This window comes from Prosopis cineraria, unplaced genomic scaffold (assembly GCF_029017545.1).
Source record: "Prosopis cineraria cultivar Desert tree isolate PC_DT_omini unplaced genomic scaffold, ASM2901754v1 PC2, whole genome shotgun sequence".
Lineage (NCBI taxonomy): Eukaryota > Viridiplantae > Streptophyta > Magnoliopsida > Fabales > Fabaceae > Prosopis > Prosopis cineraria.
In genome coordinates, this window is record NW_026555333.1 from 6,846,691 (window position 1) to 6,918,779 (window position 72,089).

The window sequence follows — 72,089 nt, forward strand, 5'->3', positions numbered from 1 at the left end:
CATAGCCTACATGTGCAAGGGCATAAGCTTAGAGTATAAGGGAGTGGGCTTAAAGTGCAAGAGTTAGTCTAAAATAAGATGCCAATACTTTATTTCATAGAGTGCATGCTCATGAGAACATTCAGTACGCCACTATCAATCCCTTAAATTTCATGAAAATGACCATTGATTCCAAGTAAAAAAATTCTATGAAGAGCTTTGCGAACATGCCTGAGCAAAAATTACATATAATATCTAACGGATTCCATGTAAAACTAACACTCAAAGGCTATGCAACTGATATTGTCCCTAAATTCCGTGAAAATGACCACTAATTCCATGTAAATCAATATATGAAAATATTCAAGAACATGCCTAAGCCAAAATTATATGTAATATCTAACAGATTCTATGTGAAACAATCACACAAAGGCCTAAACTAATAGAATTATTATTGTTTCTTTTATATTTTTATTGTTCATGGTCCCCCTAAAATTTTCCATTGAAAATTTAGTTGTCATTCAGGTAAAGTTGTTGAATCTTCACCTGTCAGTGTCACAATTAAATGTAATATCTTATGGATTACATATAAATTCAATACACAAAGAGCATATTATTGTCAGTGCTACTATAATTACATGAAAACGACAATTAATTACATGTAAATCAATATGAAATAAAAAATTAACAAACATGCCTAAGGAATAATTTATATATAATATTCAGCGGATTACATGTAAATTAAATACATACAGAGCATGTCCTTGTTAGTGCCTCGAAATTACATAAAAATGACTACGAATTACATGTAAATCAATGTATGAAAAAACTCGCGAGCATAACTAAGGAATGATTTACATATAATATCTAGCGAATTACGTGTAAATCAAACACACATAAAGTATGTCCCTATCGTTAGCCCAAAATTACATAAAAACGATTATAGATTACATGTACATTAATATGTGAAGAAACTCGCTGGCATGATTGAAGAATGATTTACATGTTATGTAAATGAAACACAGAGAGCATGCCCTGTCAATGCCGCAGAATTACATGAAACTAAATATAGATCACATGTAAATTTGATTGCTATAATATAAGCCATAATCCTTGTACCCTAAACCAAAAGTATTACACCATAAGCCATAACATATCCACTCTAAGTATCTCTCTTGCACCTAAGTTAGAAGTTTTACATCTCAAGCTGGATGCCCTTACACCTCAAGTCAAAAGCCTTGTTCTCAAGCTAGACCCTTTGCACCTAAGTCAAATCCTTTGTACCCAAGCCAAAATTCTTACACCCTAGGCCAAAATCCTTACACTTTTTAATTGTTAAATTTACATGTAATTCTTGATGATTACATATAATTAAGGGGTGTTGATTTTTTTCAATAACCCTTCACCTACCGGCAAGAAATTTGGTAGGCATGTTAGAGGAGGGGCTAGAGCTCCAATAGCCAAATTTTATGCCTTTTTTTTTTAAAAAATAATTAATATAGAGAAACAATCATTCCTTTAAATTATTTAATAAATAAAATATTAATTTTGGTCGTTTAAATATATTTGATCCTTGAGGCTAATTTTAGTATTAATAAGATCCTTTCAGCCACTTTTTTTAAGAATTTAATAGAGAAATTAATTTAGAGCGCCCATTGTTTGGGACTTGGGTGGAGTCTCGTAGTCGTAGATTGAACAATCCAATCAAAGCAACCCTAATCTTCATACTTCTATAAGTCTGAGAACGCAATTTCATTTCTCATACCTGTCCACCCCTGCGTTACTCTTAATCGAAACGATGTCTTCAGAATCCCAGGAGCCTACTGTACCTCCGCAGTCGGAACAACCAGACCATGATGATGAAGAATCCAAGTCTACAAGCAAAAAAGCAGCTAAAAAGGAAGCGGCAAAGCAAGAGAAGCTACGCCGCCGCCAAGAAGCTGCCCTAGCTGCCGCCACGTCATCTCTATCAGTCGATTCTGAGGAAGACCCGCTCGCCGTCAACTATGGCGACGTCCCTCTTTTGGAGCTCCAGTCTAAGACCGTGGCTAACATCTCCGATTGGACTAAAGTCGAAGTTCTTAACAATTTATTGGAGGGCAAGTGGGTTCTGATTCGGGGCAGAGCGCAGACGATCCGTGCCGTGGGGAAGAAAATGGCGTTCTTGGTTATCAGGGAGAACGGGTTCACTGTGCAATGTGTGGTGCAGGTGCAGCCCAATCAAGTAAGCCCTCAGATGGTGAAGTATGCGGCCGCATTGAGCCGTGAATCTATTGTCGATATCGAAGGGGTCGTCTCCGTGCCCGCTACTCCAATCAAAGGCGCTTCACAGCAGGTTAAAGGCATACTTCGTTGGACGATAAATTTATGTTGACTAGAGTACTTATTTAATGACTGGAGATGGATATATCCAATAATAATGCCTTCTATGTATTTATTGTTGGTGTCAAACGGTTTCCTTGAAAAATTCATATGATTGAGCCCTTGCTAAGGTTACCTTCTGCAATAATGCGACGCTTCTTCTGTTCTTTCAGGTAGAAATTCAAGTGAGGAAATTATATTGTGTGAACAGGGCTGTCCCAACTTTACCTATTAATATTGAGGATGCTGCTCGAAGTGAAATGGAAATCGAGAAAGCTCTTCAGGTACACCGATTTTATGTATATTGCGTTAACAGGGCTTTCCCTTCGCCCCGGCTCAACTGCGTTAATGTTTTCCCCCTTTTTATGTATACTGATTAGATCATTTGATGAGTGCAGGCCGGTGAGCAACTTGTTCGTGTCAATCAGGATACGCGTCTAAACTATAGGGTTCTTGACATTCGAACGCCAGCCAATCAAGCAATTTTCCGCATTCAATCTCAAGTTGGAAATGTAAAGCATATAATCTTCGAGTGTTATTATGAAGTGTCCCTTTACATATATTTAATTTATTCTCTCCATGATCTAAGTTGTCAGTTTTTTAAAAATGCTTTTCTTTATCGTATGCTTCAGGAGAAACAGACTAGGGTACTTGATTATAACATTTTTCACGGTACTGATATTATGCAAACTGATTTGATTGTCTTGTAAATGAATGCCGGTGCAGGTATTCAGACAATTCTTATTATCTGAAGGCTTTGTTGAAATTCACACCCCAAAACTGATTGCCGGGTCTAGTGAAGGAGGTGCTGCTGTCTTTAGACTGGATTATAAGGGGCAACCTGCGTGCCTTGCCCAGTCACCTCAGCTTCACAAGCAAATGTCAATTTGTGGTGATTTTGGCCGTGTTTTTGAGATTGGTCCTGTCTTTAGAGCGGAAGACTCCTTCACTCATAGACATCTGTGTGAGTTCACAGGTCTTGATGTTGAAATGGAGATTAAGAAGCATTATTTTGAGGTAGGTTTGGCGTTTAGGAAATAGATATAGGATAAGCATTTACATATGAAATTAATAAGTTGTGTAGTCTAATATACCATTTCTTCGGCAGGTTATGGATATAGTTGATAGGCTATTCGTGGCAATGTTTGATAGTTTAAACAAGAACTGTCAGAAGGATCTGGAAGCTTTGAGAAGGCAATACCCATTTGAACCTTTAAAGGTGTGTCAAGTGTCAACATGCATAACAAACTTACAGTAGTATATGATTTAGTAATTTATTGTGCTGTGTACATAAGATATTACTATAACAACAAGTCTTATCCCAATAGGTAGGGTCAGATACATGGGTACATAAGATATTACCGTGTAATACTAATAATCAGATCAGGTAGAGGTTGCTGTTGTCTTTGATCTGATGCTTGTCACTTGAATGTGCAGTATTTGCGACAGACTCTGCGCCTTACGTATGAAGAAGGGGTTCAGATGCTCAAGGTAAGCTTTAAAGCTTCTTTTTGACACTAATGACTGTACAGAAAAATGTAATAAGGTAGATGAAGATTGCTCAACCCTTGAAAAATTTGGCTGAACCCTCCTTTTGCATGGATCGTAAAAGACCCAGATAGCATGTGCTTTTATTTGTTGGAACTTGGAACTGGAGATGATGTTGAAATGGAGTTCATTTACCTGAGCTGATCACTCTGCTTACTAACGTGTATAGGGAGCTGACTTGTACATGTGATGTACCACTTTTGAATATCCATATTCTCAGTTTATTTGTTCTTGCGTTCATTGACCTTCTAAATGTAACAAGTCTAAATCAATCACATGCACTCTTTGCCGCTTTCTGTACATAATCAAGGCTTATATTTAAAGATCATATTTGGTTACAGAGAACATCATAAGCTTGATAGCAATTGTGAGATTCTCCTTACCTTGGTAATTCAGATGTTTATATGTCCCTGATTAATTGGCAGTTTGATATGTGTATCTTATACGTGGAGCAATATTTAATTACCTGGTACTAGCTCAGTCTTGGATATTATGATAGTTAATGCAGTGACACAGAAAAGAGGAAATGGATATACAGTATGCTGCATGTATTGTGATCAGTATCCCAATACACTCTGTCCTTTGAATTTGCAGGATGCTGGCGTAGACATTGACCCTCTTGGCGACTTGAATACTGAATCTGAAAGAAAACTGGGCCAATTAGTTTTAGAGAAGTAATTCTGTTTTTTTCTTTTTTTTCATCTTTGTGTCGTGATCTATTATTTCAAAAATAATTAATGGACTGTACTTCCTTTAATAGGTTTGGCACTGAGTTCTACATCCTTCACCGTTACCCACTGGCTGTGAGGCCATTTTATACAATGCCTTGCCATGACAATCCGGCATACAGTAATTCATTTGATGTCTTTATTCGAGGTAAGCTGAGTCATTTGTTATGGCCATGGTCTGACAATCTGTAACACTTACCCGTTATTTTAGTTTGTAGAGGCTACTTATCTTCTAAGAAGCTGGATTCTGGGTGATGTCTAGTTAACTTGAGCTTCTGGTGTTATAACTTGTCCTTAGGTGAGGAGATAATTTCAGGAGCTCAGCGTGTTCATGTACCAGAATTCTTGGAAAAACGTGCAGCGGCTTGCGGAATTGATGTCAAGACAATTGCTACGTACATTGATTCTTTCAGGTATTCATCATCACCTCTTACTACTCTTCTCAGCTCTGTTACAACCATTCCTTATTTTAGGTATTGGTACTAATTTAGGTAGTATTTTAAACTTTTGTGCCCAGTATGTCTTGCTTTTTTTCATGATGAAAGACTGAATATCTGTATGGTTGATCATTTTCAGATATGGTGCACCCCCACACGGTGGATTTGGAGTGGGCTTGGAGCGTGTGGTGATGCTTTTCTGTGGCCTGAATAATATACGCAAGACATCTCTGTACCCGCGCGACCCTCTCAGGATAGCCCCTTGATAATACATTCAATCAGTGGTCTGGATGTTACCCTCAATTTTCTTTGACGTGAATGTATTTGTGGATTTAGCAGCGTTGATGCTCATTGCCCTGCAAATAAATCATTATTTGTCTGTTAAACTTACTTTGGAAAGCATCGACTTTTTAATTTCTTTTGAGTAATGCTGGTGCATTGCCAACGTGAACGTGAACTTAGCAAATTATTATTCGCTGCGTGCTTGTGCTTTTTGAATGCGCAAAGCCACAAACGATGAAATTTTTGTCTTGTTCTGATGCACGAAAAACGATTCTAATGTTTCATAAAATTAATGCAGTTAAAATAAGGACTGTTATTGATGGAGTGCCGGAGCCTATTCCTTGTGACGGAGAAAATATGCGGCTGTAGACGTTAGATGCTGTGTCATTTATTTCACGCAACTGTTATTGTAGTTGTGGACCGCGTGGTAAAGTGGAACTGGGAGCGGAGGAGAGGAAGTAGAACTCAAAAAATAGGATGTTTGTTATGTTAGAACTCATTTCTCTAAGAAAGCCACTTACATAAAAAAATGATGGAACTCAGTTCTTTCCTCCTAGCCATGGAACTAGTTCCTCTTTCACATTCTTCCTCGTTTATTGTTGTCCTTCAAGCTTCTTCCATCACTTTGATCAGATGCGGATGTGCTTCAAGCTCACCAACCCTCCACCGGTAATGACGACAATCCTCCACTGGCAACGACAGCAACGATCCTCTGCTAGCAATGACGACCACGGCACTCCGCCCGGCAATGACTTTTAGACCTTCGTCTTTTTCTGGCAAAGCAAATTGGGTTGCATATTTGGGTATTTTGTACTCGAATTTCTTTGCCTTTCTCTCATTCTTAAGCATATCTGCTTGATAACCAATGAGAACTTCTCATTTTCACTCTCATTGACATTGATTTACTCTATATCATCGTTTTGATTGCAGCTTCAATTTGGTTCTTGTTACTTCTTTCTCTTTTAACTTTTTTTTTTTAATTACAGCTCAAGAGGCATATGGAACTTTCATAATCTTTGCAAAAAGACCAGTGCAATATTATGCAACTATGGAATGCTGTCATCTCCCTCATTTTTTTTCTTGGAAGATGGTTATTTCATTCCTCCGTGGCAGTAGCTTCGTGTTGGTCTTGAATGGGCTATTTTTGTTTTCAAGGGTATAATTAGTATTTTCAAAATATAAATATAATATTAAATAAAATTTTTATTTTAATTTCATTTACATACCAAACATACTTTTACATCTCACTTTCACTTTCATAAAAAACAATTCTCTGTGCTAAGGAACCAGGATTGAGTCTAAGGGGGCCAATTTTTTGTAGGATAAGCATGCAATTTGAACTTTAAATTATAAGTTTAAAGATGATTTGAACTCTAAATTTTTAAAATGTATATATTAAACTCAACAATTAAAATTGAAACAATTTTGCTTCCATCATTAAATTTAAACAAATATCCATCAAAGTAGGGCATAATGTGTGATTTTTACCAAACAAAGGAGAGAGAGGAAGAGTGAAATTTGGTGAAAATCGCACATTAGGCTTCAATTTTTAAAAAACTAATAGATGCTTGTTGAAATTTAATGGTGGGAGCAAAATTACCTCAACTTTAATTCTTTATAGTTCAAAATATACTTTCTGAAAGTTTAAAATTCAAATCACCTTTGGACTTATAGTTTAGAATTCAAATTGTATATTAACCCTTTTTATATATTTTTTAAATATATTTTTTTTAAATATTTGTATAACTTAAAATATCATTTTATGGTAATTGTGTAAAATTTTATTTGGTACTTTTAAAAATGTTTAAAAAAAAAAACAAAGTCACGCCCCTCACACACATTAACTTTAAGAAAGGAATATATATTGAGAAAAGAGAAAATATATAGAATAATTTTAAAAAAACATTCATGTTTTACATGCTTTTTTTTTGGCCTGAATGTCTTACATGCTCAAGTTAATATTAATTAATACTATATACGAATAAAATAATAACAATTATATATATACATATTCATATAAATGCTCAACTTTCATAAGAATTGATAATTTGGTGTGATCTTACCGACTATTTAATTAAAAAATTAATATATGTGATATAAATATTAGGCATCACTTTTACTTTTGGAACTGAAGATTTAATAACTGACCAAAATATCATAATAAACTAATAAATCATGTATCATATTTTTATTTGAATACATCAGTGTATGATTTATGTATAAACTAGATCCATTATCTGTGCGATGGACAGGGATGTTTTAATATTTAAAATTTAAAAAATGTTTAGTATACTCATATTCTACTATTTTATATAAATTTAAAATAAATAACAACTTATTCTATTTTAAAATTTATTATATAAATACATATTAAAAATATAAATGATAATTTATTTTAGTTTAGAAAGTGTTGCCTTGTGGAAAATAAAATTTAAAGAAAAGTTTTTATTTTATAATGGGTTACTCTTATACATGTCAAAAAAAAAAGCAATTTATCATAAAAAAATTAAAATTAATCTAGAAGTCCTTACAATTTCTCTCAATTTTAAATTAGGTCTTTGTAATATTTTTTGTTTGAATGGACCTCTTATAGTTTAGTACATCTTTACCTATCAAGGTTAAAATTATTAATGAAATAAATCATTTTTTATATCTATAGAAAATTTGATTAATACAATGTTTATATTTTTTATTTATTTTTTTATAAAAACTATATATGTGCAAAAATTATCTAGAAGACATAACCTAATTATATAAATTTTGAATTATACAAATTATGTAATCAACTTTAAAATTATATAATTATCGAATAAAAATATAAAAGTCCTTGATTTTATTTTTTTTAAAAGGAACTGTTCAAGGAATTAAGAAATATAAAAATCAAATTGGAAGAGCTCCATTGAAACAAAAGGAATTTTAAGAATTCAATTTAAAATCAAACAAAATTAAAAGAACCTACAAATTAATGTTTTTCAAAAATATATAAATAAATTATATTTAGGTTAGCCTAGATAGACTCAAATATAAAACGTGTGTTATTTAGTTAAGCCTAACCCTAAAAATTTCCAGGCTTATTTGGGTTAGCTCAAATTGCTTACTCTAAAAAAAATAACAAATTATTTTATAGAATTTGTTATTTGGAGTAAATTAAATTTTCAAAAAAAAAACTCATGAGATAAGAAATGTAATTTTTTATATATTGTCTAAATTAAGTTTATAATTTTATTGCAGGAAAATACCTATAATTTTTTTTACTATGAATTTTATATCCACTATCATTTTTAACAGGCCTCATACTTTTTTTATTGCACAGAAAATGTTTGAAAGACTTGCATAAAACATGAGCAATAATACAATCCTAGTTGTGCCTAAAGATACTATCATTAAGAGTTATTCCACAATAAGTCTAAAAGGCGGCAATTCCCTAGGATTAAATAAATTCTTCCTATAAAAGACAAAGATACAGAACAACAAAAATTTATAGGATAAACTTAAGCAACATCACAAATAAAATAGTGTGATAGCAGAGGAAAGAAATCTCGAAAGATCAAAGGCTTGTCCTTAATCCATGGCAAGTAGGGCCTTTTATAGGCAGATGCCTCAAAACACTAGATAATAAAATTATTTTAATCACAATTAAGAGTTCGTTACGAAAAATAAAGAGGTTAAATAAACATATTTAAGTAGGGGGTTGTGATAATTAATATTAATTTATAATGAATCCTTTTGAAATACCCAAGATATTTTATAATATCCAACAATTGCCTACATATTTCAAAAGGAAGGAAAATTTTCTTTAAAACTATTTTATACAAAATAATTTTATAACTCCACATAATAGTTTCCAAAAATTTAGAAAAAAAAATGCCTAATCTACCCGGTACCACATTTAACTCACATGATAGTAATTGTGTTTGCATGAGCCCACTTCTCCTCTAAACTCATTTACCTGCTCAAGTTCACACTTTAACACACACACACACACACACGTATGCGCGCGCGCGCAACCACATTTAACTCACGTGATAGTAATTACGTTTGCATGAGCCCACTTCTCCTCTAAACTCATTTACTTGCTCAAGTTCACACTTTAACACACACACAAGCACGCACACTAAGACCTCCATTCATTTGAGCAACATGAGACTTTCCTTTTCGACACAATTACAACAATCTCTCACATATGTCAAAGGAACCATTATATATCATCTAAGTTATTCACATGAAAGATATTCACTTCAAATCTGATTTATTTCTACTTGAACCAAATCTAGACTAATAAAACTTAGCACACATAAAAGTTGGTGTAACTTCATTATTGAACCAATAGGTCTTAGGTGTGTACTAGATGTAACATCCCAAGAAGTAAGGCCTAGGTAATAACCATAATTTTGAGGGTTAAGGGGCTAATTTAGGGTCTCAGTATCCCTTAAAATAAGCTAATGACCTTAGATTTGGTACTAGATAAAAGGTGAAGAGCTTGGAGTAGAGAAGCTTCATTGTGTTACTTACCTAGACAAGTGGGCGTACTCGCTAAGGTAAGCAGTGTTGTGCTCGTTAAGGCAAGCAGTGCATTTCAAGAAAATTATAAATACATAGTTTATCCAAAGTAGATGTTAGAAACTCATTTTAAACTTTCAAGAGGTATAATTTTCTACAAAGCTCTGCTAAGGTTTGTGGTTTGTAACCTAAAAAGCCTCAAAAGAGCTAGATTCCTTTAAGGTAAATCCCCTAAACCTGATCTACACTCTTGTACCTCTCTATTCTCTATATCTGATGCCTAAGATTTTGCCCTAGGCTTATATCTCATATTACAATTCCTAGGAATTGTTTATCTGAGCCTCAAATAGAGTATTAACAAGTTTGATTATCCATATAAGCCATGATTATGTCACTGATGCTAAGGAGTGTCAATCTTTAACGTCGTATCCCACTTGAATACTAAAGAGATAATCTCCAATACCATGTCTCACTAGGCATTAAGGAGATACATATCATATGGACTTCCACTATTCCTTCCTACAGGTGAACTTCCATCCCCTAATATGATTATACTCACATATCCCATATATAACACAAACATATCAAATTCCTCAACCAATTTATGTAAAACTTTCACCATTCTCATCGTGTACAAATAGTTTAACATGCACAAAATCATATTTTACAATATGCAAGGTTCATCAATCTCGAGTAACAGTTTAACAAACAATTAAGCAATATAATCAAATAGTGTAAATTATTCTGTTACCTTAATTCTATCACAAAAGGGTTACTATGGTTCAACATTAGCTCCACATGTTCTTTCTCGCATAATGACACTCAAACAACCCTTAATCTACACAATTAAGTGATAATTATCAATTATCACTCTAAATAAATCCCAAATTTACTAAGTTTCAAGGTATCCCTAACTCTCAATTTCATATTTAACAACATCAAACCTTCTAAAACACTTTAACTATTCTATTTAACATTTAAATATACCAAACTTATCATCTCACTATCCATATAGTCTAAAAACTTGCAAATTATACTTAGGATTCATCTTAACCCTCAATAAAAATTGTAAGTCCAAACTAAACCTATAAACTGAGAGCTAAAGGCTTGATTTAACTCTCTAAGACCTTAAATAAGTCAATAGGTTCGGTCTAAACTCAAAAAAATTGAGATCAAAGCCCCATTGCCCTAAAAGTTAGAAATTTTGCATAATCAGGGAGGAAAGGAGAAATGGAACTTATCCAATGAAGATTCAAGTTTTAAATACATTCAAAATGGTCCTGAGGTTGTGATCTAGTAGTCACCGGTCGTTTCTTGTCGCCTCCTCGTGATTTCTCTTATCTCACTTTTGATTTTTGATCTGATTTCATGAATTGATAAAAGCTGATTTTGTACGTGGGTCGTGATGCATGGCACAGCAAGTCCCACCACAATTTAAATTTTCTTCTATGCCATGGTCCGCTCAAACTTCAACCTAGCCTTCTTTTAAGGCTGTTTAAGGATTCAAAAACTGTATTAGTCTTCTATAAATGTCACTAATCAATAATTTATCTAATTTAACTAAAATACTCTTAAAAACATTGATAATTCTCAGATTAAAAACTTATGATATTATAAAACCTACTTTTGATTTTGCTCAACCTAATTCAAAATTTAATAGTGAATTTTTTAACTCTTTTTTGCCTAAATCCTCATGGGAATGATAACTTTGAAAAACTCTTTATATGTGTGACAACTCGTGTGCTTGTGGTAACGCTTGACGACAAACAATCACGCATCCACAATTTGTGATTTTCTAGATTATTATGTGATTATGTGATTTTTTTAATGCTTGTACCACTTTAAATATTGTGTGAATATATGTTAAGAATTAAGACTCCCTGGTTACTAAGATAGTTATCACATTCCCTGTTGTTTAATGCTTTTCAAGTGAAGCATCGTGTATTAGAAAAGGAAAGAAACTAAAAGTATGCAATTAAGGAATTGATTATAATACTTCCTTTCAGTTTTGTGTAAAGGATAGTTGCATGAACTGGTCATTAGGTTTATAGCTTAACACCTAGTTGAGTTTTGGTATAACCAATAATGGGTTTTCAGATTTGTTTAAGTTATGTTTGCTTATTTATGTTAATTGAATTCTATTAAGAAGTATGGTATGATGGATTATGTCAAGAATCTTGTGTTCATTTCCTCGAAACATGATAGGCTTAGGACTTATTGAGGGTCAAAAAGCAAAATCTGATGATTAACTGAGAGCACATATTATGGCATAAATTTTCCACAATCAGGTATAACGTATGGATTAGCAAATGCATGATGTTTTATTTGCCCTTAGCATATTGAGTATCAATGTTACAAAATGATCATATGTTTTCGCTAGCTTTAATATTCTGATTTCATTAATTTAACCTAATTTATAGTTGAATGTGTTGAGACTTGGATTCCATTTGATGTTACGTCTTTAGCAAATCCTTTTTAAAATTGAGATGCCTTTTCAATTGATTTTATATTTTGGAAGAGTGTATAATGTCGGGTAATTACTAAGCTAGGGCTTACACATATACTCCTCTTTAATTTTTAAAACTCATGCAAATGCTCCTTAGAATTAATATTCTTTGTATTTTACTAAAAATATAAAGAATATTTTATTATATATAATTTTATCCCCACATAATTAAAAATTAAATTCATAAGAAAATCCAGCTAATTAAATTCTTAATTTTTAGTTTTTACCTTTCATTTAAATTAATTATGTAATTTTATTACATATTCAACATCTATTATTTTTAAGATAAATTAGCCCAGTGGTTGAAAAAAATTGTGTGTCCAAAAAATATGGATCAAGTTTTTGAAAATTTACAAGGGGTTTATCATTGATTTACAATGATATATTATTGACAAATATAATAAATAGGTAATAATATAAAATATAATAAATGTTAGGCTGTTTACTTGATTTAATTTTATAATATAGGTTATATTTACAAAAGCATCCTTTTTTGTACTACATAAGTCTCAAATCCACCATCATTTTTTAGTATGGATTCTATACATAGTTTTTTATTATGAATCTCACATGATTTTTTTAAAATATTAAAATTTTATATTTTTAATTTTTAAAATTAAAATTTCAATCTCATTGCAAATTTCACATTTGCCATTTCCATTGAGTCTTGTCTCTATTATATTTTTTTTTACTATTGGCCCCTGTAAATCTTCCTTACAAGTGAATTAATAATCATTTTATTTTACTCATAATAAAAATAATAATGTATTATTTTATGAATTTTTATCCCTGCGTAATTAAAATTAAATTTTCAAAAAAATCCAATTGATTAAATGCTTATTTTTTACCTTTCATTTAAATTAAATTTGTAATTTCAATGCATATCCAACGCCTATTATGTCCACCATCATTTTTTAATATAGATCTTACACCAATTATTTCTATCGTGAATTTCATGTGATTTTTTTAAAAAATAAAAACTTTATTTCCTTACATTTTTTAAAAAATTAAATTTATAATATCATAACAAATTTCATATTTATCATTTTCTGGTAAAATCATATTTATCACTTTTGGTAAGTCTTGTCTTTTTATATATAATTTTTTTATTAGGGACCTCATACCTATTTCTCTTAATAATGTGAGCCCCACATTATCATTCAAAACATAAAAAAATAAAAAAAAAATTTAAGGGAAAATAGAAATCAAGGACCACTGGAGCAAATGTATATCAGTTAATGATCAATTGTTATAAAAAATTAAATTAAAAAAAACTCGAATGGATTATTATTAATTTAAAATGAGTTGTTGTTAAAACCTGAATGAATATTTATTAATGAAAGACTAATCTAAATTAATAAGTACCTATTCGGGTTTTGACAACAAATAATTTTTAACTGATATAAATTTACTCCAGTGATCCTTGATTGCTATTTTTCCTTTTTCAATATTGTAAAGAACTATTAAAAATACAACAAGGACGTGTATACAGTGAGATGAGATGGGGCGGTGGAGGTTATACACACACAAAAGTTTAAATAATGGATAACTTGAAGCATGTAGGGGTAATTTTACTGCTGCAATTCTCAACTTTTGCTTTTGTTACCTACTTGTACATGCCCATCCACTGATGTATATTGGGGAGGAAGTGTGGGGCAGCTATAAAGTATAAGCTAGTATATCAACTTCACCTTTGAGCCATTATTTAAGGGAGAATTTCTTTGTAGGAATAGGGATGTGATTTTATTTCAAATTAGGGATTAAATTGAAATTATGTTTGATTTGAAATGAACAAAATATCCTTCAATTAATTTGTTTTGTGAAAAAAAGTCCTTGGCCTTTTTGGTTATGTCTGTCGAGGCCGCCACCATATACCAATCCCATGAGACATCAGCTGTTTCTCAAGAAAGCCAACGATGGCCTTCAACAACCTATGACCTAGTTTCTTGAATCTTCCTTTCCCTATTGCATCTTTCACGACTTCATTCTACCTAGTTGAATTTATTACTTATAAACTGGTCATCAAGTATTCTTTCTTCTTCACATTTTTGTCATCGACTTTAGGTATCCTGGGACCTCCTTCCAATATGAAGAGTTTTGATGTTATCAGTAAAAGCATGGAGAGCTTCACTATTCCACCACTGCTCAATCGCTACATTGCCCTTAACATTGAGGAGAAAAAGAAGCCTAAAGAGCACTTCCTTTGTGACCTTAATAATGAGATCAACAAGCTCATACGAGAAAAGGGTCACAATATTTTGGTGCTGCAAAGAAATTGCTTAAGGTCAAAGAGTTGTTTGAAAAGCTTCTTAAGCTTAGAAGAGGTAAGTTCAATATGATATTCATAAGAGGATTGATGCGAGCTATCATAGAAATGGGTACAACCCTGTAGGGGCAATGAAGTTAGAATTTTAGGGAGGCTTTGTTGAACTCTTGTTTTGATGATAACAAAATAAAAAAAGTTTGTGTTTTATAGGTTTAATATATATATATATATATATATGTTTATTTATTTATTTATTTATTTATTTGTGGCTTGTAAGGAAATTCATATCCATTACTTTAAATTTTGGCTTTTGGCCTTATTCCCAAAAAGGCATGCTTATTTTGGAATAAGTGTGTTGTTCTCAAATAACCAAGAAATACTGAGACAACTCTTGTACTCTTTCTTAATTGTTTCTCTCTTAAAATTAAGTATTTGACTTGATTTTAAATCCTTAAGAACCTATTGTATTATTTGAAAGGTATCCTAAGATAGGATCAAAATTCAAATTATGGGAATCTTTTTCACTATTTGAGACTTTGATCCTTGTTCCAAAATAAGCAACCTTTATTTTGGAATAGCCTATTCCTCATCATGACCCTTATTCCTAATTAACCTCTCGTTAACTTTTCAAAAATAGCTTATTCCAAAATAGCCATCCTTATTTCAAAATAATGCATCTTCCTTTCTAAACTATTCACAATACATTTATTGTAACTACATATTTAGAAATAACTTATATAGGAATAGTTTATTCAGGAATAACTTATTTGGGAATAGCATTATTTATTCCCAAATAAAGGACCTCCGATCAACACATACGTAAACATCTTTTAATATTGAGGCTACCAAGAGACTAGGTTAATCTTGGTGAAAATAGTGAAGAAAATCTCAAGTAGTACTTGAAGACTGAACATAGGCTCAAATAGTTGAAACTGAACTAGGATAAATAACTACACAAGCTTTTCTTCCTCACTTTTTATCATTGGTGATATCATTTTAAACTCATCTTTTTAATTTTATTTATTAGCCACTTTTTTATAGAACTTAATTCACCCCCTTTTAGGTTGATTTTTAGGCTTGAGGGCCCAACAAAGCAGAAGTTGACAAGAGAAGTGGTGGAAGAATGGAATTGATTGGGAGAGATTAAAAGGGTATTTTTATCCTTGTATTATAAAATATAATTTCAATTTAATTCCTTAGTCTTATAATTTCAAAATTGTTTATTGGTAAAAAATATTCAAAATTGTTAAAAATTTGAAATAATGTCACATCCCTAGTTCTTTCAATTAATATAATCCTTTGATAATTTTGGTATTACTCTCTTTGTGCATAATTAAAGGAGAAAATAACCACTTGAGACCATTTTTAAAAAAGGATAATTTCATTAAAGAATCACTAATGTGATATATTTACAAATCAATCCTAAAATAATTTGAAATATCATTACAAGATTTTGGGTTCGAATTAAAATTATATTAAAAAAATCAAAATATCTTTATTTAGCTACTTTGCAAGACTTGTTTATGTTGTAACTTTACTCATCAACTCTCTAACACTGCTTGTCAGGTTATTTGTTATGTGAACTAAATTACCTATTAGGCGAGTAACATTAGTTTTCAATCCCCTGTTGTTATTAGTTAAGTCTGTTATATTACTCATTCAACATTTAGAATGTAATAAATACATTATGTAAATTACTTGTTAAGTACTATTTGACTTGCTAGACATGTAATGTTATTTGTTAATTTCTTTTCATTGCTTGTTAAGTATATTATGTTACCCGTTGAACGTCTAACATATGATCAATCATTACTTATCAACTTACTTGTTAACTTGTATAATTCACTTGTCAAATGTGTAATGTTATTTGTTAATTTTTTGTCATTACTTGTTAAATTAATTATGTGTATTATTCAATTTAATTTGAATAAGGATACTTTATTCATTTTTTATGAAAATTTAATTTCAATTTAGTTCTAAAATCCTACAGTAGTATCTCAAATAATTTTGGGTTAGATTTATAAATAAAATGTCAATAGTCATTTGCTGAATTTTTTTTCCTTGAAAAATTTAGTTAACTATATATATTATATTTGAAATTAAAAATTAAATTAATTTATTTCTGTAATTAATGAACTAACTTGTGAAGTGAAAATAAACATTTAATTTATGAAAGATAATTTATAAAAATATGATAAATGTTTATTAAAATTTATAATTTTTCTTATAAATAAACACAAAGAAACATTCAATAATTTCTTTTATATTAGAAATAAGTGTCATGTTAAAAAGTGTGAAATATTTTGATTCTTTTAATGTGTAATTAATTAAAAAAAATGATAATAAAATCTTATCAAAATATATAAATGATAACGAGGTCCTTTGAAATGTCACAATTCCTTTAAAGTCCTAGAATACGTTTATAATATTAATAATTTTACATTAAATGATCAAATTGTTCCTTATTTAAAATAAAAATAATGGATGCAGCTTTTTTTTTAATCACAACTTTTATTTAAAGAATCACAATTTTGATTATGTGAATTATAAAAATTAAATAAAAAATCACAACTTCTTAAATGAATTTTTTTATCATTGAAGTCAAATTTTTAAAAATAATTAATTATAATTTTTATTTAAATAATTATAACTTTTATTATGTGAACATAAAAATTAAATAAAAAATTACAACTTTTTATATAAATTTTTTTATTATTGAAATCCAAATTCTAAAAATTATTAGTTATAATTTTTGTTTAAATAATCATAACTTTTATTCTATAAATTGTAATAATTGAATAAGTGTAACAGCCCTCCGCTCACCCTGCCTCCCTGACTTAATGGTACCAGGTTCAGCCTCAACTTTGTTATGTAGGAGAGGTTGAAGGATCGAACCTGGGAGGCTTTCCGCAAGGGGAATAATTCTGCACACTACTGCGGGGAAGCTTTTGTCTCCTAATGCTCACCGTAAGGGGTGGGGTCACCCTGTTGTGGGGCCTGGGGGGAGAGTGTCCAGCGCCACAAAAGACCTTGGGGAGACGGGGTGAGCGGATGGCTGTTATATTAAAAGGTGCCTTTTATGTAACAGCACGGCCTCACCATTGCCTCCCCAGGGTCTTTTGGCGGTGCTAGGATCCCTCCTCTCATGGGGCTCGAATCTAACATTCAGTACTGGTGGTACAGTGCCTATTCCTCACCCCACTTAAGAGGTCTTTTGGAACCTTCCCAGACTCAAACCTCCAACCTCTACCACCTTAACAAAGTTGAGGCCAAGTCTGGTACCAATGAGTCAATTTGTAACACACCAAATTTTTTTAAAATAATTTAACTTAACCATAGTTGGGTTACAGCCACCCAACACATTTTATATCAATAATTTCAATATAAAAATATTTTATAATTGGCTTCAACTCGCACAATACAACATTTCAGCTAAATTTTTAGCTCCCACATGCCATTAGGCTAAATTACATTTGTCCATCCTCATACTTCCAATAAATAAAATAACTAATTTAGTCAATTTTCAAAACAAGTCAGTTATTTGGCCTTATATTCATGTCATTTTAATTAATTCAAAGTAAATCAAATATTAAAATTACAGTCATTCAAAGTGTACCAAAAATAAAAATAGTTTGAAAGGCATGATTACATTTATATATTCATATAATTGTCAATAAACAAAAAGCCCTAATATTGGCAATATAAAACATTATAAATCATAAATCAAATACCCAAAAGAGACAGTGAATCTATGCCACTAAGCCTCTGGGACTCCTCCGCGTGTCACTCGTGGCTCTTCTCCTGAAAATGGTTAACCACATAAGAAGACTCAAAAGTTCGAGTAACCAAAGCCAATTTATGATAGTGTATACAAACAGTTAAGTGTGTGCTTATTAAGTGAGAATTAAAAATAATATAATTTCAACCAATATAAGAAATATTACAATACACACAAATAACCATTCTTATATCCCTCCATTAACCTCGAGCCATAGCCCTCACTCGGAGCTAAATTACCCAGCTAAAGGTAGATTAGCTCAAGCCCATACAAGCCACCTATTGAGCTCCAATAGGGGCGTACCACGTGGCATATAAATACAACAATAGCAAATCTCCCAACACCTCCCGCAATAATCAAACAAAATTCATAACAATATTGCACAATTATATAATATTATAAAATTCATAATTTTCTCAATAATCACCTAATTAACATGAAGTAACACTCATCACAAATTAAAAGCATGGTTACCTCGTGGCTTTTTCAATAAATTATTCCTTACAATTTCTTTCCCACCACAATCTTCACCAATAATACAATCTACAAATAACATATTATTTATAAATATTAGTTTCAATTTTTTGAAACTAATAAAATAATTCTAATAATAGAATTAAAAATATAACATAATTTCTAATCTCAATCTTAATACAAATCTAGAGTCAATACTATTAAGTAAAATTTTTAACTCCTCTTTTAGTCATCAATAAACATTAATAATCTAAAAATCAACTTCTAAACTAATTTTTATTATTAAAATTTTCTTTTTATTTTATAAATTCGCACCTAAAATACCCAAAAATTAAAAATTGAGTCTTTAGCTTAGAATCATAATTCTATAGCCATAATAATTCATTTCTCATCCCAAATAATCATCTAAACCTCAATAAATTAACATATATTTTCAGATCTAGTTTAGAATTTGATCCATAAGCCACAAATTCAAAGATCATCAATAAATTTATACTCTAGAACATTTATTATACAACTAACAACCTCATAAATCATATTTATTCAACATAAATTCATCCCTCTTCCAGATTCTAAATTTTCTACCACCATAAAATCAGAAACCAAAGAGAAAAGATGACTAAGAAAATTTTTTAGAACACTTACTTAGTCTTGAAAAGCTTAAAATCACACCCTAAATATTTTATTAAAAACTCTTACCTTAAAAATTCAGATCTTTCGCACCAGCGACTCACGCTCATAGACGCTCTCTTTGATCGCACACGAAAGAGGAAGGAAATGAAGGAAAAATGAGAAGAGAACGGTGGCTTTTAAAAATAAATGTGGGTCCCACAATTTTTTAAATTATTTTTCCCTTTGCTCTCTCTTCTTTCTTTTTTTTATTATTTTATATGTGTGATCATTGCATGCGGCGCCGAAAGCAATTTTTTTCTTCTTCTTCTTCTTCCCCTTTTTTTTATTCATACCTTTTCTCTTTTTTTTTATAATAATAATAATAATTTAATAATATTTTTTAATTAATTAATTAATAATTTTTTTAAAAATTTTCATTTAGAATTATATCCAAAATTAGATTTAATAATCATTTTCTACTAATTTGTTTACCTCTAAATATTTTTTAAAATTTTTATTAATCTAAATTAACTATTAAAATTTAAATTGGGATGTTACAATAAGAAATTATCAATTTTTATGTGACCCTATTTTTTTAATTTTAAACAAGGAAAAATTTAATTATTTAACTTAAAATTATTAATATTAAAAAAGTACCTAAAAAAATTTTATAAAAATTATAATATTTCAAAGAATTTGATTGTTATTTATATAATTTTATAAAATTTTATTATTATTTTTTTATCAATAAATTTTAAAAAAGATCCATGATTAAAGTATACTTTTAATCTTTTAATTTTATACAAAATTTCAACTTAATTCTCAAATTTTATAAAATATTTTTTTAATTTTTTTAACTCCAACGTAGTTAGTTTTTAATATTTATTTTTTGTGATAATTATTATTATTTTAAAAAATTAAATTTAACATGTTAATATTTAAGTAATTTTTGTTATTTAAAAGTTTAATGTAGAATTTTTTTAATAAAAATTAATAATGTTAATATTAAAAGATCAAAAAAATATTTTATAAAATTAAGCAACAGATTGTGTACTGAAAATATACTTTAACCAAAGATTAACTTACTAAACATGTTCGTGTAAAGATGTCATGCAATCAGGTACCTCCTATCTATCTAATAATGATAATAATAATACGTAATATATTCCTGCAAATAGGGGTAAGAAATCAGCGTCTGATTCAAAAATAAAACAGGGAATCAGCTTCCAGTCGATGGACCATGACCTGGTTGATGACTATGCTGATTCAATTCTGGAAACTCCGAAATCTAATTTCAGGAATGTTTCCACAGTTCCGTTATTTTATTTCCGGCATGCGTCTAATCTTCACCTCGGCAGCCTCCGTTTGGGCGCTAACTGGATGTGCCGCCATTTCTTACGAATACGTGAGAAACACTTGAGCTAGTTTTCCTTCATCTCCCCCCCCCCCTCTCGCGAGCCAAACAGGTCATCTTCCAATTCAGTAATCCACACGCTGCAAAATCTAGGCAATCAATCCCAAACACCTCCAGATTCGATCAATTAACTTTAGATGCAGTGAGATCACAAACATCGGGAATTATTTCTCAACGCAAAATGGCCAAAGAAACGCAATTCGTGGCTCGTCTGGCCGCTAACCACCTCTACCTTGCTCAATTTGAACCCCTACGAGCTATTCTTTTTGCCCTTGGAACTCGGAATCGTGACCTAGCTCGCTCTTTTTTACAGACCATCGTTGCTCACTCTGGCCGATTCCAGAATATTTTATGGTCACCCTCTTGTTCTTCTCCTGCTCTTCTCACCCACTTAGCGACGATTGAATTGTTACAATTCGATAATGCTTCTTCCGGATGGAACTTCGACTCAGAAACACTGCGATTACGCTCGGAGTTCTTGTTGTTAGTTCAAAATTTGATCGACCTGTTGTCAGAAAGGACGAAGAAGAACGTAAGCATAGAGAAAGAAAAAGATATTTTAAAGGACAGGGGAAGTTTAGAGGACCAACGTACTAAGTTGGATGAAGGAGAAGAATTAAGAGATGGAAGTGGTGACTCAAGCAGCTGTATGAGAGTTTTGGATAGGATTTTGGAGTTGGGAATGAATAGGCTGAAGCCAGAAGTAGATGTCGAAATGGACAGGCCTGGGACTTCGGTTTCTGCCAGTGTTGCTCCTGTTGAAGAAGGAGAGTTGATGTGTCTGAGGAGGGTGATTTTGGATCATGCAGATATTTTTGATGCACTTTGTGGGAATATACATAAGCAAATTTGTCATCCGGAATGCTACGATCCTGGCTTAGCAACAACTGTTGGGGGAAGTGATGATGGCCTGGTGGAGCTGTCGAAAGAAGAGGGTGTTAGAATACTCGGTTTAATACTAAGGACTGTTCAGGTGGTTCATCTGGATGCCATGAAGCAGGGTCTAAAAGCGGGTGATACGGAAGAAGCAGTTTCGCATATTAGATTTCTTCATTTTGATCATGGAATCGTGGAATCTGAGTACCGGTATGTCCATGCTTGCCCAGCATTCATTGCACATATCTTTGTCTGATATTGATTCATTGTACTTGATAAGTTTCCCATGGTATAAATCTACGCCAAATTACGAGTTCTCAAGTCTTTATGGGGACTGAATGAATGAATTGCGTGTTGAAATACTAGCCCCTATCACGTAACTGGAATATAATCTGAATAAATCTTTTGTTGATAAACCATTCACGTAATTTTAACGACTTCTCTGTTTTTCTAAGTATTTCCTTTTCATTTTGATTGCTCCCACTCTAGGTTGCACCGATACATTGATATAGTTTGATGAGACATGGAATCTACGACAAGATATGTGGGATGTAACAATTTTCAAAATTTCAAGATATGGATACAGGATATATATATACACAATAATAATAATAATAAAATTAATACATGAAAATTTACATAATGTGAAATAAAATATCTATGATAAGGAAAAGCGGCCAAGAAAAACAAATTAAGTTGAAACTGAAGTTTTTAACTCAAATTAATTGTCATTCCTCATCGCTATTCACTTCACCAAGGTTTCTTATAACTTTTTGAGCTGTTTCAAAACGTAAAAGTGTATTTCAAAAGTTTTGAAAAATATTAAATAAAAAATATTGGCAATATGGAAGTTGAAGTACTGTACCTGCATTAGAATGAATGTGTATTCAATCCAGGTATCTCTCTCTCTGGGACCTTTTTTTTTTTTTTGACTTCCCTACTTTTCTTTGTCATCTCTTGTAAATTTGCTTTTCATTTCAACCTTAACTGGAGCTTTCATTGGCCATGGTTCATGTGCTTAGGGACGTTGTTTGATCATGAACTTTGGCAAGTCAAAAATCTGTTATGGAAACTTGTTATGGTTTCATTTCTAGGTTTTATATGAAATTAAATGTGGTTTTATGAAGGGATTGGTTATCTCTTTTAATTTGATGGTTATTCTCTTTGTTTCTATTTTCTATTCTTTGCTTCTTGCTGATTTTGGAGGATATGTTGTCCAACTTCCTCTCTCTTTAACATAAGGAACAATGAATCTCCTATTATCTTTTTCGCCTTTTAGTTTGAGGATGTAAGCAACAACTCATACTATAATATATGATTTGATATTTGCTCCATGTCTTGACTTATGCGTATGTGTGTATTGTATGCATGCATTTGTTCATGTACTTTCCTGATGTTCTTTTATTCTCCTTTCCTGCATTTTGTTACGAGCACTTTGCTACCTGGGAATTTGAATCAGTGATCATGTACTATTCTTTAATCTGAACTCCTATTGCAGTTGGGGAACTCTCTTCTCCATTTCTTGTTTTCATGCTGCATGGCTTATTTCTAGATGTTTATATCTCCATTTTCTTTAATATTTTTTTGTAGCATAGTTTTGAAAGATCTCATGAAGAGTGTTTTATCAAGAAGTGAGAAGTTTGATGATTCTTGGAATGCCATGCGTGACCTATTGCTTGTGATTTATGGAGAAGCCCTTTCATCGGATTGCAGGGATATTATTCAAATGATACAGGTGCATGTTCTCAACTACTTAGAGGGTCTTCTTTGGCATAAATCTTCTTTAAATTGTTTTAAAGGTGTCTGTAGGTAAAATGCTTTATTGCTTTATGTTGCTATATTGTATGTATGAGTTTTATTTTTTATTTTTAAATAAAAAAGCTATATCAGATATCAATGCTTTTTCCTCAGACCATTCATAATGAGCTGCTGTCTGAAGAGATTGAAGTTTATAGAGCTCAAACTGACAACTCCGTCCCACCTCCTCTTGTACGGTTTCTGAGATATTGTACAGAGTTGAGGCTTCATCAGGTTGTAGATGATAAGACAATTTTCCTGAACAAGGTTGTCAGTTCTTGTAAGGCAGAGATGTACCATTACGCTCGTGTTTCTGGACTACATGTACTTGAGTGTGTCATGGATACTGCCCTGTCTGCTGTGAAGAGGGAGCAACTTGAAGAAGCAAGCAATGTGTGTGTCCATTTTTGTTAATTCACTAGTCTGTTGAGCATGTATACTTCTATTTCATCTTTAGATGCATGAACTACAAATTTAAGTTCTCCTAGACTGCTGCATTTTCAAGTATAACTATAAATATGCATACTTAATGTATGCTGCAGGCTCTCCAGTTGTTTCCCCAACTTCAGCCATTGGTAGCTGCCATGGGTTGGGATTTGCTGGCCGGTAAAATAGCAGCACGGAGGAAATTAATGCAACTTCTCTGGAAAAGCAAGTCACAAGTAATTCGGCTGGAGGAATCTTCTCTTTATGGTTATAAATCAGATGAGGTATTTTTCTTCATATTTCAGGTGTCCTTTGAGGTACTGGATATTTTTAGTGGGAAAGTCACTGGTAAATATGATTTTATACCTTGGCAGATGTCCTGTGTGGAGCAACTTTGTGACACTTTATGTTATCGGCTTGATCTTGCCTCTTTTGTTGCCTTTGCTAATTCTGGTCGGTCTTGGAATTCAAAATTCTCGTTAACACTGTCTGGAAAAGGACAAGTGGCGTTGGGAGATGAAGATGCTTATTCTGACCCTTTTGTCGAGAACTTTGTGTTGGAAAGACTTTCTGTCCAAAGTCCCCTACGGGTAATATACAGCATTGTTATCTGCAAGCTTGAATTTCTAGATTATCTTCATTTTGAAGGGTTGCAATTGCTTATCAATAATTAATGACGTGAATGACTTATAATACGTTTCTCTGTATTACTTTTCTCCCTTAATGTGTTCTTCCTTCCTACAGTGTGGTTGAATGAATTGATCTTTTTATTTGTCACAAGCAGCAGTTTCTGGGGTAGCCTATACTTAATTTTCTTCATAAAATAGAAGCGATGCTACTTGTGAACGCTTATATTATGCGTGCAGCGAACATGTGAGCCTAGTATAAGAGAAGACAAGAGGGAGAATCTACTAAGAAGCCACACATAGAGAGTAGGCTTTATTTATTTCGCTATAATATTAGAACTATTCAGTTCCATCCATTTATGTTGACCTTTTTTAGCTAAAATGGTAAGGTTCCAATCCATTTTAATTTGGTACCAGTCCTTAACTCTGCCCTTGTGATTCAGTTCATTATCAGCTCCCAAAAAGCTACGCACTTGATTTAGTGCTATTCAACAATACAGTAATCTTTACTTTTCTGTTTGTTGACAGTGAAAACTATTGTAGGCAGGCACTCCAAACTTTGAATAGTGTCTCATTGCAATTTAACTTGCTGATATAATTTGAAAGGGAAGTTATTTGACGAATTGTAAAGGATTAATATTCTGAATGGAAATTTTAGAATTAATTTGAGATTTTTTTTATCTTGGAATGAAATGAAAGTAGGTTATTTTCACCATCTTCTATGAGGCAATTATTTTGAAAATATTTTCTTCTGAAGATGCTTTTAGTAAGTTCTCCTTTTCTCTTTTATAAAAGTGACCATATGTATACATTTGAATCTGCAGAGATTTTCTTTGATTGTCTAAGCATTCATGTTCCATGTTGTCATTGGGTGAAACTTAACTACTGTCTTTGTTGCTAATGGGATAGTTTGGATTCATATCTCTATTGCTCCTCTGGAAGGTCTAAATAAACATTCTTTTGGCTGGTCTAGAATGGCACTCATGACATTAATTTAAAATAATTTCATGTCTCTACATATCTTTTGTCTTATGACTGGAAATATTTTTCTGTAGGTGCTATTTGATGTTGTCCCAGGAATAGAATTCCAGGAAGCTATTGAATTGATCACTATGGAGCCAATTTCTTCCACTTTGGCTTCTTGGAAGAGGTGTGCTCATTGATTTCCTTTTTCTTTTTCCCCCCTCATTTGAAGGGATGTACTGACATCTTGGTATCAACTCTGATACTACCACCTTGAGGTGCTGGTTGTGATAAACTATTGCTACCTAGTTGGCCTGCAATAAGCCATTCGCCATTTGAGTTGTGATTTTTTTATTGCATCATAAACAATCTTTGCACTTCTTAGGAACACCTAGATATCAGATAGAATTTTTGGTCTGCCAAGTGCCAACTCTTCCTGGTACCTTTGAAGATGCTGATTTAAGTTGCACTCATGATAAAGTATCCTCCTGGTACCTAGATACATCTAGAATAAAGTATCTTGCTTACTTCCTTATTTTAGCTACTAGCTATTTGAGTTTGTAGCTTTAAAATGTGATATCTAGTTGTTCAAGATGGACTACTGATGAATGTGTCAACGTGCCTATACCCTATGGGTACCCTATAAAACTTACCCACTCGATAGAGTCCGGGGATCTTTGGGGCTGTGTGTGTGTGTGTGTGTGTGTGAATTAGGTGGACTCCTCGTGTTTTGCATAGAGTCTAAAAAATATACTATAGTTACAACTTGAAAACTGTGCCACTTGTTATAGATTTTTATGTTAATATTTGTTCATAATTTATATTCTTTAATCAATATAATACATTATGAGGAAAGTTTTTTAAAAAGATTCAAATAGCATTGAATGGGTTTCGAATTATATTGATAATTGTTTTAAGACATTTTTATTTTGTTTGTGATAAGTACAGGTCTTAGGAAAATGAATCTCAAGATTGAGAGAAACTTGTTCAGTTCAAAAATTTTCAAGGCAAATGGGTTCTGGTCTGGGGATTCAAGAACTCAATGGGCATGTGGAGCCCCCGGGGGTGGGGGGCTCTAAATGTAGGTTATGGGATGGGAATTGTAGTGCCCACTCATGATTCTGATATATCTGCTGATCTTTTTGATTAAGTATACGTATGGCATTAAATGTCTGCTAGTACTGATTTTATAACATTATTCTGCATGACCTACAACTTTTGTGTAAAATTTGATATTGAAGTATCAACAGATCTATTTCTTTTCACTTCAAAGCAAATAAAAATTGTTTTAACCTTTGATATGAAACTATCAACATTCTCTAGATTGTCGCCTCCCATTATCTATAGGCTTGGTCTTCCTTTTCTTTGTTGGTTTTTCTTCATGAACCATATCGTTGACCTAGGATGCAAGATGTGGAACTCATGCACATGCGTTATGCTCTAGAGTCAACTGTTCTTGCTTTAGGAGCAATGGAAAGGAGCATTTCTGATGAAGCTCATCAACTAGCGGCGTTATGTCATTTGAAAGATCTCCGTAACCATTTGGATTCCATCAGTAATCTACCTCGCAAGGTTATTCTCTTGTGACTGATGGTGTCAAATTTTTGCTCTATGGTTGCCTTCTCAAGATGATAAAAATTGTGGGTGGTTTCTTTTTCATATATTTATGTTTTGCAAGTTCAGTTGATAATTGTCACCTGGCTTATATGAATTGTCTCGCCAGTAATAGTAATATGTTTTTTTTTAAAACTCTTTTATAATCTTTTCTGTCTTTTATATTCCTTACTTTGATTTTTAAATATTATGAAATCATCTACTGTCTTTGGATCATTCAATCACATGTTTTTCTCAACATAAATGTGGGAGAAAAGTTCATATAGGATATGTAATGCCATGTATCCTTTCCCAGATGCTGTAAATTTAATCAAATAGGATCTGTGGCATTCTTTTGCATCATCCATGAGCTCTTTAATCCTTTTTAAATTAAAATATTTTTTATCTTGTAAGCTCTGGTATGAAGAGTTTGAAGACCGTTAGTGATTTTTTGTCCCCCTGTTATGCATCATATGTATCTAACACAATTTTTTGATTATGTAGATCTTTATGGTGAATGTCATAATTTCACTCTTGCACATGGATAATCTCTCCCTTAATTCAATGCATTGTCCATCCCCAGGAAGTGATTCTAAAATGTCCGATACATTCTCTTGTGACCATGGTGATCCGATTAAATGTGAAGGGGGAAATAAAATGGTTATATCTTTCACTGGTATGCTACTTGATATATTGCGCCATAATATATCCTCTGTGATTGAGTTAGAGAGCACATTAGATGACAGTCCAAGCACAGCTAGCATACAAGCTCTGGATTGGAGAATTTCAATTGCGAAGCGTTTCATTGAAGAGTGGGAATGGCGTTTGTCAATATTGCAGCATCTTCTACCATTTTCAGAGCGGCAGTGGAGATGGAAGGAGGCATTGACAGTGTTACGTGCTGCCCCTTCCAAGCTACTTAACCTGTGGGTAACGCCAGTGCCCTTGTATAGCTTGTGATTGATTTATTAACTTTTTAGAAGTTGTGCGTATCCTGAGTTAGCTGCCTTTTTCTCTGGCTTCTGTTGAAATGTTGTATGCATGAAATTTGACTATCTGCCTTTATTCATTCAATTTTGTCACTGGCGAAGATCTAGTAAGTTACACAATTTGAACTTGGCCTGTTTTGGGGAGTTTCTTTGATGGCTTTGCTGAGATTGGGTTGTGTTTTTGAGTTGATATTATTTTTTCCCCTAAATTTTTTTTTCATGTTCTGTTGTTCTTAAGGGAAGTATATTCTCCCACTATATATATGATCTGTCTCTTTTCAATATAATCTACTTTTCTTTCCGCAAAAGAAAAAGAAAAAAGATTCAGAGCATGAAATATAAAGGAAATTAGATAAGTTTGAGGGCTCCCTGATGCATGATCTTATATTTAATTGTACTTCTCTCTCTCTCTCTCTCTCTCGCGTCCATTTGTAGAAATTCAGTGTTAATGATCATATGAACTTATTGCTTATTTTATTAGATGGAATCTGCATGACATTGATGACAAAGAGAGAGTGAAAGGGACATAATCTAATGTTAATCCTCTCCTAAATAAAGCAGAACACTTAAACTAATCTCACCCGGCCAAAATAGAATACTTAAGTAAGCCAATCCTAGATGCATAGAAGCATTATTTAAAAAATAACTAAGAAACAATTGAATCTTTATTAAAATAAGTGATGCAGAATAACATTTAATCTCCGACATTCCTCCTGAAGTTGGATATTTGCATCTTCAAGTTTTGACTGAATACTGATCAAATACAATCACTGTCATTTAGATCCAGCTTTCTCTCTCTGCTCTGTACCAGTAGCTCCTCTGGATAGAGTTTACTGATAATTTTCTGCACAGATTTATTATCTGGTAGAACAATTGGGGATAAGATTGTTATTATATCCTCTCTTTATTTTTGCTCGTGGTCTTTTGAGTAGGTATCTTCTCTCATCTGATAGTTTCTTCTTATCGAAAAGGAAGTGGAGCTCTTTGGACAATCAGATTGGTTCCATTATATTTATGGGTTGCAATAAGTTTGTTTCCAATAAAGTATTGGGGTTTTCTATCTGTATTTCTTTGAATGTTTTCAACTGGCGTAAACTTACCCGTGTAATAGAGAATTTATGTTTTGAATATACAATTAGCTGAAGCTAGTGCAGAAGCCTAAATTGTGAGCTGCAAATACTGTTGCAGCCTTGATACTAACAGTTACTAAATAATCGATTTTAATTTTTCACATTTTTCTGCAGTTGCATGCAAAAAGCAAAGTTTGATATTGGAGAAGAAGCAGTCCATAGATTTTCATTATCTGCTGAAGATAAGGCTACCCTCGAGTTAGCTGAATGGGTAGATAGTGCCTGCAGAAAAGCATCTGTATGTTATGCATTTTATTTGACTCTTCTCATGTCACATTTGACCTTATTTGCACATTAAATAAGTATAAAATACTAGATGAGAGGCAGTTGAAAGTGCTATGTAAGAAATGTGACAGGCATTTGTAGCCCAGTGTAGAATGCTCTTTCAGTGTGAATGAATGCCTTGATTTTTGTAAAAGAAGGATATTCAGACTTCTTGTCCCAATATGATTTCATATGGAGAAATTTCTATGCATCTCTTTCACGTTTTTATTTTCTAGGCTGTTGGGAGGCCCCCCCCCACTGTTTCATCCCATGTCTTTTCATGTAAATATTCTAGTTTTCTTAAGTAGTGGTCACTCTTACTCAGAATAACCTTTTGGCAGTCAGGGACTATGTTGCTTGGGGATCTATTTTCTCCTTATTGTATTACTTTGTGTGGTCATTACCATTGTGGCTGCCATGGTGGAAAAAGACCACTCTGACCGTTGGTCCGTACAACTTGGGTCCTGCCTCGCACTTATTTTTACAATGTGTTGTTGATTTAATAGTAGCACTGATGGGTTTTGGATTTTTATCTTTGGAGATTTAGATAGTGTTATCATTTTAACAATCAGTGCTCATGTTTTGTGGGACCATCATAAACTCTATCTTTTCAGTTAAGTAGTCATGTTTGCAGTTAAGAAATTGTATCCTTGTGGATATTCAGATGGATTGGAACGCCCCCCCCCCCCAGGGGGTGTTTTTCTATTCTATCTTTTCTAAGTTTCTTTTTCTATCAACCTGAATATATATATATATATATATGTATGTATATATATTCATTTTGCTTTTGTATGCAGGTAGATGATGTGGTGTCCCATGTACAGGATCTAGATTTTTCCTTGTTGCGCTCTCAATTAGGTCCTGTGGCTGTAGTAAGTGCCTAAAATGATGAGAGAAAAGTTCCAGCTTTGTTATTTCATGTGAAAGGGAAAAGTATTTTTCCTATATGATTAGTTGTGATTAAAATGCACTTCTTGACAGATTCTTCTCTGTATTGACGTTGCTGCAACTTCTGCTAGGTCTGCAAAGATGTCGCAACAACTTCTGAATCAGGTGACTTTTTGTATAGGTTACAAGTGACACTCACCTAATAAGTTCTTTTTTTTTTTAAATGACAAGAAACATTAATTGATGAAGGTGAAGGGAGGAAAAAAGATAATATGCTTTTCCTTGCAAAGGCATAATAACTAAACACAGCAGGAAGAAGAAAAGGCCTGATATAAAACAATGCAGACCTGCAGTAAAACCATGCAGGGAGAAGAAAAAGGAAGGAGAGATTGAAAGAATGGGGGGAGAAGTAGAAGAAATTGAGGGAGAAAGATAATTCAGATATTCAATCTTCATTCAAATTATTATAATGGTCTCCCAAATGAAGAAACTTCAGGGCTATATTGAGCCTTAATCTTTGTTAAACTAAACTACTGTAATCCTAAAAACTAGGATTACATTAAGAACAAAAAAGATGGGATAATCCTAATCTAAAATAAATTTATTTAAAAGATAATCTAAATCTAAGAATTTAAAATAAAGGTAACTAATAAAACATAAGGCACACAGAGTGAATCTAATCAAATCCGAAGCTTTCTTGCTTCCAGTAGGATTCTTCGATTTTCCATCATCCATTAGGACAATGAATTCTGCCACTTAACATTGCATATAGGTGCGAGGAATTTATTTAGAGAGACCATGGTTTATACCATCTATCCCATAATAAGTTTAAGGAGAAAGCTGTATCTTTATAATTACAAGCACTCTTTGCATGCTAATGTGCCAAATAGTGGTACAAGTAGCCCATTGTCATAACTGTAAAACCTAGTAGGAGGGGTGAAGCTGCTGCAGTGGACAGTATAAAAGCAATTAGGTAGTCATTTTCATGTTAGAACTACATCTAAAGCACGTAGTAGGGGGAGAAGTTTTTAATGTTGAAACCCTCTTATCCTAATTAGAAATTAAAAAAAATGAAATTGAGGAAGGATGGAAAGGCTTTTGATGACACACTCCAAATTATGGGCTTGATTTTGGCATCATTTTAGACAATACAGGCTGATCAAATCTTGCCTTTAGTCTCAATGGTTGCCTTCTTTAGTGCTTCCAGCTTTTTTTCCATGTTGACAGGACTACATGATACGCAGGCTCAAATTATATTGTCTGAGATCTATCCTGGAGGATCTCCCAAAGTAGGTTCAACTTATTGGGATCAGATCCTTGAAATGGGTGTAATCTCTGTTTCACGGCGTCTTCTGAAGCAGCTGCATGAGGTCTTGGAGCAGGTTAGCACTTGCTGTTATTCCGAGTCATTTTCAAGGAATCCTGTCTGTCATTTACAAAATATGACTTACTTTGCTGGTTTTAACTGTTGGGGAACCCATCTTTTCTGCTTAAATAAACATTTCTCCCTCAAAATTTGAGCATTTTGCCACTTCCTAATATGCCTATGAGCAGAACATTTAACTTAACGGTTTGTGAATATTTTTCGGGTTCTTATTCCAATTTCCTCGTGTTTTCTCAATGAAAATTGTATCAGATTTTCTGCCTATACTTTTGTCAGCATGCGAGTGAATATCAATTCTGTGATGAAATATATGATCTTGTTGGTCATTCTATTTTGTGATCTGCTCCTCTAGGACAACCCTCCAGCACTTCAGGCTATCCTGTCTCGGGAAATTTTCATCCCTTCATCAAAGGAAATGCAACGACAAGAACAGAGGGAGCGTGCCCTTGCTCTTCTACATCAGATGATTGAAGATGCTCATAGGGGCAAGCGACAGTTTCTGAGTGGTACCTCTTATTTTTTTGGGCATGTTTCTAGACAATATTTTGGGTCTTTGATTCCTCCCTTTACCTTGGATATTTTGGGACAGCGAAGTGTCTGTACCCTGGGTACTACTGCGACCTCACATGGCTTTATACTGTGGCATTGTAGGTAAGCTTCATAACCTTGCTAGAGCTGTTGCTGATGAAGAGACTGAATCAAGTGCTACTAGAGGTGAAGGGTTATATGCTGAACGGAGTGTTATTTCAAACGGTGAGAAGGACATTGTTCTTGGTCTTGGATTAAGAGTTGTCAGGCAATTATCTTCAAGTTCAAGTGCAGGAGACACTGGCATGCAGTCTGTTGGTTATGATATGAAAGATCCTGAGAAGAGAATATTCCGTCCCTTGAGTGCCAAACCTGTTACATATTTGTCACAGTTCATTCTTCATGTTGCTGCAATTGGTGACATAGTTGATGGAACTGATACTACTCATGATTTTAATTTTTTCTCTGTGGTGTACGAGTGGCCAAAGGATGTAAGGTTCTCAAACAATAGGGATTTATTTATTATGGTTGATTTTGACTAAAATTTGCCATGATAATGACTACACTCCGCACATGCAGCTGATCTATTTCTTCTTCTTGCAATGTCTAATTCCATAATCAAAATATATTTTGTAGCTATCTTTGCTGATCAAAATTATGCAAAATTTTTAGAAAAGTATTTTGTTTTATTTTAATATGCTGAAAATACAATAGTGATATTTAGTTCCTTGCATGTTTAACAATTTTTGATCAATTTAGGATTTGGTGTTCTTAAACAAGCTTTGATGCTTTGGGGCATTAGCATATCTCGCTTTCCTGTGATAATTTTATGTTTATGTTTCCTGTTCCTTCTTTTCAGCTTTTGACTCGTCTGGTCTTTGAAAGAGGCAGTACTGATGCAGCTGTAAAAGTAGCTGATATTATGGGTGCTGATTTTGTGCATGAGGTAATTTCTGCATGTGTGCCTCCAGTCTATCCTCCTCGGTCTGGCCATGGGTGGGCATGCATTCCAGTTGTTCCTGCCTTTTCTAAGAGTGGCTCTGACTATAAAGTCCTGTCTCCCAGCTCAAAAGATGCAAAGCCAAATTGCTATTCTCGTTCTTCAGCAACTCCTGGTGTTCCTTTATATCCTCTGCAGTTAGATGTTGTGAAACATTTGGCAAAAATATCACCTGTGAGGGCTGTCTTGGCTTGCGCGTTTGGAAGTAGTATACTGTACAATGGCAGTGATTCTTCAATTTCAAGTTCTTTAAATGATGGATTACTGCACGCTCCTGATGCTGATAGACTGTTTTATGAGTTTGCTCTTGATCAATCTGAGAGGTAGCACCCCTTATTCTGTCTGTATGGGTTTCCATTAAAACTATCTTGCATATATCTACTTTGAGATGTACAATCTCATTGAATTATCATAAGTAATCAGACATTTATTAATATCTTTCTTTTTTGCATGTGTGTCTATTTTCGTACGGAAGGTTTCAGCACCACTTGGAAGCAAGCTTTGTTATTGTGATTCTCATGCTTATGGACGTATTATAATGTTAGAGTTTATCATCAGACTTTTCTTCACGTCTATTCTCATGAGAGAGTTGTTTTCTTGGCTTCATTATGGGGGTCAGCTCATGGGTTACTGTTTTTGTCCAACCAGGCTTGGGGGTGGTGGGGGTTCTCTTATGAATTTCCAAAGTGAATTTCTTTTCTTCGAGTTCCTACATTTTTTTTTTGGGGGTGGGGGGTTGGTTTCTCTTATGAATTTCCAAAGCAATTGGAGAATTCTCAAGTGAATTCCTGTTCTTTGAGTTTCTACAAGTTTTTGGCTTTGCTTATTATTAAAATATTGTTAGCTTACCATTCTTTGTTTAGTTATGCTATGTACATTCTGCATCATTGTATCTTAAGCTAAACAATCTTCACCGTTATAGATGTAAGTAACAAAGGCCTTCCTTTGTCAAATATTTTCAAATTATTCTCCCTCCCTTTAGTTTTTTTTTCTCCAGTTGTTTCCCTCTTTTTTACTTTTCCTTAATAAATTCTTTTTTATCCAACAGAAATTAAGATGCAAAGTTGCATGTTATGTATAAGGATGACTAGATATTAAATTTAATTTCCTTTCTTGATGTACAGGTTCCCAACACTAAACAGGTGGATACAAATGCAAACTAACCTCCATCGAGTTTCAGAATTTGCTGTAACTTCTAATCAAACTGCTGATAAAGAACTTGAAGCAAGAACTTCTGTTAAGAGAATTCGTGAACAGGACAGCGACACAGAATCAGAAGTTGATGAGATTGTTGGTAGCAGTACTGTTCCAGTAGCTCTGGCAGACCTGAGTAACCAGGAGGTTGAAGCTACAGACCCTTGGCATGACTCCTCAAAATCTGAAGCTGCTCAACTTGACACCACAGTGTTCCTTTCTTTTGATTGGGATAATGAAGAGCCCTATGAGAAGGCTGTGGAACGGTATTATAGTTTATCATCCTGTTCTTCTGTATAATTTCCTGTTTTCAGTAAGTTATGTCATTTCGCTTACATTAGATGAGTGCCTATGTGGTATTATCAATCAAACAAGATTTGTTCACACACCATCTATCGTAGCAAGTGCTTTGTATCTCTGACAGAAAAGTACCTTCTGTAGATCAATATTTGTTATTTAGCTTCATTTAAGTAAGGTCTTTAACCTTGCATTATTTATACATTGTCATAGACTTCATATTAGTAAAGTTACTTTCACTTTATATCAGATTACAATTGTTTGACATATTTTTTGTAGGTAGCATAAAATTATTTGACATGTTTATTATGATAGAGTGTTGAGTTAGACCAAAAAAAGGAAAGTTGAACAACTGATATTTTGCTTTCGTTTATTTGTTGTTCATTGCACAACCTTACCGACTGAATTAATGTCTTTTCCCATTTCAAACTTGTGATTTTTCTTGTATTTTCATGGTTCGGTAGTTTCCATATGTTGATTGTTGTCGCTTTTCTTTCTCAAGCAATGTCTACTTTACAGAGTATTTCCCCCCTCATCTTTTGCAGACTAATTGATGAAGGAAAGCTAATGGATGCCCTTGCAATTTCGGACCGCTTTCTACGTAATGGAGCTTCTGATCGGCTCCTTCAACTACTCATTGAACGTGAAGAAGACAACCAATCGATGTCTCCACAACGACAAGGATATGGAGGACATAATATATGGAGCAATAGTTGGCAGTATTGCCTAAGGCTGAAAGACAAACAGCTGGCAGCTAGACTTTCCCTAAGGTGTGTTGAGTCATGTCATTCTCATGATCACAAGAAATTCCATATTTTTGTATGATACAATGTTTCCTCCTGTGACTGGCATTTCCCTCCTGATTTGATCCTCTTAATCTCTAGGCATTTCTACTTATCGCCAATGAATTGCATTATCTGAAGTTTGCCTTGTCCTACATGTCATTCTCAAATCTCTAATTTCAAAAATTTTCTCTAGATATGTGCACAGCTGGGAATTGGATGCTGCTTTGGATGTTCTCACAATGTGCAGCTGCCATCTACCTCAGAGTGATCCAATCACGACAGAGGTGCTGGACTTCTCTATTTTTTTAATTATTAGTATGTTAATAATAATAGTAATATAATAATAATATGACTTTTTTAATTATTATTATATTCTCTATTGGGGCCTGATAATGTGATTTCTAATGTGCCTTTAACACCGTTGGTTCACCTATTTCTTGTCCTAGTTGACACTTCTTTGAAATGCTTAGGTTTTGCAAATGAAACAAGCTTTGCAGAAGTACAGTCACATATTAAGTGCAGATGATCACTACACAAGCTGGCAAGAGGTTGTATTTTCTTATTTGAATTGTAACACGTCATGAATGAAGTCAGTTCCTGCCTTATCGTAGTCTTGTGATATCTTTTTTCCCATCAAATTCAATCTACCATCTATTTTTCGAGGATTCAATTGAAATTGCTGTAAAATCTTTGAAACATACTTTTGTTCTGCTTCTATAGAAATATATTTTTCCAGTAAGCCTTTTTCTTATAGTAGCCTATGTCTCCTTTGAAAATACTTTTATAGGTTGAAGCAGATTGCAAGGAAGATCCTGAGGGACTGGCGCTTAGGTTAGCTGGGAAAGGAGCTGTTTCTGCTGCATTAGAAGTCGCAGAAAGTGCAAGACTGTCAGTTGATTTAAGGAGAGAGTTGCAAGGGCGGCAGCTTGTGAAACTTCTAACTGCAGACCCTCTTAATGGTGGTGGACCGGCTGAAGCTTCACGGTTTCTCTCCTCATTACGTGACACAGATGATGCTTTGCCTGTGGCTATGGGTGCAATGCAGCTGTTGCCCAATCTGCGTTCAAAGCAACTTCTTGTAATCCAGCATTTCACCTGCATCTTTACCCTTTTTTAATGAATAATAATATAGACTGCTCAAAGTTCTATTTGGATTTTTAGAATTCCATTTTCACCTCAGTGATAGTTTCTCCACAATACTTGAAGGTTCACTTCTTCCTCAAGCGGAGAGAAGGAAATCTGTCTGATGTTGAGATTTCTCGGCTTAATTCATGGGCTTTAGGGCTTCGTGTTCTTGCTGTCTTGCCAGTACCATGGCAACAAAGATGCTCTTCCCTGCATGAGTATCCTCATTTGATTTTGGAAGTGCTCTTAATGAGGAAACAATTGCAATCTGCTGCACTGGTATTGTCGTTGTCACTTGGACTGATAAGCACCTTCTTAGTAATTTTAAGTTTTTAAGCATTAGTGATGACATGCCCCCTTATATGTGTGGATTTTGTTTATCATGAGTGCACAATTCATGCATTATCAATATTTCGATTATTTTTTGTAGATTATTTATCTTTTATTCTCAATATGATACTTGACTTTATTTTCTGTAGATATTAAAGGAATTTCCTTCTCTACGAGATAACAATGTAATTACTGCATATGCAACTAAGGCCATTGCTGTTAGTATTAGCTCACCTGCCAGAGAACATCGGATATCTGTCTCAGGATCCAGGCCAAAGCCAAAAACAAGATCAGTTGTCCCTCAACGGTCATCTTTCACGAGCAGTCTGAGTAATTTACAAAAAGAGGCTCGAAGAGCTTTTTCATGGGCTCCAAGAAATACTGTGGAAAAAAATGCTCCAAAAGATGTTTATAGGAAAAGAAAAAGTTCTGGATTGTCACCATCTGATAGAATCACTTGGGAGGCAATGACTGGAATTCAAGAAGATCGTATTTCACCATTTTCTGCTGATGGCCAAGGGCGGCTTCCTTCTGTTTCCATTGCAGAGGAATGGATGCTCACAGGTGACCCAAATAAAGATGAAGGCATTCGTTCATCTCACCGATATGAAAGTGCCCCTGACATCACACTGTTCAAGGTATGGTTGTGAGTTGATCAGAATATTGGATGTGGCATATATGCATTTATAAGTAATGATCGGTGAATGAAAGTCACAGTATTTTCAAAACATTGGGTAGCAACAACATTTCGAAAATGAATGGTGTTTGCAACGATGCAATACTAGTATGCCTTACCATGTTAACATTTCACGTGCCTTAATTGCTTGCTCTTCTCTTTGCAGGCACTGCTTTCTCTATGTTCTGATGAATCATTTTCTGCCAAAATTGCCCTAGATTTATGCATTAATCAGATGAAGAATGTCTTGAGCTCACAGCAGGTGCCCAACAGTGCAACCATGGAAACAATTGGGCGTGCATATCATGCCACAGAAGCATTTGTGCAGGTACTTCATGGGATTGGAAGCCAAGTAATCATTGATAATGTCCTGTCAAATGTTAATGATCTTTTAGGAAACATGTTTATTCGCTTTTCTAGTATTCATAAGATGATGGCATCATTTATCATAGCCATCATGATCATTTGTCTATCAAATAAAAGATGTGATAGAGGTAGGAGAGAAAGGAGGAGAGGGAGAGAGGAGGCAGAAGGGAAATGGAGAGAAAGACAGACTAATTCGATTCATAATAATTCATTACAACCTAGAAACCTATTTGTAAAGAATATATCTAGATACTCAAACTACACTTATATTCCTTATTCCCCTAATTACCGCTATTATTCCTAATTCCCATGTGTCAAGATGTGATTTTGATGTTGCATTTTTAGGGTCTACTTTATGCCAAGTCTCTGCTAAGAAAGCTCACTGGAGGCATTGAGTTGCTAAGTAATTCTGAAAGAGGTAGGGATGCTGATGACACATCATCTGATGCTGGTAGCTCTAGTGTGGGTAGTCAATCCACAGATGAGCTATCAGAATATATGTCACAGGTGGATATTTGGTTGGGACGTGCAGAGCTGCTTCAAAGTCTTTTGGGATCTGGAATTGCTGCTTCTCTTGACGACATTGCTGATGGAGAGTCATCTGCCCGGCTTCGTGACAGGTTGATCATGGAAGAAAGGTATAGCATGGGTGTCTATACCAGCAAAAAGTGCAAGGTAGATAATTTACCAGACATTCTTGGAGCTACTAGAACTGTTAAATTCTAGTTATTGACAATGGCCTGTTATAGATTGATGTTTTTCCTGTATGGAATGCTTGGGGACATGCGTTAATTCGTATGGAGCACTATGGACAAGCTCGTGTGAAGTTTAAGTATGTAAAATTTCTTTTTCCATGAAATTGCTTTTGCATTTTAGCTCAGTACGTCAGCCACACTCAAAGTTTAGAGCATACCTTGTGTAGACAGACGTGAGCATGGGCTTAAACATGGACTTATATCAATACTTATTTCAATTCAGGCAAGCTCTTCAGGTGTACAAGGGTGATCCTGGGCCTGTGATTTTGGAGATTATTAACACTATTGAAGGTGGTCCACCGGTGGATGTTTCAGCAGTTCATTCAATGTAAGATCTTATGCCTCTATCACAGTTTCATTTTGCCGCAACTACTAGGATTATTTTTAGGCAAAAGCTTAGCCAGATGAGAGTCAAATATTTAATTGTTGGGCTTGGATGACGCATTGAATGTGATTTGATCATGCATTGAGCACAGCTTGGGCACAGATAACCCCAAGAAAAATGGGAAAAGACAGAGGAAAAATTAGAATGGAAAACTAGGTAGCAGATGCCCATTTTGATGAGAAAATTAAATTGCATTCCTTTCTCTTTCTGCTTGTGCATGAATAGGTTGGATATAGACATCATCAACATCTGATTTAGTTAACTTTTTTGAAGAAAATAAGAGCATAAAATGCTTAAAAAAATTAAATATGCTGTGTCATGTCTTGATCAATATTTAATGAAGTGTCTATGTCCTTGCCTACATCAGTCTCCAAGCTTCATGGACAACTAAATCTAACTATTGCTGGTAATGCTGCAGGTATGATCATTTCGCTAAAAGTGCTCCGACAATCTTGGATGATTCTCTTTCAGCTGATTCATATCTCAATATCCTGTACATGCCATCAACATTTCCACGTTCAGAGAGATCAAGACGGTCTCAGGATTCTACAAATAATTCTATATATAGTCCAGACTTCTATGATGGTCCCCGGAGCAACTTGGATAATGCCCGATACAATGAATGTGTTACCTACTTACAAGAGGTGATCATTGCCCTTATCTGTAATCAATTATGATGAATAAATACCATTTGTGATTCACCTAATTTTGTTTGATTAATATAGCTAGGAATCTTTGTGGAGTATGCAAAATATTCTTGCAGGGCTTTTATGAAGTCTTCTAAGTTTTTTTATTTAAAAAAAAAAAGAAACCTTCTTTGTAGTTTTTTGGCTTTTCCTTATTTCTTCTTCTCTAAAATGTTCAACTGCATTTTTTATTCTTGGTATCTTTTATGTGCATTTAGAATGCCTTGTTTCTTTGCAATTTGGTGCTAATTTTGGATTTCTTAATTCTGGTTTTTAATTTTGCAGTACGCACGTCAGCATTTGCTTGGATTTTTATTTAGGCATGGTCACTACCATGACGCTTGCTTGTTATTCTTTCCTCTTGATGCTGTTCCCTTACCCCCACAGCCATCAATAATCAGTGGGGTGACTTCGTCTCCTCAAAGACCAGATCCTCTAGCTACTGATTATGGAACAATTGATGATCTGTGTGACTTCTGCATTGGTTATGGTGCTATGCCTATTTTGGAGGAAGTCATTTCAACAAGAATGTCATTAGATAAACCACAAGATTTAGTGGTGGATCAATATACAGCTGCAGCCCTTGCCCGAATTTGCATCTATTGTGAAACCCACAAGCATTTTAATTATTTATACAGGTTTCAGGTAATTTTTTTCCTTTTTCATGTATTAATTTAAATCTAAAAGCAAGAAAATTTCTGCTATTGATGCTTGTGTATTCCTTTTGACCCCTGGAAACTGATCTATAAAGGTTCAAATTGGTTACTTTTAAAGGATAATGCATGACTTTTAATTGCTCTAGAAAGTTGACATTTGTAATGTCCTGCTTTAAGCTTAGACATAACAGAATTGTTGAGGAATTTGATGCAGATTACAAAGTGAATCAGGATAGTTAATAATAAATTAGGAGATAATTAGATTTGTAAACTATGGTAAGAAATGGTCTTAAATAGTCCTTTATGGCTAACAAGCTTTTGAATACAAGATGTCAAAATAGAAATTGTACAAGTCCAGGATAAAATGCAATTAATTGACCAAAAATAATGTTTTCTTCCACTCATTCTGTTTCCTTACAATCAATCACTCTCTTTCATCTTATTACATATAGTCCAACACTCCATTCCCTTATTGAAATACTTTAAAACAAAATAGAAGCAGGAAGAGCTATGAAGAAAGCTCAAATATGGCATGGCATTCTCTTCCACGCATACCATAGAAACAAGCTTATTTGGTTAGATGAGCTTTACAAAACATTTATTTTAATGAAGAGAAATGGTGAGCATTTGAGGCTGTTGGAGATTTCAAATAGAAAGGGTTTAGGGAGAAGGTTCCATGAAGAGAAGAAGCGATAGGTGGAGCCTCAACAATTTTATTACCTCTTCAAGCTCAAAGCAGGATGTTACAATGATAATATCTGAGAGTTGTCATTGTTAGTCCTGCTACGAATATTAATATGGCTTTGCTTTTGGTCATCCTTCTGCTGTGCGATCCCCATAGTTACTTTCCATATGTGCATTAAATTTGTATTGTAAATTAAAAATGATTCTCTGACTGGTACTTTTCTGCATGAAACATGTTTTTCCAGGACCACAAAACATGGACCATGCTGTAAATTTAGATGTGGAAAATGTTTTGACATTTTAATTTTAATTTTTCTGTGAGAGATGTTTCAGTATTCTAACAATTACCTGTACACAGGTAATTAAGAAGGACCATGTTGCTGCTGGACTCTGTTGTATTCAACTATTTGTTAATTCTTCTTTACAAGAGGAAGCTATTAAACATTTGGAACATGCTAAGGTATGCTCATAATTTAATAAGAAGAGAAAACTAGGAAAGGGACTCGCATATAGAAGATTTGGGCAAAAATGAGTATGAATTGATCAGGATTTTTATAGCCCAATGGATACAAATTTGCTGCAATCACTGATTCAAGAGGACTGTATACTTCCTTAATCTCTGCGAAACAGAGAAGGGAAAGAACTTAAATAGAAAATTAATCATACTCCCTCCAGTGGAATTTTTTTATAAAGTATTGGGTAGTTTTTATATTTTTTTTTTCCAATTACACCCTTACTTCATTTACTAGTCCTTTTAAAAGAATGGTCCAATGGAATTTCAATTCATTATTGAGATACTTATATAGGACAATTAATGAGGGTGTCTTAAATAAGTCAAATATTATAATTATTCCATGCAAGGGTATAATAAGAAGGATATACAATGTTTTAGAAAATTAAGGTTTTGTAGTTACCAATGCCCTATATTGTGGACCAGAGGGAGTATATGATATGTATAATTGAAACTAATCAGAATTAAAAGCTAGTTAACCAATGATAAGAAACAATTAAACACCCTGATGAATTCTATTTTTTAACCATTTGGTTGATCCTGTATAGGATCTTGATCTTGACAGCCTCGACACTTTATGTGGCTTCCCTTGGGTGCTTAGCACATCAATAAGGGAATCACTTCATCTGATGTATACATAGATCAGAGAGCACTTTTGCCACTATAGGTTTTCTATTATTATGTTTGTTTTGAGCCTGTATTTTCTGGTCAGAGGATATTTTATCCTTCATCTAGTTATGCATTCTTCTCCATCAAAGAATTTCTTATGCTGTCAAAAATACACGTGCGCGCGCCCACGCAGAACCAAGTCTTTTCAACACCCATTCTTTTAGCTTCAGAGCATTGTACATATTAAAAAATGGAAAAGAAGAACAAATGGATGGAAGACACATTTGTTTTTCTTAATTAACAAGACTGACATATATTGTTGCCTCAAACTATCATAATTTCATGCCTTTAATTCACTTATCCTGTTCTTTGTTAATTGTTTGCTCCTCTTCCACACCCCCCCCAACAAAAAAAAAAAAATGATGCAGATGCATTTTGATGAAGGGTTGTCTGCTAGACACAAAGGTGGTGACTCTACCAGGCTTGTAACAAAAGGTCTAAGAGGGAAAAGTGCCTCAGAGAAGCTCTCTGAGGAAGGTCTTGTCAAATTTTCTGCACGGGTATCAATCCAGGTAATTGGAGATGCCTAGTACGCTAAACATGGTTTTTCATTAACTAATGTTGAGGCCAGAAAGTAACTAATGTTGAGATCAAGACTGGGGAGACAATGTTGAACAGTTTTGCTGAAATGCATGTTAGTTTGCTTTTGAAAGAGCATGCCAATATGAATGCTTAGACGCAGTCATGTTAATGTTGGCAGTTTTGAATTAGACGTGGCATATCAGTGTGCCCTTGAACGTGCCATACAATCTCCCATGGGATGGGCGTTTCTTTCTCTGGATAATTGGATAAGTCTTCTCAGATTTTGCCGAGTCTAATGTGGTGTGATTCTTTTATTTCACAAAAACAAAAAAGTAGAAACAATGACATATATTAGAATCAGTGTTGTGACATTCGAATTCCGGCCAGACACTTAAATAATGAGAAGTGATCCTCGAGGTAGTTTCCATTTCAGTCAAATAAGTTTTCTGAGTGTGTCTGCGTGTTTTGTTGTTATTTTTAAGAACTATTCTTCCAGCAAATCATTTCAAATGTGCCCATATTCTGATATGTAAAGACATGTAATCTTGTGTTTCATTCCCATGCTTCACGTCTGCTGATAATTTTTGCAGGTTGAAGTTGTTAAATCCTTCAACGATCCAGAAGGCCCACAGTGGAAAAATTCCCTTTTTGGGAATCCAAATGACTTAGAAACTTTCAGGTTTGTCACTTTGTTTCTCTTATTAATCTTAAAGCGTACATTCTTGTATATATTAACCATCAGTTTGTCTGCTGTGATGTATTAAAAAAATACTTTGACATGTGTGCTTTTAAGAAACTTAGTCTTTAGAGTGTTCTTTGAATTTTTTAAGGCTCTAACAACCGCTGAGACTACTCCATGTATGCCACTACCATTTATTTATCAATCGTATATCATGCATGCAGATATTTGTAGTAGGCGCCATTTCAGCAGTTTATGCTTTTTATAATGATATTACCTCAAACACGCTCATGATATTTTGAATTTTAGGCGAAGGTGTAAGATTGCAGAGATTCTTGTGGAAAAGAATTTTGATTTGGCGTTCCAAGTGATCTATGAATTCAATCTTCCTGGTAGCCTGATAACTCCCTTCTCAATCTGTCTTTCTATCTTCAGTTTCGCACTACTGATTTTGACCGGAGAGGTTATGTTGTTGACACAGTCAGCCTGACGTTTTTGTTATGTCATGCAGCTGTTGACATATATGCTAGTGTTGCTGCATCTCTTGCTGAAAGAAAAAGAGGCAGCCAGTTGACAGAATTCTTCAAAAACATTAAGGGCACAATAGATGACGATGATTGGGACCAGGTAATTGATTGAACTTTCTTTTACACTTCTAGTAACTGAACAGAAAAGGAGATCATTTGCCGTCTTGATAGAACTCTTTAATTTGGTCCAGAATATTCTGCCACTTGGAGAACTTAGATGTTTGGAAACTATAAACGTTTTCCATACAATATCTCAAGTGCCAGAGCTTAATGCTGAAGACTTTTATGCTTCTTTAACAGATTTAGGGGGGGAAAAACTTGGAAGCTTGGTGAATAATCTTAAAAAGTGCTACCGTTGAATGAGTGTCTAATTTAAAGTGCTGTGCTTAAACATGGTACTATGTACTTGATAGCTATGTCCCTCTAGTGTCGTGGGAATCAAGATGCATCTTATGGACAAACAGGGTACCACACCACCCAACCATACATTGAGAGAGAACTCTTCCCATTGAAATAAGGATGCAGCATATATATATATATATATATTGAGTTGCAAAAGTACACTGAAATTAAGATGTTCCCTGTCTATCAAATGAAGCTTGGTCCTATCCGTAGAGAAAAGAAATATCTCTGTTGATAGCAAGGATGCCTATGTTAATAATTTTTAGTAACATGTGAATGTTTTGAATGGCATAGGTCTTGGGTGCTGCAATAAATGTATATGCTAACAAGCACAAAGAACGTCCAGACCGTCTAATAGACATGTTAACTAGCAGCCACAGGTGAGGTTTTATATATTTCTTTTGTTTCCTTTGTGCACTTAGGATTATTCTATTATTTGGGAATTTTTTATGGAAAAATTTGCATTTTGATTTAATATCATTCGCACTCAGAAGTATATTATACTTGTACAAAATAGGGTTTAGGATGTTGTTTTATTGTGTGTGTGTGTGTGTGTCTCGCTTTCATCAGTCTTAAAAGGCCGTTCTACACTGTCTATTGTTATACATAATACACAACATCACGTGTCTTTTTCATTTTTCTGCATTAAGTATTGCACCAGCCAAGTTAACATGATTAACTTATTCTCATGCCCGTACAGGAAGGTTCTTGCTTGTGTGGTCTGTGGTCGTCTAAAAAGTGCATTTCAAATTGCTTCTCGGAGTGGAAGTGTGGCTGATGTTCAATATGTTGCTCATCAGGTTAACCTCATCTAAATCTTAGGCTCCACTTTCTAAATCTTGTTATCATAACTCACCAAATATTGACCAACTACGTGTTCTTGAGTTTACACTGTGCATAGGATCAAAGAGCTTGTCATCATAACTTTCCAAATATTAACCAACTGCATGTTTGAGTTTAAGCCTTGCATATGATCGAAGGTCCTTGAACCCGTCTATTACAATAGAACCTTTAACGCACTTCCTATTTGAGCATGCATCATGTTTCGCTTATATATATATATATATGTATGTATGTATGTAGTTGGTGCGATTACGTATTATTGTTTGTCATTCACTCGGCCAAATTGGGGTTTGTCATTTGATGATTACATTTTTTCCCAGACATAAGGATGGCATGCACCTTAAAGATAGAATACATTTGGGTGTCTGTTTTCTCCCAAGAGAACGGACGTATGGGAAATGTTGGTTTTGGATGTCCAAAACAAACATCCAAACACACGCTTAGTTCTCAAAGTGAATGTTGTTCCCACCATTCACAATTCTCTATAGGATAAGGTGGGGAGTTAATGCTTATATTACCTGGTTTTTTTCTTGCTTATAACCAACCCAAGCTTGCAGGAGTTTAACGCCAGCAAAGATGGTTGCACTTGCCTAACGTTATCTTTGCCCATAGGCAATTTAGTCAACTGACAAGGGATCAATTTATCTTAACTTCGTGTCAATGTTCTTGCAGGCACTTCATGCAAGTGCACTCCCGGTGCTTGATATGTGTAAGCAATGGTTAGCTCAGTATATGTAATATATGGCTGGGGGAATTCACATGTACTGTGGGCCTGCCTCTGCGCATCTTCTGGTTATGCGCTTGATGTTTGAAGGTTATAAGTTGAATAATAGCTTCTCATGAGGAAAGCAAAGCGTACCTAATACGGCTGCAAAAATCACGGTTTGTCTCCCCCCCCCCCCCCCCCCCCCACAAAACGAAAAAGCATTGTATATCTGGTTGAGGTATACAGACTTCAAGCTAGATCCTAAAGACGGATGTCGCTGCCTGCTATCAGTCCATAACCGAGTTGGAGAGCCTAGCAGCGATTACACTATCACAAGGTTCAGCCAAAAGTAATAATTTGATGGAGATTCTGAGACTGGGACCACCTGATTGTCAAAGACGATGGTACTTGGAATTTATGAGGCACCATATGTAAATTTGCTGCTATTAGTCACGTGATTTTAACACACAATGTTTATTTTAGGATTTAATTTAAATCAGTTTATTAGGATAGCATAGAATGACATCTTGCAATTCATAAGACCAATCCCACTTAGAGGAATAAGGTTTATTGTCGTCGTCGTTATTGTTAGGATATTCAGGTAGATTTTCAGGGATTGGTGTCACAACTCCCTTGCTGTCGTGTGTGCCTGTGTGTTCAACGCTGCTTCAGTGAAAAGCAAGCAGACAGATCGAAATTAAATTCATATGGCATCAGAATCATAAAATGATTGCATTCTGTGGCTAAGTAATAGCTTGAGTCGAAAAGCAATTTAATTAAAATACATGGATTTGGCAGAAGCGTTGATTGTATGTTGATTGTTGAAATGAGGGGTGGAGTCAACTTTCAAAGTCATGGTCTTTTTATTTTTTGAATGTTTTTATGATAGAATGAAAAGTTTAATAAATGATAGAGTACAATGACATTTTATAATTTATGCAATTGACCTTACCTAGTGTTTTTTGTTGATAATATTGTTGTATTTATGATAGAATGGAAAAGTTGTTTAACAAGACATTAACAAGGATGTTAGGGAGAGTGCGATGTCTGCATTTTTGCAGAGCGACTCCTCACTTTGAATTGAAGTTCACTTCCTTCTATCCTTATAACAAGGATATCTATTGTCAATACAATACTCCTCGTCCAAAGAGTTAATTTTTTCTCTCCTCAATTTCCTTTATTTTGATTTTTTTCTGATTAACTAAACAACTTAATCAACAAAACAAATTACTCTAATTAATAAACTCTATTGAGAAAAATTTTGAAATTTTAGAAGTATTAAATTAATTCTAACTGATTTTCTAAATCAATATAAATTTTTTTAGTCAAGTCTTTATTTTCTTCACTCGCGAGCCGGAAAAGAGTAAGGGGGTGTTGAATGCACCGATTTTACAAAATTTGTAATAAATGACGCAAAGTATTCGAATAATTAAAAATAAGATAAATTTATGACTCAACCTTGATGCCATCGTAAACCATCCGGAGATAGAATAAAGTAAACAGGAGCGAGGAGTCCAAGAGTTCGCTTCTTCTAGTTTTTGTCATACTGAGAAGGAAAATACTTTTGGGGAGACAAGAAAGTTCGTAATGAGGTTGTCTTTTTGTCCACTTAACGATATAAACTACGTATAACTCATACTCTTTCATGAAACTCCCTACCACTGCCCCTATCATGTTTTCCCTCCTTTTTTTCACATTTTCCCCTTTTAACAATAACTGGCCAAACACTTATTTTGCATAGAACGTTGATAACAATTAACAAGAGCTTCTCTCCCTGCGCACGTGCGTGTGCTTAGAACATAGAAGGAAGCCATTGAGCCAGTAAGGCAAAACAGGGCACTATTACCATTGCTAGTTAGAAGACGTTCGAGTGATGAAATCAGAAACTCGGCCTAGGTTTCCAGCAGCCTCTTACCAGAATTTGACACCAACATTGCTCCCTTTGATAGTAGATAGAGATTAATTGAACTCCTTCGCAAAAACTTGCCAATTCTAATTTATATTTTCTTTCCTAAACAAGAACAGAAGGCATTCTGATTAGAACTTAGGAGTCAATGAATCAAAATAAGGCACCATTACCATTGCCAGTTAGAAGTCGTTCAAGTGATGAAATCAGAAACTTGGCCTTGGCCTCATTTTCAAGCAACCTCTTACCAGCATTTGGCGCCAACATTGCTGATGACGGTCACCTAAACATTAGAAAATATGTCATCACTCCCTTTGATCATAGATATCGGTAAATCAAACTCCTTCACATAAGCTTATCTGTTCTATGTGTGTCCTTAATTTCCTAAACAAGAGCAGAGCTGAAGGTTTTTTTCCCCTTCTTCAATGAAGGCTGTGGCAGACATTCCTTGTTGCTTTGGTCGTATACTCTGCATGGGCATCTCCATTCGAGCTGGCTTTCACAGACGTGGCAGTTGGGTCGTTGTGGCCCGTTGATCTACTCGCCGATGCCTTCTTTGCCATTGATATAGTCCTAACTTTCTTTGTGGCTTATTTGGACACATCAACCTATCTCCTCGTTGATGACCACAAGAAGATAGCCTTCAGGTGTGTATAATATAAATGTATGCTTTGACAATCAACGAATGTATGGTGCGAAGACTTACAGAGGGCAAGTCTGTAATAAAGCCTTCCAATGACAGACCACAAAGCAGTGACAGATACCCTTGATTCTATTGTTGGTGCTCACAAGATTTTGGCGTCTTGACTTGAACAGGTACTTGAGAAAGTTAGATTTTCCCATGGACGTGGCGGCAACTTTGCCGTTTCTGCAGATATACCAAATTCTGATGGGTAAAACGTACGGAGAGGTCTTGGGTTTCATGAATATGCTCAGGCTTTGGCGATTAAGGCGTGTTGCCAGCTTTTTGCAAGGTAGATTCCTAATACTGTAGTTAAGAATTTGAGTTTGATGCTTTGCAAGCTAACTGACTAGTGACCAGGACCCATTGTCCCCACAAAGATAGCATCAAAAATATTTCCAAAGCACAGAATGGTGTGTGTCCATAGATGGAAAAGATTTCCCTGACAGATATTAAATCAATTCTCTACCCCTTCCCTGCTCCTAAGCAAATCATTTCATCAAAACTAGAACCAGTTATTGTCACATAAGCTAACCTTAATTGATGGCCGAATCATTAGAGACTAGAGGGGGGGTAAATTTTCGGAAGCATTTCTAAACAAATTTATCAGGAAAGTGCAGAGACAATCACAACTGAACGGGGTAAACAGGACGGACTGAGGGTGAATATCGCTACATATTTTCACGTGCGTAATCGAAACCACAATGATTTTCTGCAGGCTAGAGAAAGACATTCGAATTAGCTACTCGGCCACAAGATTTTGTAAACTTATATGTGTAAGCGTAGTATCTTCTCAACCATCTTTGAGACTAATAATCACCAAACTGCCTAATTATACAAGTTTCATTAATGCTTCAGTTTTCGTTGTTTTTATCCACAGGTTACGCTATTTGCAGTCCATGTCGCAGGCTGCATGTATTATTGGTTGGCTGCCCTAGACACAAACCCTGGGAACACATGGATTGGGAAGCCGACACAAGATTTTGAACACATGAGCGTCTGGCGGAGATACACGCGTTCCATATATTGGTCTATTGTTACTCTTACCACTGTAGGCTATGGAGATTTTGTTGCCGTGAATATGGGCGAGAAAATTTTCACTATCTTATATATGCTCTTTAACATTGGCCTCAGTGCATATATAATCGGAAACATAACAAATCTGGTCGTCCATGGCACTGTCCGAACTCATGCGATGGTATGATAATTTAAATATCGTTCTTCACTTTGTCATTACAGTCTACGACACTAGCATCTCAGTCTATCGCACAGATTGCAAGCTTTTATGTTAAATTCGAAGGAAGATTCGAATATTTTTATGATTGATGAATGATAGAGTTTTGTCATTGCTATGGTGTATGTGAATTTCTTAATGTACAATGCGTTACGTGGCAATGTGTGGATCATGGATAATATGCATGTCTTTGTCTTAGGTTTCTTGAATGTGATTTATGTAACATTAAAATTAGATGATGTGGGTTGTGTGATATATGGATAAAAAATGGATTACATGAGTTATCATTAGGTTTAGATTTCAGAAATTATCGATTTTTCTAAATAAGGGAAAAATTTTATGAGTTGATGAATTAACTCAACCTAACTCATGATCTAGATTAAGTTGAAAAAATTCCAACTCACAAAAACGAGCTGACCCAACCCAGCTTGTTTTACATACCACTCATATAGTCCGGGTAGCCCATATTCACGCCTCTAATTTCTAAGTTAGGCATAAATGGGCAATATATTCCCCTGTCAAACTATCACATGGTTCTCGGAATTTATGAGGCCATACCAAAATTAACATTCTTCACCTACTATGTAGAGGGATGCCATCAACCAAACACGGAAATATGCAAGCAAAAATAGACTCCCAGAAGGCTTAAAAGAGCAAGTGCTGGCACACGTTCAGTTGAAGTTTAGAACAGCAGCGCTACAGCAAGAACAAGTGCTACAGGACTTGCCAAAGGCAATTAGATCGAGCATCGCTCAGCATCTTTTCCGTGACATAGTTGGAAATGCATATTTATTTAAAGGAGTCTCTGATCATTTTATCACCCAACTGGTAAAAGATTTTCTTCCCTTCTAGCTGGTAATAGGAAAGAGTCTAATTATGTTAAACGGCAACAGCAACTAATAGGCGGCAGCACTTAAACACTCAGGCGTCAGAAATCAAAGCAGAATATTACCCGCCTAAGGTTGACATTATCTTGCAAAATGAGATGCCATCATATTTCTATATTTTGGTATCTGGAGCAGTGGTAAAACATTCATCTCTTACATTTGAGTCTTGTTGTAGTCTGAAATGCAATAGCTCACTGTCTCCAATTGCAGGATGTGCTAATCTACATGAATGGAACTGAACAGGTAAGATGGAATCTCAGACATTTTTTCCTCGAAGGTACATTGATATCCATAGTTAAAATGGTCATAACACGTACTCCTCCTAATGACTCGTGAAAAGTAACATATAAACATATGAACCAAGAAGTAAAACAAAACTCTCTGGAACAAATTCAAAATTGCCTTCTTTATTTTCGAGCTGAAATATTCTTACACCGTTTGACTGAACTTAAGTAATTTCAGCATTTGTTGAAACTAGAATATGGAGGGATGGCAGGAGAAATAGGAGTTATGTTTAATGTCCCCCAACCTTTCACAGTGAGATGTAGGAGGCTTTCCCAAGTCGTCCGAATTAGTCATGATCATTTCAAGCAAATGGTGCAACCATATAGTAATGATGGGAAAGCAATTGTCACCAACTTCAATCAGGTTTCACAGTTCAGACATGTCATATGTTGCCTTTTCTTTTACTGAAGTTTAGTACGTGTCATTTATCACACATGCTTATCATAATACATCAGAGATGCCATACGCATTTCTTCAAATTTGAAAAAGTTTGATACGAAGGATGTACGCGTTACTTATTTCAGAAACCATTTAGATCTTATCTGTTTATTTTTGCTGGTTCATCTCTCAGTACTTGAAGGGCTTGAAAAAGAGGGTGCAAGAAGAAATTTCTTATCTGGCAGAATTGTTAAGGGACCTTCATCTTGAGGTATATCCACATTTTTTACCTCACTAATAGTCAATTTTAGACCCCTTGCAAAAGAATATATTATTCTATGGTACAGAAAAGTATAATATAATAACTATGGCATCATATAGACATAATGAATCAGGTCATACATTATGAGTAAGTACAATACAAGCGTGTGATTATTACTTTGCATTTCTTGCAGCAGGTAACACAAGAACAAGGCATGTATGATGAAGGTTCAAATTATCATGAAGATGAACCATATAAACAAGGTAACCTTGATTTTATACATTAAAGACCACAAGACATGTTAATCTTAGTCTACTGTGAGCAGACATTGTGCAGAGCCATTAAGACCAGAACCAATGGACATTTGAGGGTTCAGTGAAATTGTACTCCGGAAACACTGATATGCAATTCGTTTGTGTGTGTGTGTGTGTGTGATATTTTTCCTAAACATTGGTGAACCCGATTCACGGTGTGACCGTGCAATGAAAAATTCAACTCCCCTTCTGTCCACTGCAGTGGGAAATCACTACAAATCTAGTGAAAATATATAAATTTTAATTTGTATAAAGTGAAAAGTTTTGGAAAAATAAATTGTTCTGTATCTTCTAGTATGCATGAGATAAGAAATTCTAAAGTATTTATGTGAAAATAAAACAAATTGTTGTTTATTTCTATCTTCTAAATACTAAAAACATGCTTTGATTGTTATAGTTACTTTTGCTCGTGAAATAAAAAAGTGTAGTTATTGATACTTCTATTGTTATAGTTATTTATTTGTAATTACTTATATAATTTTATTTTACATCTTTTAAACATTATTATTTATTGTAAAAATATCAAATCAATATTTACTCAATATTTAACTTCTATTAATTTTTACCCCTATTTGGTCGGACAGGAGGGATGGGGAGATTTTAATTAGTTCTGGTTTTAAAAAATAGAGAAGTAGCGTTAAAAAATTTTAATGGAAATAAGATGTAGGAGGATTAATTAAAAATCCAAACCCATTTATCCATTTTTTTTAATTGAACTCATTAAAATATTCCTTCCTCTGCAGTATCCCCGTGCATCGCACAAGATGTAAAATTTAGTTATTAGAATAAAAATAATAAATTAATATCGTTAGATAAGCCTTACGCACATTATTGATAAAGACTCGTGCCTCTTTTGCAGGAAAGAAAGGAAATTCTAATCCAAGGTCAAGTCTAGTCCCGCCCAGAGTGAAAATTCATGGACATCATCCTAAAGAGAACCGGAAGGAAAATCAAGCCTCACAGGCACTAGTACTTCTCCCAGATACAATGGAAGAACTTTTCAAATTAGCAGGTATATCTACATTCATGATATTTGATATATGATTGACTCTAGACTGAATATGATTGTAACGAATTTAAGGTTGAGTTCAAATGATACTATGAAATGAAATTAAAAAACAATCAATATCAATATAAAATATAAAATCCATAAAAAGACACATTATTCCCCAAAAGATACAAGCGTCAAATAAAGCATAAAGAGGTGTGTAAGAACATGAAAGCCTTGTCTCATTGCATGCCATTTTTAGAAATTAGTTTGAAGTAAAATAATTAAAAAAATCAATCATAAAAGACTAGGGTTGCAATTATTTAGATCTTTTTATGAGGCAACAAATCAGACTTGATACTTCACAGTAGAGCAAATCCAAGTTAGCCCCCGAGTGAGTTTATATGATGAAAATTCGAAGGCCACACTTGAGCTCTATTCTTCTGATCACAGACCTTAGAATCAAACGTAAGTATGGGACAGCAGAATGTAATGACAAGGTGAATTGTTAAACTGTGTGCGCAGAGAAGAAGTTTGGGAAAAGAGGAAGCAAGATTCTTATGGCAGATGGCTCAGAAGTAGAAAAAATAAGCGTCATAAGAGAGAACGATAAGTTATATATCTTCTAAAGGTAAAATAAAGCAGTGACCAGAGGCTGATCTCTTTGCTATAATGCTATTCTAAGTGACAGTACTAAGACAAATTTTGACTATTTACTTGATAGTTGGCAGGCAACATTATATTATATTGAGGAAAAACTGCCTCGAATGTATGGAGACATTTGTGAACTAAAATTAAATCTCAAGTGAAATTGAAGTTTAAAATTATATCTCACATTCTCTTAACCCTTGTTGAGCATATCCTTAACAGCATGAGCAGCTTTTTGAAATCGCTCCTCCTCCTTATCTAAGCCTCTCTTCCTCTCAATCGAATAATATTTACTCAACCTCTTGCTCAATTGCAGAGCAATATTCATTAATTTCGCTGCAAATGATTGGTCGGGGGACAGAAATAAGAACAGATTAATGTTAGAGAGTACATTGAAATGCAACTTTCCGGTTGGAGTGGTTTGAACTGAGCAAAATGATGAGATAGAAACGAACTTGTTAGTTGACAGGAAATTCTATAGCTCTAATGACAGCATGAAAAGGAACGCGATTAGGACTTTCATTCTGGATATTTTGGACGAAGGAGATATTTGCTAAAAAATTTCGCGATTTAACAAACAAGATGAACACTGACAAAATCGACAAACGAAAAGGACAGCAAAACATTCGAGGGAAACATATCACAGTGCGCGGACTCGGACTGACAGTATTTCTATCAGCGTAGAAATAATGAAAAAGTAGAGTACTTGGATCTTCGTTCGTGGAATTAGCCTGTTTCTTGCGCGTACCAATTGAATTATTGAGAACGAAAAACAATATGTTTTCAATTGAACAAAGAAGCAATGTTTGTAAGGTTAATAATAATAAGGATGATCAATGATCAGCCAACTCACTTGGTCATCTTAAGCATGTTCTTCCTTGCACCTTGGAGTACTTCACTTGATATGCCTGCGTGGTTTAGCAGAACCATTGGAATTTATGAAAACAGAGAATTTCTGTCCGTTTTTTCAGGTAACGTTCAAACCAAAGCTCCCAGCATAGTCAATTAACCAAACTTAATAACAATCCATCGAGAGAACAGAAGATGAAACAACTTTCCAGCATACAGTAGCACAAGCAATTATTTATCCATTTGGGTAGTTCTCAATCTCCAGAAATCCAGAATTCAAGAGCAAGATCGAAGAAATTCTTGTAATGGAGAGTAGAAGCAATAATTAAAGTAATCGCAAGAAGATTTAATGGCGAAGAACAAACAGCGAAGCACTCACCGTTGATGATTGTGGAAAAGCGGCATATTCGGATTCTCAAGTAGGTGAAGAGGCTGCCATCGCTACACTTTTAAGCAACCACCGTAACCGTAGAATGCCAAGGACGAAGTCCCTTTCGCTGAAGCGGAACGGAGGGACGGGGGGAAAATTTTAGATGGAACGACCGAACGAGTGTCTCCCGCTCAAAGAGCCTTTGTTTTTTTTTTTTTTTTTCAATTCAATAATTTTCTCATGTTTTATTGACTTTGGTGTTTTTTTTTTTTTTTAGTCTTCTTTGCAGGTTTTAAAAAAGCACCAACCATGCAAACCTATCCGACCCAAACTGAACTGCTGCCTGCTTATCCGAGGATTCACTTGCAGTTGCAGGCTTATGCCTATAATTTTTTACTGGTGATGTGAATGAAAAAAAAGGGGGAAGAAATGGGTTGATTTAAGTCCTTTAAAATTCATATTTATAAATTTATATGAAGTTTTTTTAATATTTTTTAGTTATTTTATTATTTTTTTATGAAATATAATTTTTTGACACTTTTGAAAGAGATTCAATGTCCTAAAATATAAAACACCCTAAAAAATTAAAATTTTATTAAATAGACTTATTCTAATATTATCCTTTTAATTAATTTTTGCCTCTTCTCTTTTTAATATAATAAATTATTGATATTTTAAAAATTTATATTTTTATTTTAGAAAGATAAAGTTATTAAGTAGATTTAATGAGGCTTATTAATATGTAAAATTTTATCTACAAGTGTCTTATAATTTGAGATAAAAAAAATATAAATTTCATGAAATTTATAAAATCTTAGTTTCAAAAAAAATTAAATTCAAAATAAATATAAAGATGAGTTCATCTACGATTAAATCTTTTGCCTCCTCCCTTTGAAATCAGCTAGAATTGTAGTGCCACAAAAAAAAAAAAAAAGAACTGGCAGTGGGATTGAAAGTTGAAAGAAACTAGGGGGTTATATTGCACAGATGATACATGTCTCAAATGAAATATGTATTCCATACGTTAATATTTTTATTTTAAAAATTATAAGATATGATATATTTTCGATACATGCAAAAATATTTATAAAAAATTATAACAACATTAAAAATAATTCCAATTTAAAACATATCCAACCTAACACACATATATAGTTTTTTATAATAATATCAAGCAGAATATAATCATTAATTCTACTTTTAATTCATTTCTATCTAATTACTTACCACTTAGTCTTTGTCAATAGTTCTATATTTAGGGTTTATATGTCAAAAGATTATATTTCCACATTTTTATAATTAAAAAAATATAATTTTATCCTTTTATTACATCTAAAACTTTTTTTAAGAAAAATTTAATCTTTAACTTTAAAAGCAAATTATGAAAATATACTAGAAATAAAAATAATATAAAAATATTTAATAAATTTTAATTTTTTTTAAATAGCCTCAAAGTATCAGTTTTAAATCATTAACTAGTAATCTAGAAGTATCAGATATGTATTAAAAATTAAAATTTTTTAAAATTTAAAAATAACGTTTCAATACTCTATGAATATGTGTTGAAAAAGTATTAATGAGTATTAATATAGAATACAATATCAATACAAATACATGAGAGAATTTGAAATATCATTGCTTATAACTAAGGGGAGGGGCACCACAAAAGAAGTGCACTGTAACTTAACTAATGTGGCACTATATTTATTGTTGCTAGAGATGAGAATCAAGTGAGTTTAACTCACATGAACCTAGGTTTTATGGGCTTGGCCCTTTAAAGCTCAAACTTATAAATTTGATTGCCTCAAATTTATCATTTTGTAAAACATGACTCTTATTAATAAGATTTAAGGCTAAGCTTGTAAATTTGTTTTTATTTTTTTGGATTTTTAAAATTAAAAATGTTTAATTATAATATTTTATATTTTTTAAAAATACAATTTATAATATTAAAAAATGAATAATAAATAATAAAAATTCTTGTATTAAAGTATAAATATGTATTTTAAAGTTTAAATTTAATTTAAAAATTAAAATTTATTTTTTTTACATGTAAAAATAAAACAAGCTTAAAAGGCCGTCGATTTCCTTTTTTTAAGGCTTATTATGGTCGGGCTTTATAGCCCGACTTTCCATGTTTTCAAACCAAAGTCCTTATAAAAATGAGTTTAAATGGGCGACTCGTCAAGCTTGACTATTATTATCAACTCCAATTGTTGCAAATTAATCTACTCCTTGTACATTATAATATAGAATATTGATAACTACTTCACAATTTAAGAAAAAATATTTGAGATTTTATTATTTTAAAAATTTTACATCTTTCCAATTATATTCTTATTAAAAATTTTATATAATTTTCTTGATAGTAACAAAAACAATTGAAATTATAACACATTATTCTTTCAAAAGAACAATAAATGAAGTAGGGATATAATTAAAAAATAATTATAAAAATTACCAAATACCCTATATTTTGAATTAGACAAAACTTTTAAAAAAATGTTTTATGTTGCTGCACAGGAATTGTATAAATGGTCATATTCTATGTTTTGAATTAAAATTTAAAAAACTTAAACTATATTGAACAATTGTAAATATTATAATCCGCAGATTCATAATTTAATACTCAGTTAAAAATTCATGGTAGATGAAATGATTCATAGAATTTAAAAAGAATTATATTAAAATCTTATATAAAAAATTAATTACTATAATTATTGACAATTATCAATATAATTTAATTCAGTTATCAATAAACCTTACAATAATTAATTTCCTCGTATTATAATTCTAACTAAAATTTACAAGTACCGTGATTCATTTCCTAGCCTCTTGCAAGTTAACGGGCGGCTAGTCACCTCTCACGTGAGGAACATAACTTTCACGTTACTTCCTACTTCCTAGCATTGGCATTAGCTTGGGTTCTTTGTTTTTAGGATGATTGCCTTTTTTCTATTTTTGGTTTCTTTCCTTGATTCGTAAACTATATAACTACACCTTAATATTTTTATTGTGCGTGCATTAATTTGCTTTTTCCTCCCAAAAAAAAAAAACAGTTTGGGTTCTCTGTTTGATGCTGCTTCTTTTTTTTTTTTTTTCTAATACGAAACTGGATATCTCATTAATACTCCAAAACATTCATCAAAATATCGAACTCAGCTTCTCTCGTGATCCTCCACTTCCGAAAACGAAAAAATGGATGATGATAAAGATACGAAACTTTCCACTGGTCTGTGTTAATAATTTGCTAAAGAATGAGCAATAGCACTTTCCTCTTTAAAAATATTATACAAAATAATTTGCCAGTCTCTACGATAAACAAGCTTCCTCTTGAACACCCCCCACAAAAAAAAAAATGCTTCCTCCATAGTGTCAACAAAAATATTATTTCCATCACAAAAAATTCTAAAATAGATTTGATATATTATGTTATCTGTAGTTTGTTCAATTAGAATAGCCCAACTCATTTAAATAAAATCTTATATAACATTATTTTAATTGATTTTATTCCTATACCAGAATGCATGTTTAATTTCTTGCATTTTTTTTTACAATTATTAATATCAAAATTAATTTATATTTAATATCATTTTAATGATATATTTTAATTAAATATATCATTAAATGAGGTGGTATACCCAATCTATTTAAAAATTCTGCTTTTATCACAGCCTCTAATGATTGGATTAATGGCTTATGAATAATTAGTGTTCACTTGGTTCCTTGAATAAGAGCGAATATAATGAAATGTAATGTTAAGTAATAAAATGTAATGTAAAGATGATTGGTTGATTATTATAAGCTTGTTTGGTATGACATGGAATTGATGTACTTTTTAAAAGAAAAAATACTAAAAGAATTGTCAAATGACATTTTTACCCCTGATCACAGAAAACGAAAATCCTCTCCCAACCTCCTTTCACAGCGATGGATTTCTGCACGAACCACACAAGATTATCTCCAAGAAATCCAACAATCTTGAAAATTAGATAGAAGGTGAAGATGAGATTGGAGGGAGATGTAAACGAGAAGAAGATGACACACGAGAATGGTGTTGTGAGGTCCGATAATCGTTCGATGGCAAATGCAAATAATGGTGGTGAGATATCAATAGAGCATGCGACGACAGGTATGAGAACGACGATAGATCACGACAACGGAGGTCGAGACGGTGACAACGGAAGTTGAGATCGCAAACTGTGAGGGCACATACAAACAAGAAGATCGCAATATTAGCAGTGAGGAAGGGTGCCGTTAGCAAGGCACGTCAGAGGTGGAGGATGTCGACGAGAAAAGCCGTTGCCGACTGAGAAGTTGGTCTGTGGAGGAACGTCACCAGTGGAGGAGTGTTGTCAGATCATGTTCATCGGACGAGGAAGAGGAATCAAATGGTGAGAGAGCCGAGAAGTTGAACAGTAAGAAGGAGGAGAAAGAAGGCACGAGTGTCTCTTGGAACAATGCAATCCTCATTAGATAGGTTTGTAGATGTAATTTTGATTACTGGTAATCCTGAACCCATCCTGCGATCTTGATTACTTGATATTGTCTTACCAGATGCCATGAACAGGGAAAACACATGTAGGAAATGAACCAAACGGGCTATTAGAAAAGACATACACTTCACTAAACCCCGTGGACCAACGACTGGACTTTGCTTTCAATCCGTTGCGCCAACAGGTTGTTAATTATATTTTAAGAGAATGCTGCTATGTTATTATTAATTAAAAATTGAAGAGAAAATTTCATCCAAGGAACACTAATAACAGACCTTATTTACAGATCAAATCTAAAATAATCTGAAATATATTTACAAGATTTTATATCTGAATTGAAATTAAATTAGGAAGCAAGATGAACAAAATATCCTTCTTCAGTTAAATTGAACAATAAACATTATTACATTAACAAATAACAGCAGGGGTCTGACTGACAGTATTATGCATCTAACAAGTTAATTATACTACTATTTTTTTGACCGGAAGTCAATTATACGGCTTAAAAAGTAGCCTAACGAGTAATGATTTATCACCTGTTAGGTGTTCAATGACTGATGTTACTTTTTAACATATTACTTGTTAAATCTTGTTAAGTTACTTGTTTAACATCTAATATATAATAATATTCCAGTTAGATTACTTACCTAGTAATGCTTGAATTGTTTGACGAGTAATGTTACTTGTTAATTCTCAATCACTGCTTGTTAACTCTATTGTGTTACTTGTTAAACATTTAACATGCAATTAATCATTTTTTATTAAGTTACTTTTAAAAAACTAATTAACTTATTATAAACATGATGTTACTTGTTAATTCGATATTGTTACTCGTTAAGTATACATGTCTTGTTCAATTTAAATGAAGAATGATATTGTAATCATTTTGTTTTTCAATTTCATTTCAATTCAAGCCTAAATATTGCAAATTATTTTTTACATAATTTGTAAATAAGCCACACCAATACTTCTTTAATAAAACTCTTCAAAATTTAAAGCCTCCACTCACGATTTACAAAGGCCACTCATTAGAATTCTAAGAAAGCAAAGGTGAAAATTTTCTAAATATTTTTATATAATCCATGTATCTTGGATAAAATAGTTTTCTGAAAAAAATTCTCACAGCGAAGATAATAAAAATGACTGATTCGAGTTCTTTTTTAAAGAAGAGCCATGTGATTTTTGTTTTGCCACGGAGTCATGTGATTTTAACCGTGGCTGCTTTTTAACTTCATTCATGCACCGATTAATTTTCCGTGGGTCCCATATGGTGTCGTCCCCGTGGCCCAAAGTTGAAGTTGTCTGTTCCCTGGTCTTACTTTTCTTCCTGTCACGCAAAGACAGATGTTCCGATATGAATACCACGTAGCTTTTTATCGTATTTAGGTGTGTGGAGTAGCTTATAGTCAGATGTCTACATGATTCCAAGAGAATAACTGTTCGTGGTTGAACAATAAATATCAAACGCGTCACAAATTATTCATAGTTGAACAACAAACATCAGAAATGTTACAGATGTTGGATCGTAATAGATAATAAAAGGAATCCTGAGTTTCCTTACCACAGTTTACTCAGATATAAAAAGATAGTAGGCTTTGATAAAAAAAGTGTGTAATTTTATTAAAGTATTTAAAAATTACAGACTAAAAATTAAGAATTGAAAAGGGCTAGTAAATGTAAATTATGCGAGTCTTGATCGAGTGTTGACCGGAATTTTCTATTTTTCTTCTTTCTATTTATAGTGTCTGATAGTAGAAGCCTTCTCTTTGAAACTTAGCACGTTCTACTGAAGAATCAGGAATCCCGCAAAACTTATGGCACAATCTCTTCATTTTGATAAACAGCCCGTTTCACTGAATTACTTGAGCGTAAATTTGGGCATTACTTATGATCATGTCTTCGTGCCAACGGTCTGATATTTGAAGCTGATGGGATTTCAACATGTTTATTTGTGGTGGACTTTATTGAGCTTTGAGGCCGGCCTCTTTAGTTTATATTGAGCCTGACGTTTCAATTATTCAACTCAACTAGCCTTGTGACCTATTTGAGCGATGTTTCATATTTAGCCCAAATATATAATAGAAAAAGAAATGACCAGATAAAAGGTCTATTATGGTTAATAGAATTTATTTTGCAAATATAAATCAATAAAAATAAATATACAGGCATCATTCAGAGTTCAAAATGCACATGAAAGCATGGAATATCATTTGATAATTAAAATCTCTAAAAATAATGTTTTAAAATCATTTTTCTAAAAATTAGAGCTATTCACCACGGCCAATGTGTTGTGGTTGATGAGGTTGAGGCCATTTGTAATGATCAACACAATAATGCATCACATTAGGCATCCTCTGTGTTGTGTACCATGGTGAAGGTGCCATCCGCTATGACACATTACACAAAAATGATAGTATTGATGCTATCAACCCACAGCATGAGGAGAAATCTTTCGATCCAGCCCGAACCCCAATTTGGTGTTGTTTGAGGTGACCTACGTATTTGTATAAAGGTTATTTAGTGATCTAGCTGGTAGTATGGGTCTCATTTCAAAAGTATATCATGTGAAAAACTTAGACATCCGAAACTAGGTTTTTCACTCCTCTTTCACACTTAAACCTTTCCAAGGTGTTCGGAACCCAAACTAAGTGCTAAAAGTTCAACAATTTCCTAGAACAAAGCCTCGAGACTATGAACAACCTATACAATGCACTTTACCATATATAATCGATGCATAACTTATTATCACTCCTCAACCTCGATTCCAACAAAAACCATTAAAAGGCGTGATAATATAATTTCATAAACTATCCTTTTACATTAATAAAAAAATCCATCAACTGGCTCACATCAGTATTTATATCTTAATTAAAATTTAGTAGCACATATAATAGGAATAGGGCACTAAATACAAACAATCATCACAAGTAACATTCAATAGTACAAGTAAACCAAAATAATTGTCTTAGTTAGCAATTCATCATCATCAATTACACATATATAACTTAAGAAAAAGAGTCATATAGTAGGAATTGCATATTCTTCTGCCTCACTTGTCTTCTCCTTGACTTTCCCAGGGCTATAACTAGAATAACTAAAATAGGGGTGAGCGCAATTATTAAGCAACCAAAGAAAACTTTAACTCATGCACATGCAAGTCAAATAAAAAATAGCATGCAAAGTAGGCAAATAAAATCATAATAATGCTCAATTCAATATCAAGTTACATGATATTACAAATGCATGATCAACTGCTGTAACATCATGAATTCTTAATTCTAAAATTAATTAATAATAGGGATGAATTAGTCATTTAGTGTGTGATTAGGATTTTGGGTAGTGAAGTAATGTTTTGACTCTTAGGGTTGTTGTATGAAAGATTTAAGTAGAAGAATGGCGTTGCAAAGCAAAGTGTGTGAGCCAATGAGGAGTTTACTTACTGTATCACGTGCCATGGTGCATGGCATAGAAATCTAAGAGTTAAGGATGAGTATCAGCTCAAGGAGATAGAGGGAAAAAAGAGGAAAGAAGCATGGGAGGGTGAAGGAGGAAGGCAACTCTACTAAGGCAAGTATTCTCAGGAGCTAAGGTAATATTTCCAACCTATTACTTATCAAGTAAGTCTCATACTGCCTTAACCTCTGATTTTACACTATTTTTTCTTAGTTTAAACTATTAAAAAATTGAATTTGAAAGTTTTAATTGGATAATTTCTTACCCTATAGTAATAAAATAACTCCTCAAAGTTAAACTAAGACTTTATAACTAATTGGGATGTTAACGATAGAGCTTTGAGGTTGTAAGCTTAAATTGGTTGAAATTAAAGAGATAAAATAAGTGAAATTTGGAAATAAACGTGTTAAGATCATAATAGATGATGTGTAGGGTTAGAAAAGTAGAGATAAACTCTAATAGGGGAATTGATAGCATTAAGGTGCTTAATTGTCATAATCAGTACTGTTGGTCAGTGTAATAATTGACTCAGGGTGTCAATCTTGTGTAAATTATCGTTGTTAGTGCATTGTTAAGCAAAGGAAATTGATTAGGCAAGTTGTACCATTGGTAATCTTTCTTAAGAATAGAAGGGTTGAGATAACTATATAGTTTATTATATTTATTAACTATTATAATTGTGTAGAAGTGAATGCATTAATTATGAGTTTGATGTTTTTACATTGTGCACAGTTTTTTGCATTAAAGTATTTTAAAATGTTCTTTTTTTGTTAATAGATTTTGAATGAAATTGACACACATACATGCACACTATAATAAGCATGGAAGTGGTGATTTATGCGTGATAAAGGTATGATCATAGTGAGTGAGAGTTCACTCTGCATGTATGTGGGTGGGTGTGTGTAAACAAATTCATATGGTTGAGTTGACACCATAGGACATCTGATATAGCAAATTAAATTAAGTTTGTATTATGGGATATCTGGTGTAATATTATATTAAGGACTATTACTATAAGACATCCGGGCAGTCTGACAACTCCCTAGTAATCGTGAGGATGCTGTTAAGAGTCAATAACACCCCTACATATATGTGTGTAAAGGAGGAAACCATAGTCCTAAAATAGCATATAATACTTTTGGCTGGGTGTTTCTATCACTAAAAGTATGCTTAAATCAATATGTGATTGATCTATTAAAGCCTATAGCTTCAAGTTTAGGTTAATGGTTAGATGATTATGTTAATGTTTGTGAATGTGTAAACATATTCAAAAAGAAGAAGAAAAATTATACTTACATTTGATATATTAACTATTATTTTGGTTTTGTTTACTAATATGTCATTATTTGTGTTAATGAGCATTTAATGAGCTATTTGGTTATTAAGATTTTTATTTCACCCGTGATTATTTATATTTTTATAGGTTCTAATGTTAGTGGTACTAAAGAGAAAGATAAAGGTTGAGGCTAGAGAATATCTCTTTCTAGTGCCTATTATAAGGAGTTCATGTAATGAAATTGTATACAAGTTACCATAGGAATACATAGAAGTGCATAATCTTGTAAATGCTAACATATGTGTGGAATTTTATATCTTGGCCCTATTATGTGTATATACATGTGTTTAAAGTAACTGTGATGTTTTGGGCTAAGGATTGAGTATTGATGCATATAGATATAATTGAAATGTGATAAATGAGAAAAGTTTGGTTAAGGGTGTATATTTATATGAGAAAATGTGATTTTTTCCAAGTGTGCAATGGCCAATATACTAGCCAAAGTTGTGTATATATGTGAAATTATATATATGAATAGTCTATCAGGTGTTAATTGTCCCATTAGACATGGTCAAGGCCTTAAAAGCAGCTAATAACATATAGTTTGAAATTAGGATGCTTGAGTGATGGAAATTGACTTAAAATGAACAAATTTCACTCGAGTATCTAATTTTCAAACAGAATACTAAATTTAAATGAAACTACTGTCATTGGTTATATTTTAAAATAAGTTTCATGTAGGTGATTCAAAATCACCTCAATTAGATATCGGGTGTGGAAATGACACACCAGTGTTATCAAAACCGGACTAGACCGGTCGGTCCAACCGGTTCAATCGGGAACTAGTCCCAAGTCCAGTCCGGTTATCACAAAAAATTAGAAATTTCAAGAACCGGCATAACCGGCCACAAACCGGTAAAACCAGCTAAAACCGAGCAAGAACCGGTTGAACCGGTTATATTATTTTTTAATTTTTTTATTTTTAATTCATATTTTAAAATTATAATTTATACATGTTTATACCTAATAAGCATTATGTAATAAAAAAATGTATGAAATATGTATAAATTGTGTATATGTGTATATATTTTAAAGTTATAAATTATGAATTATGAAACACTTGTATATGTTTTGGATGAAAATAATATAATATTGATGGATGTTATATTTTTTATTGTATATTTTTTTTTGAAATTTAAACATTCATTTTTGTTACTATATATGATTATTTCTTTCTATTTTAAATATATAATATTTAAAATATATCAGTTTATTTATGATCGGTTAAACCATGGTTCAAACCGCGGTCCGACCATTGAACCGTAAACCAGTACCTTGACCGGTTCAATGGCCGGTCCAGTTTTCATAACATTGCGACACACACTTAAAGTTTGTATAACAATTGCTATTCTGATAAGAGAATCTAATATGTGCATCGCGACGCCTATATTGACATGTTGCAGCACATGGCATGGAGCCAATGCTAGTGGCTCCATGCCATATGCCACGGTGTATGGCCTTATTTTACATAAAATTGTTGTTTTGCTTCATTTTCATCTAATGCTTTGCATGCAAAACTTATTTGCCTCCATTGTGTATTGATATATATCATTAAGCTTTCTAAAGGTTTCAAATGTTTTGAGTTGGGATCCTAACCTTTTTATAAGATTTTAATTGGCAATTAGTATGCGTTTGAGTTTTGAATGGTAATGTCAAAAAAGAGCATTACAATTGCTCCTCATCTCTTTTAGGCATTGCTAACTAAATCCATAGGTTGATAGTTCAATAGGGCTAAATCCTTATGGACAGAATAGTCCAAACTTACCAATAGTGAGGAGCTATCTGGTCAAAGGTGCTATGCTTATTCTTAGACCATAAATTCTCCTAATTTTCAAATTCATTGAGGTGTTGCAAGTCCTTTAATGCACCTAATTCAGGGTGACGTAAGGACAAAAGGTCTAAGCAACTTACACTTACACATATTTTAAGTGAGATTTAGGAAGACTCAACCCTATAACCAATCACTGGGGCAACCTCTCGCCGAATGTATGATCATGCAACCATGCTCAAGATATAACCACGTGCTTATATCTCATAGCATAATTAAACTATTGCACGCATGCATAAATAGTCTTAAAGTTTTATATTTACTTAAAATAATTCATTTATTGACTTTAATATTATAAGAACATTAATCAAAATGAACTTATTTCATTTAATACAAAGAGGCCAGACTTGTATTACACTCTTTAAAACAATAAACTATTTTATATTTGAATATAAAACCATGTTAATCATGTTCGCAGACAACCAAAATCAATTTAACAAGAAATTAGTGCGAGATAAAATTCTTTTGGTTACCTCAAACTTTTAAGAATTCAAAGGTTACCCTTAACAACTTGCTTCCTAAGCTTGCAGCGAGCTCAACCAACATGCCACAATGTTAATCTATAATTAGATAATCATAATCATCATTATAGACACCACTTAACCTTTTAAACTCACATTTAACAACCTACCTTTCCAACTTTATGTCCAAACTCACATCCAATGAATGTATTAACTCCATTAACTCATTTAGCTCTAAATGGCTTAAATAACAATTAATATATTACCTATTAACTAAAAATCTTATCTAAATTAAAGAGGTTAGAGTTCTTCAAAACCTTAAATTCAAGCTCACAACCTTATAAAATCTTTAAAACTAAGTTTAGAAATGTCAAACAACTCTCATTAATCCTGTTAGGATGAATGGATTCGAATCCATAATGCTAGGTCTGAAAATCATCACCCCTTTAACAACCTAAGCTAAAAAAATGTATGAATAGAGAGAAGAAAGAGAGGAAAAGTGGATACCTTAAAGTGTTGGAGCTTTAATTCTTTCAAAATGGCCTTAGAAGCTTGCCCTAGTAGATTAGTTTTTTTTCACCTATCGCCCTTTTTGTTATTTTGTTTTATCCTCTTCTGTTTTAGCTCGCGAGGCCGAGCTGATATTCCAAAATTTTGACCACTCGTTGCATTTGCCATGGTGGATGGCACATAAAGGGCTCGGTCTAAATTACACCTTTAATCTGGGTGTAGGTGGCTTGATACTTTTCCACACCTAATCCAAAAGCTATACCCAAAATCAATAATGCCGTTAGCCATCACTAGCTATCATTGAATTAAATAACACTCAATTTTTTACCAAAATATTCTTAATTTATTTAATTAATTCAGGAATTAAAATCCAAAATGTTACAAGTAACATTGCCTATGCTTTTAACACTTCCAACAACATTGCTTCTCATAAAAGGTAAGGATATTGGCATATCATTTGAGAAAACTTTCGGGGTATTCTTGTCCTTAACCCTTATACTTAAAATGTTATGTTAAATGTTAACAAGTTATTAAAAAAATTATTTTTAGGTCAAAAATACTGTTAAAAAATACAAAATTATTGCCACTAACAACAATAATATTGAAATATAACGAGTATTATTTATCTTGCATGTTGTAAAGTAAAAATTTTCTTCTTCCCTTCATGTTATTTCATATACTTAGAGATAATTTTTTTAAAAAAGGTTGATATAATTATTAAATTTTATAAAAAATAAAAATTATGTTAAATTTCAAGACAATTTTTCATAACATACTAACTAAAAGTATAATTTTTATCTCACCCAAACTCACCTAAATTTTTTGTTTTGAAAAAAGTATAATTTTTCCTAAAAGTATTAGTGATAAAATTAAGTACTGCTGTAAAAAAAATTATAGTCCTAGCAACGAAAATAAATTGTCAAAAAATTCTCGATTATCATCCAAATAAAAAATTTCGTAATAAATTATCTAATATAAATATTATAAATTATGAGTAATTTTGCTCACGTTTTTGTCATTTTCAAGTTTTAACTTTAAAGTTACTCACACTGTCTTACTTTTGTCATTCTGCGTCCCTCCTTCACGCCAAAAAGGGATGGGTACTTGACACCGTCCCCCCCCCCCGCCCCTTTATTTTTTGAAAAATACAATGTCTCTGGATTTTTATCAAATTTTATTTGTAATTTTTTAACACTTTCAATTTATTTAGTTTCAATAAAATTGAATAAAATTTGTTATTCTTGCAGTGTTTTTACTTTATTAAAAAAACCATAAAGATTAAAAAGCAAAATTCCATGGAAAATTGTATTTTCTCCTGTTTTTTTTAATTGTTTACTCCTTCACTTTGCCTTTAACACATGCTTAACCTGCATGTTGCCACGTTTACCAACAGAAAGGTCACTTAGTTCTCTTTTCCTTTGGACCAGAAAAAGTTTGAGTTTTTTTTTATTAACTTACATTATAAAGCCCATATTAATGCTAATGGAGTTGGATTTAGTGTAAAATGCTAGCCCTTAACGATGTGTCAATTTTTTTGACCAACACAATGTGTCAATTAAAGTTTGAATTCTCATTTAAGATGTAATCACATCAAATATGTCGAAGCGCGTTAGGAACACCCAACTCCCAACTCTTATTGATTGATGATTATTATTTTATTAGTATTAAATTAAGCAATTAATAGTATTACTTTTTCTGAATCACAATATAAATTAGAATTAATTAACTTATAATTTATGAATAATGTTAGTGTTTGTGGTTAACAACAAATACCAAGTGTACCAAAGACGCTAAGTCTCAATTGATAACAAAAGGATCCCGAACTCCTTTACCACAGTTTACTCGAATGTAAAAAGATACAAGGCTTTGGTAGAACAAGTGTTTGATTTTTATTGAAATGTGAAAAGATTGCAGACCTGAAACTGACAGACTAACTAATAAACTAAAAAAGATTAACAAATGTAAAATTAAGAGTCTTTGATTGAGTGTTGACTAGTTTCTTCAGTGTCTTCTTCTTCTATTTATAGTGTTAGAGTAGCGGTAGCCTTTTTCTTGAAATCTAGCACATTTTGTTGAAGAATCAAGGATCTTGCAAAACTCATGGCACGGTCTTTATTCCATGCTCTCCATTTTGGTAACCAGCCCATTCCGTTGAGATACTTAGGTATGAGATTCATAGATTTCGACATTATTTAAGATTGTGTCTTTAGTGCTAATGGTCTAATATTTGTAGTCGATGGAATTTCGACGTGTTTACTTATTATGGCTTTATTAAACCTTGGGACGGGCCCTTTTCGTTTATATTGGATCTGATGCTTTAATTACTCAACCCAACTAGCCCTTTGATTTATTTGAGTGATATTTCATATTTAACCCAAACAATGCCTCCCGCGTACCAATGGCTGATAACGTAAGCCATGTGGCACGTTTGAAAAAACTAAAATATTGCTTCATTTCTAAGTGCCCTTTGCTAATATAGACTCATTTCTTTTTTCTAGTCACTTATCTTCCCTTTCTACCGTTTCTTGAACTTCAAGCATTTGCTCTTCTGCATCTTTCTTACCTTAGCTCTTAAATGGCTTCCTCCACTTTTGCCGCTTCTTCTATTGCTGCTCCATCTTCTACCTTTGTTGGGAGTCTGCTGATTCTCTTGTGACTATCCGAAATCCTGTTACCCCACTCGGCAGGTTTGTGATGGTACATATTAGTGGTCTAAAAACCCTTCCTCATTCTAATAGTTTTTCATTTTCCTTACAGGAAGATTCTTTATTCCATGAATCGGTGGCTTTATAGTAAGTTTCTCACTTCTCATGTTTAGCCTTTCTATTTTATTAGAGAAGTACGCTAACTGTGCTTTGTTTTTCTTCAGTGTTTCTCCTTGGAGCTTTCAAATCTCCAATAAAAATGACGTCGGGTACCTGACCATCTCTCTCGACCTGTCTGAAGTCAAAGCCCCTACTCAGCCAAATCCATGGCCACTGACCTCCATTCGTAACTTGGTCTTAGCCCAGATGACTTCACCCTTTCCTGAGTTGTCCTGTAGAAAACTCAAGAATTGGCCTCGGTCTTTTCACGCTTGAGTCAATTGGGTGAGGGCTTGAAGTCAAAGTATGTGCTTTAGTGGAAGGATATGGGTCTTTATAACCTGATCCAACTATCCCTAGCTGATGTCGACGTCCAAATCGAGTTTTTGACGGCCCTCTTAAGATTTTAAGTTTCGAGCTGCAACGCCTTCATCTTTGAGCTCATCCCTATGTCGCTTAGGGAGGAGAACTTCTATGTCCCTCTGAGACGTTTTCATGTTCCTGGGGTTGCCCATCACCAGGGAGGAGAACTTCTATGCTATCTCTGAGAAGCATGACTCCTACACCACCCTCCTAGCCGACTTAAAGTGAAAAATTAGGAGTGTGGGCTCTAACATGAAGATTATGGAGTTATTCTTCGAAAAGCCAATTACTGAGCTCATCGCTGCCACAGAGTGCCTGGTCTTTATATGGATCTTGGCCTCAAGGAGAGAGAAGCCCATGCAGATGCACTTAAGGATTGTGCAATCCTTGCTCTACGGTAATCAAATAGCCTTGAGGATGATGTTTCTGTGTCACCTCTATGACGGCATGAGGGAATTGTTGATGAAGAAATTTTTCAGTAACTTCCATTAGCCTGTCTAGTTTCTAAAGTTATGGACGACGGCCTACTTTTCATTTCTTCAGCGAGAGCCTTTCCCAAATGACTCCCGTGCCAACCATCCCTTTACTTGTCTCCTGAGTGGTCATTAGTTCTTTAGTCAGCAAAGCTGATCCTTGAGCAAGACCTTGAAGGCCTTCAATATTTTAGACAACTGCCTCTCCACCTGGTATAAGCACATGGTGGATTGAAAGAACAAGCCTATCAAGCTAGTAAAGGATGTGGTTTTTCTCTCGACTACTACTCTCAAGAAGATGTGATTGTCATACACTGGCTCTTTCTCCAAGTCTTTGAGGGTTTACTTTGAGTCCTATCATCCTTAACTGGTGGCGAGCCAGTTTAGATTGAGCCAGTGCATCCCTTAGGGCCTGTACCCCTAAATTAGTATGGAGCTGCTGGATAGATAGCCATTCCACACACCACTTAGAGGCAATGCAAGGTGAAACTTATAGATATAGATGCTTACCTTCGCTTCAATAAATGATGGCCCCGGCGCTTTAGGCGCATAACAAAGAGCGATACCAGTAGGTATCACCTCCCGTGTTTATCTTAGTTTTCTTTCTTTTACCTCATACCCAAGTCTAATCCTATTTTTATTTTTATAGGCCATGATTAGATGTAATCTCATACGCTAATGACGTTCCTAAGGGGAAACATTGACGCCCCATTGCTTTTGAGACCTAGACGACCCCCTTGTATAGGATCGCGGTCCAAAAGATAGAGCAATACGATGCCTTATCTTAAGTCTTAGCCCCCTTGGTTCCCAGGAAGCCCAAGGCTAAAAAGATCTCCTCAAGCTGTCGTAACAGAAAAGATGGTCCTAACAAGAGGAAGTGGGCTCTATCTCCTTCTCCCGATATTAAGAGGAGGAAGAAGACAACGCCTCCTCCCCTCGACCAACCTTCCTCTACTCTGCTCCTAATCGGCCCCACTCCTTAGAAGGAAAAGCACACGCACAGTACCAATGGATGATGATCCTATTAGCAGATTCTGATGATGGCAAGGTGAGTCCTATTCAACATGGGGACATAGAGACCCAACTCCTAGATCCTCGAGCGGTCACTTTCCCTGCCTCTGCCAATCCTGAGCCAATACTATGGATCCAATTGAAGTTGCTCAGGAGGTGGCCCGTGAGAGCATGTTGAAGATCTGAGGGCTGCTATGTCTCTTGTAGTACTAGGTGGTGCTGCCAGTCTGGAAGACATTGGAGCTGCAATTGACCAGTGAAGGGCTTTTGCTGTAACCCCAGGTGGTGAGTTGGAGTTTAAAGTCCAAAGTCTTACTTCTACCGAAAGCCCTAGGATGGTCTCCCCCATCAACTTAATCTTATTCCCTACTCATCAAGTGGTGAAGAAGTCAGGGGCTCTGAGA

General features: G+C 33.8%; 3 protein-coding genes and 1 long non-coding RNA gene across 8 annotated transcripts; 3 read left to right on the plus strand and 1 right to left on the minus strand.

Annotated features, from left to right (window-relative positions):
• The first annotated feature begins 1,651 nt into the window (after nucleotides 1-1,651).
• LOC129303864 (aspartate--tRNA ligase 2, cytoplasmic) lies at nucleotides 1,652-5,481 on the plus strand. Its single transcript, XM_054943411.1, has 10 exons — nucleotides 1,652-2,314; nucleotides 2,514-2,624; nucleotides 2,739-2,852; nucleotides 3,067-3,357; nucleotides 3,449-3,559; nucleotides 3,778-3,831; nucleotides 4,483-4,562; nucleotides 4,649-4,764; nucleotides 4,915-5,029; nucleotides 5,193-5,481. The coding sequence occupies exons 1-10, from the start codon at nucleotides 1,778-1,780 to the stop codon at nucleotides 5,317-5,319; spliced, it is 1,656 nt and encodes a 551-aa protein (XP_054799386.1). The 5' UTR covers nucleotides 1,652-1,777; the 3' UTR covers nucleotides 5,320-5,481.
• Nucleotides 5,482-20,891: 15,410 nt separating this feature from the next.
• On the plus strand, nucleotides 20,892-46,947 carry LOC129303101 (uncharacterized). 5 transcript variants are annotated; one of them, XR_008591407.1, is made up of 37 exons: nucleotides 20,895-21,971; nucleotides 23,352-23,496; nucleotides 23,673-23,951; nucleotides 24,101-24,268; nucleotides 24,359-24,574; nucleotides 25,666-25,760; nucleotides 26,977-27,145; nucleotides 27,671-28,092; nucleotides 29,400-29,523; nucleotides 30,347-30,421; nucleotides 30,531-30,602; nucleotides 31,682-31,819; nucleotides 32,174-32,327; nucleotides 32,473-32,840; nucleotides 33,209-33,672; nucleotides 34,474-34,809; nucleotides 35,386-35,610; nucleotides 35,819-35,909; nucleotides 36,096-36,173; nucleotides 36,413-36,703; nucleotides 36,832-37,029; nucleotides 37,230-37,718; nucleotides 37,923-38,084; nucleotides 38,468-38,797; nucleotides 38,872-38,954; nucleotides 39,101-39,205; nucleotides 39,681-39,906; nucleotides 40,234-40,593; nucleotides 41,647-41,748; nucleotides 42,837-42,980; nucleotides 43,581-43,669; nucleotides 43,979-44,061; nucleotides 44,181-44,296; nucleotides 44,893-44,978; nucleotides 45,299-45,398; nucleotides 45,762-45,935; nucleotides 46,114-46,947. XR_008591407.1 is itself a non-coding variant. In XM_054942147.1 (36 exons), exons 1-36 carry the CDS (start codon nucleotides 21,067-21,069, stop codon nucleotides 46,177-46,179), a joined length of 7,554 nt encoding a protein of 2,517 aa, XP_054798122.1. In that variant the 5' UTR covers nucleotides 20,896-21,066; the 3' UTR covers nucleotides 46,180-46,947. The 5 variants fall into 5 exon arrangements, 3 of the variants coding, with proteins under 3 accessions (XP_054798122.1, XP_054798123.1, XP_054798124.1); XM_054942147.1 differs by lacking the exon at nucleotides 45,762-45,935 and having other exon boundaries at nucleotides 20,896-21,971; XM_054942148.1 differs by lacking the exon at nucleotides 45,762-45,935 and having other exon boundaries at nucleotides 21,811-21,971; nucleotides 23,357-23,496.
• Nucleotides 46,948-48,106: 1,159 nt separating this feature from the next.
• On the plus strand, nucleotides 48,107-53,882 carry LOC129302151 (potassium channel KAT3-like). Its single transcript, XM_054940827.1, has 13 exons — nucleotides 48,107-48,383; nucleotides 48,485-48,700; nucleotides 48,870-49,016; nucleotides 49,442-49,511; nucleotides 49,616-49,933; nucleotides 50,558-50,797; nucleotides 50,895-50,993; nucleotides 51,067-51,099; nucleotides 51,319-51,504; nucleotides 51,713-51,790; nucleotides 51,975-52,044; nucleotides 52,955-53,107; nucleotides 53,609-53,882. The coding sequence occupies exons 1-13, from the start codon at nucleotides 48,202-48,204 to the stop codon at nucleotides 53,710-53,712; spliced, it is 1,896 nt and encodes a 631-aa protein (XP_054796802.1). The 5' UTR covers nucleotides 48,107-48,201; the 3' UTR covers nucleotides 53,713-53,882.
• LOC129302152 (uncharacterized) lies at nucleotides 50,585-55,219 on the minus strand. Its single transcript, XR_008591188.1, has 4 exons — nucleotides 54,960-55,219; nucleotides 54,585-54,639; nucleotides 50,922-51,077; nucleotides 50,585-50,821 (listed from the first exon to the last, which is right to left on the minus strand). It is a non-coding gene; the product is annotated as an uncharacterized LOC129302152 (long non-coding RNA).
• Nucleotides 55,220-72,089: the final 16,870 nt, after the last annotated feature.

Bases quoted from the DNA above. Each gene is read 5' to 3' on its own strand.
- LOC129302151 (XM_054940827.1), top strand. From the start codon at position 48,202: ATGAATCAAAATAAGGCACCATTACCATTGCCAGTTAGAAGTCGTTCA. The intron at 49,934-50,557 runs GTATGATAATTT...CCTACTATGTAG, and splicing joins CTGTCCGAACTCATGCGATG to AGGGATGCCATCAACCAAAC. The intron at 50,798-50,894 runs GTAAAAGATTTT...TTAAACACTCAG, and splicing joins ATCATTTTATCACCCAACTG to GCGTCAGAAATCAAAGCAGA.
- LOC129303864 (XM_054943411.1), top strand. From the start codon at position 1,778: ATGTCTTCAGAATCCCAGGAGCCTACTGTACCTCCGCAGTCGGAACAA. The intron at 2,315-2,513 runs GTTAAAGGCATA...CTGTTCTTTCAG, and splicing joins TCAAAGGCGCTTCACAGCAG to GTAGAAATTCAAGTGAGGAA. The intron at 5,030-5,192 runs GTATTCATCATC...GATCATTTTCAG, and splicing joins ACGTACATTGATTCTTTCAG to ATATGGTGCACCCCCACACG.
- LOC129303101 (XM_054942147.1), top strand. From the start codon at position 21,067: ATGGCCAAAGAAACGCAATTCGTGGCTCGTCTGGCCGCTAACCACCTC. The intron at 23,952-24,100 runs GTGTGTGTCCAT...TGTATGCTGCAG, and splicing joins AACTTGAAGAAGCAAGCAAT to GCTCTCCAGTTGTTTCCCCA. The intron at 38,798-38,871 runs GTAGATAATTTA...GGCCTGTTATAG, and splicing joins ATACCAGCAAAAAGTGCAAG to ATTGATGTTTTTCCTGTATG.